We start from the raw sequence: 72,089 nt of genomic DNA, 5'->3' as shown, positions 1-72,089 counted from the left end.
CAGTGTAAATGAATTTCCGTAGTAATAAGTTCAAAGAGGTAGAATGACCCAGTTTGTCCAACGGGTGTTAATTTTATTTATAGTTTACTGCTTGACAATAGTCGTTTACGTATTAATTTTTTTTTCTTTCTTTTATTTAGATGCTGATGATTTGTTTCCTTTCTTCATTTTCTATTGTGATTTAAATATTTTAATACATACAGTTCCTGTTTGTTTCCCTAAATTATTTAAAACGATTAACGGGTTTTCATCATCTATATAAATGGTTGCCTTATCATTATGAGCAAGTGGCAACTGAAAGAAATTAAAAGTCAATATTATAGTTATTTGATTATTATATCAGCTTAATGGTCGAATTGCTACACATAATACGACACAATGTTGAATTGCGTCATTAATAGTTAAAGTTTTGTTGACATCGTTATGTGTTTCGTTATCCAGCATGGTAATACTGCACTTCACTTGGCTGCATTTAACGGGCGAAACGAAATCGCAAGGCTGCTAATTGAAAGTGGTATTAATCTAAACTTAAAAGATGCGGTAAGTGAATTACATATCACATTGATTTTACCAATCATATTTCAATATTTGCTAAAATATCACCAATACTAACTCACATCTTATGTGCATAATGAAAATAAATGTTTCTTTAGTGATGCTAAACGTTACCATTGATAATTACATAATATGTGAATTTTGAATGCCCGGAACAACCGCACACGTTAGAAAAGGGATCAAGGGGAAATACGCATTCTTGCAATACCTCATTGTTTGCATATACAATAGTTATAGAACAAATCAACGTCAGAAATCTATTACAATATATTATCCAACTTCAATGTTTTAATTTGCAGTAAATGTACAATTAATGTCAATGCAGATATACCGTTATATGACCGACAATAACAACAATAGAACTACTAATAGATGTTCACTAAATACATGTAACACGAAAGTAGGATGTCCAACGTTAAAAGAAAAGTTTTGAAAAAATCCAACATACGAATATAAATATATTTGATTGATATATAGAGCAATGAAACGTTTTGCGATATTTTTATTTAATTTACATAATTCCCTTTCTATAGAACATAGTAAAACTTCTATTTTTCAAATATCTACATTGTGCGTTAATTAATCTATCATGTTTGCAGTAGAATGATTGTTTCTGTTTTAAACCTTTTTTTAACAGACAAAAAGAAATGGGAATAAGTTATTGGTAACAAAACGCGATAACTACGAAAGTTCACAATTAATTAGCATGCTAATGTTGGTTACAAGTTGAGATTTTAACAAAAATTTGGAAACTGTAATTTATGAAGATACATAGATTCGTGCTAAGCAAAGTTAGTGAAATCCGACACGTGGTAACTACTTAATAAAAAGGTAAAATTAAAAAAAGAAATCTACCGAAAATTCAAAACGGAAAGACTCATATCAAATGGCAAAATCAAAAGCTCCAACAGAGCGTATCGATTGAAGATGCTTGTTATTCGAAAGAGTTAACATTGGAAAGTTACAAAGCTATGGTTATATATACTTAACTGTGTTAAAGGAAGATGACACTTTTTTTAAATTTATCATACACGATTATTCACATAATAATACCGTTGTTTTTATTTGACCAAGCATGGTTCCACAGCACTGTTCGATGCCGCAAATCATGGGAATGCCGATATTGTCCATTTGCTTATTGAAAATAATGCTGCTGTCAATATACAGAACAATGTAAGTTGAAAATTGTGTATATCATTTAAAGAACCAAATAGAGATTTAAAACTGATATAATAAAAATATTTTAATGTTCAGGACACCAGAAAGCTTACCGACTTTTATTAAAAATTAATCAATTGTGGATACAATTATAAATATGAATTATCCATCATTTGTTATATGTTAAACTCCTTTGCAATTCATGCCATGCATAACTCTAAAACGATTGTATGGCAAAAACTGTTATACAAGTTAACTGCATGTTTCATATAAATGGAGATGCTTAATCCTTCTCCAAACCATCTTATGTCAATACAAAAAGTATTTTTTTGTTTTTTTGTATAAATAAAGGCAACAGTAGTATACCGCTGTTCAAAACTCATAAATCCATGGACAAAAAACAAAATCGGGATAACAAACTAAAACCGATGGAAACGCATTAAATATAAGAGGAGAACAACGACATAACACTAAAATGTAACACACATAGACAAAATCCCAGGAGAATAACAAATATAACATATATATATAACATCAAAACCAAATACATGAATTTGGGATAGACAAGTACCGTGACACGTCTTATCGCAATGTGAATTTACACTAAAAAATAAGAGAAAGCAAACGACACAACGTTATAATGTAATACACACAGAAACGAACTATAATATAACAATGACCATATTCCTGACTTGGTACAGGGCATTTTTAAAGGAAAAAATGGTGGGTTGAACCTGGTTTTGTGGCATGCCAAACCTCGCACTTTTATGGCCATGTGAAATATAACATCAAAATGACAACACAGGACTACAATATAAATAAATTGGAGAACACAATTGACAAAGAATCACACGAACAACAGCCAACAAAAGGCAACAAGTTCAAAATTTTAATACGCCAGAAGTGTATTTTGTCCACACAAGACCTATGTGTGACGCACAGATACAAAAGTTTGAAAGCCGAAACGAGTACAAAGTTGAACAGCATCGAGGACCAAAAGATCAAAAAGGTTGTGCCAAAAACGGCAAGGGTTTTCTGTTAAGTTACCAGAAAATCCCTATAATTTAGAGTAATTTATACTTTTGCAAACAGTAAATTTAATAAAATGAATATTCAAAAAATGTACATGATAAAGCTGAAGTATTAACTAATTACAGGAAACAACTGAAATGTCATACTGAAATGTATGACAGATGACCGATCCTTTTGCTCTCTCCGTCATTGGAAAATATTAATGTTGCACAACAATAATGAAAGTAAACATTCCTCCGTATTTCTTGCATGTTGAATGTTGCAAAATTGACATATTTGTCTCCGATTAAAAATTAGATATACAACAACTTTTAGTAAAAAAGTAAATATGTTTGATTTATAGCTAATAAATGACATGTAATGTCTTCTTTTTAAACGTCAAAGAGGCTCTTGCATTTTAAATTTCGAATTGTTTTTGTTGAACATTTATAATACTGTTTTGAGCTATTAATGTCAAGATACTATTTAGTTTGAGAGGACTTCAACATCAATGAGCTATAACAAAGTAATGTTCCATGTAAATGTCTAAATTTGTAGAAATTGGATTATTGCTTTCTATGTTGATATTTCTCAAATACTTGACCGACTATGAAAAATTGTAATACTTACACAAGGCGAACACAAAATAAATGTAACACTTGATACGAATATTGTTAGGTAGAAATTAAAATAACAAGAATACTGAACTCTGAGGAAAAGTTAAAACGGAAAGTCCCTATTCAAAATGCAAAATCAACAGCTCACATATATCTATTGAATTGGTAACAACTGTCATATTCCTGACTTGGTACAGACATTTCTGTGTTAAGAAAATGGTGGTGAAAATAGAACGATTTAGAATCTATATAATTCTGTACTTTTGTTTAAAAAGGCCTAATCTGCGAATATAATTAGATCTGTTTAATAGATAGTGTTTTGAAAAAAATGACAATCTTGAAGGAATAAATAGTATATTTTCCAATACAAACAAAAAAATCATAATTACCTATCGTAAGTTGATAACAAAGTTCTAATACAGACACACACATTGTCATAATAGATCTTTGACAAATAAATTGTATTTTTGATATAGAAGTATAGCAAGATAACAAAAAATACCTAACTCCGAAGAATGACCAAGATAGCGTTTGGTCCTATATAATAAGGAGCATTTTTATTGATTACATAAAACTAAACCGGCAATTTGTTGAAATATCCTTAGCAAAACATTTTTCATTAATTTTACTCCAAAAAAGACTTGTCTTTACAATGAATGTAACAGAGAAACGAAAGATATTGGAAAATTATCATTACATAGATGTACATTGAAATGGCAAATAATAAAATATGAGAAAAGTACGGACAACAGTAGACAAAACACAGCATGAAAACATGAATACTGTGTATAACGAACCCCATCCAACAAACCTTCCAGAAAAGTTAGCAAATCGTGTTTCTGATGGGATAGCGTATGTGTCTGGCATATACGTACCCAACCTGTTATCAGTTTATTTCAGTAGGTCATATTCATGATATTCGAGAAAAAGAGAACAACATTATTAATGCTGACAGTTCGAACTAATTGTATGCATATGTGACAAATATTATCTACAAAGATCAATTGACTCGTGATAGCTTCAGTTACATTCATGCGATTTACTTTTGCTCTGTATAATTCAACATCCTTGCAATCTTATACTTACAGAAATCGTTACATGACCCCTTACATGACATGTCAACTCATACCCAAATTGATGACATCATATTGTCCAATATCAAACTATACATATTTAGTAGGAAATTTAAAAAAAACAAAACAAAAAACAACCTAAAGTATGTAAGTTTGGTTAAAAACAGTTGTTAGATGTTTTGACTCATTTTATAGGATACACTAATTTGGCGAAATTTTACTCACTATTTTTTCCTTATCAGAACCAAACAGCTCATCTTACCTTCTTAATCTAAATATAAGCAGATTGAGACCCAAAAACTTCCAGTGCTCAATATAAGGTAAAAGTCAGAGTCAGCATAAGAAACAAAATATCTGGAAAAGGATGTCAATACAGTATCACATTTTTCTAAGGTAGATTATTCATTCACGAATGCTCTTCTGATTAATGTATCAATTTTAAATTCCATATTTTTGTTAATATTTCACCCGACAACATCCATAATAGTTAAGTGTACAAAATCCCACGTAACCCTCAAAGCTGCACTGTAAATGAATTTCCGTAGTAATAAGTTCGAGGAGGTGGAATGACCCAGTTTGTCCAACGGGTGTTATTTTAATTTATAGTTTATTGCTGGACAATAGTCGTATATGTTTAAATTCTTTTTTTTTTCTTTTTTTTTCTTTATATGCTTATGATTTGTTTTCTTTCTTATTTTCTATTGGTGATTTAAACCTTGGTTTTAATACATACAGTTCCTGTTTGTTTCCCTAAATTATTTAAAACGATTAACGGGATTTGATCATCTATATAAATGGTTGCCTTATCATTATGAGCAAGTGGCAACTGAAAGAAATTAAAAGTCAATATTATAGTTTTGTTATTATTATATCAGTTTAATGGTCGAATTGCTACACATTATAATGTTATACGACACAATGTTGACTTGCGTCCTTAATAGTTAAAATTTTGTTAAAATCGTTATGTGTTTCGTTATACAGAGTGGTGATACTGCACTTCACCTGGCTGCAATGTATGGGCAAACCGAAATCGCAAGGCTGCTAATTGATGGTGGTATTAATCTAAATTTACAGGATGTGGTAAGTGAATTACATATCACATTGATTTTACCAAAAATGTGTCAATATTTAATAAGATATCACCAAAACTAACTCAAATCTTATGTGCATAATGAAAATAAATGTTTCTTAAGTGATGCTGGACGTTACCATTTATAATTACATGATATGTGAATTTTGAAAACCCTGAACAACCGCACACGTTAGAAAAGGGGTCTAAGGTAAGTACGTGTTCCTACAATGTACCTCAATGTTTGCATATACAATAGTTAAAGAACAAATCAACATCAGAAATATATTACATAATATTATCCAACTGCAATGTTTCAATTTGAAGGATCTGTATAAGTAATGTCATACAGATATACCGTTAAAATATGACCGACAATAAAATTATAGAACTACTACTAGACGTTCACTAAATACATGAAACACGAAATTTAGTCCTTGTATATATGATGAGTTTATTTCAAACATTAAATGAACATTTTTGAAAAAATCCCACATACGAATATAAATATATTTGATTGATATATAGAGTAATGAAACGTTTTGCGATATTTTATTTAATTTACATTATTCCCTTTATATAGAACATAGTCAAAACTTATATTTTTCAAATATCTACATTGTGCGTTAATTGATCTATCATGTTTTCAGTAAAATGATTTTTTTTGCTTTAAACCATTTTTACAAAGACAATTTGAAAGAAATAGGAATAAGTTGTTGGTAACAAAACGCGATAGCTAATAAATTTCACAATTCATTGCATGCTAATGTTAAATACAAGTTGAGATTTAACAAAAAATTGGAAACCGTAATTCATACAAATATATAAATACGTGCTAAGCAAAGTTAGTGAAATCCGACATGTGGTAACTAATTAGATTAAAAAAAAATCTCTAAAGAAAATTTAAAACGGAAAGGCCATATCAAACGGCAAAATCAGAAGCTCCAATAGAGCGTTTCGATTAAAAATGTTTGTTATTCGAAAGTGTAAACATTGGAAAGTAACAAAGCTATGGTTATATATACTTAACCATGTTAACGGAAGATGACACTTTTTAAAATTTATCGCAGACAATTATACACATAATAATACCGTAGTTTTTGTTTTACCAAGCATGGATCGACAGCACTGTTCAATGCCGCAAAACAAGGGATGGCCAATGTCGTCCATTTGCTTATTGAAAATAATGCTGATGTCAATATACAGAACAAGGTAGGTTGGAAATTGTGTATATCATTTATAGAACCAAATAGAGATTTTAAACGGATCAAGACAATATTGTAATGTTCAGGACAAAACAAAGATCACTTCAAATTTAATTAATTGTGGATAAATTATAACTATGAACTATTCATCGTTTGTTATATGTTGACTCCTTTACCATGCAAGCCATGCAAAAATTTAAAACGATTGTAAAAACTGTTATACAAGTTAACTGCATGAGTATGTTTAATTATAAATGGAGATGCCTTACCCTTATTCACACATTATTACGTCAATATAAAAGGTATTTTTTGTATATGTGTATGATCTTTTATGACCGATCAATTTGCTCTCTCTGTCATTGGAAAAATCAATCTTGCATAACAATAATGGAAAAAACATACCAGTTTCTCCTTTTTAATGGCATTATGAACGTTGAAAAAATTATACATATTTGCTTCAGATTACAAATTAGAAATACAACACCTTTTAGCAAAACAAAATGTTTGGATTAGGTTTAAATTATAGCTAATAAATGACATTACATGTCCACTTTTACAACGTCAAAGAGGCTCTTGCATTTAAAATTCCGCAATGGTTTCGCTGTAAATTTATCTGCTAATGTCAAGATACTATTTAGTTTGAGAGGAATTAAACATCAATGAGCTATTAAAAAGTAACGTTTCATGTAAATATCTTAATTTGCAGAAATTTGATTATTGCTTTCTATGTTGATATTTCTCAAATACTTGTCCGACCAAACAAATTATAAAACTAACACGAGGCGAACACAAAATACATGTAATATACGAATATTGTTAGGTAGAAATTTAAATATCAAAAATACCGAGCTCCGAGGAAATTTAAAACGGTAAGTCCCAAATAAAAATGCCCAATCAAAAGCTCATATACATCAATTAAATTGTTATTTCTGTCTTATTTCTGACTTGGTACAGGTACATGTATTTCTATGTGTAGAAAATGATGGTGAATATACGATGATTCAGAATCTATACACTTCTGTACTTTTGTTTAAAAAGACCTTATGTGCGAACATGATTAGATTTGTTCAATAGATAGTGTTTTGAATTTTTTTTCGATATGAAATTTAATTCACATGATTTCCTTTATTCAGAATATTTTCTAAACTCTGTAATTTTCCTGAAATAAATGAGTGCGTTAAATAATCTATCCTTTTTCAGTAAAAATATTTCTTTCTACCTCCATACTATTTATATAATAATGTTGTGTTTAACATTGACTATGCGAAAATAGTAGCCAGGGTGAGAGACAATAGTGCACGACCCGAAGGGGAGTGCACTATTGTCTCAAACCCTGGCTTCTATTTTCCATAGTCAATGTTAAACACAACATTAATATCATTATTATACTGACTGTTTACTATTTGGAATAGTGACAATAGTGTATTTCAGTGTAAAAAAATACGCTTTATGTAACTCTGCATAATAGATATATTTATACTAGATGTGTTTAATAAATATAGAAGCATAGCTATATTTTGTATAATGTCAATTTCATCATGGAACACTTTTTCCACAATCAGAGGTCCATTAAGGGATAAAAAAAGTTTGACCTTTGTGTTACGATTAAAAAAGCTATGATTTGATTAATTTAAGTTGCAGTATAAAAACAATACTCATAAAATTCAATAAATTACAACAACAAAAAAACAATGATAGTGGATCATAACTATTTATCTGTAAACAAATGACTTCTAAAGTATTCAAACAATCTTGGCTTCAACGGCAGTAAACAAAGAACAAAAACCTTCTAACAGAAACTACAGTAATTTAAGGTCTCTTAAAATGTCAGAGAAATTTAAATGAATATATCTTCTATTTATCTTCTATTCCCCCCCCCCCCCCCCCCCCCCCGATTGTTCAATTGTAATAGTTTATTAAATCCAACCCACTTGTCTGTCAAAGCAACTTATATCCGCCTTTGCACTTGAAATTGACAATGATTGACATGAAAATCAAAAGTCTGTTGCAACAGCAAGGCATACTATTTTCGCATACTGCAGTTAACGCTACATATTTCTTTAAAAACTATGCAAAAATAGAGCAATTTTTCTATAGAAGGACATTCTTACAGGAAGTATAATAATTCTACATTACAAAGCGAGACGTAATAATTAATTGGGAATAAAACACGATTTTGTATGAATAAAGTAGCAAAACTATGTATATCTACTGAACAGATGGCGGACATTTGTTTTTATTAATTCAACCTGATTATTTAAGATACTACTGTCCGTTTGCTTATTGAAAATGTTAATGATGTCAATATACAGACCAAGGTAGGTTTATGATTATGTATATCATTTAAACAAACTGAATACAATTTTTAAAAAACCCGATTAAACGTCAATCACCTACTTGACAAACATTGTAATTAACTGGACACCATATCCCTCATTGAATGCGTATATCACAATTGTTTATATATTAGGTTTCCTTCAAAATTGCTGTCGTATCATATAATATTATTCCCACACTTGTTGTGTCGGCAAGGAACGCTTATCTTCTAAGATACTTTACAAACTTCGTTAGATATTTCAATCAATTATTGATGAAATTGTGAATTATTCATTAATCACTAGTCATTTGTTTCACTCCGTCGATATCCATAACATGTATTTCTCGAAAACGACTATTGGCATCTACTGTTCAACAGACGAATTGTAGACCACGTAAAACTGTAGACCATGATGATTAACCTAGATTAAAAAAAATATTAAGTTATTTCTAAAGGTACTTTATATATAAACAAATCTATACAAAAGGGTACAAAATCACAGAATAAGCTTTCTCATGTATTACAAATTTTATTTTTATCACTCCATATGCAACTCAAATGCCTTAACATGCCGGTAGAAAAAATTTCTAAATCAGCTGTGGGGATACGGCTCTCGCTTACAAAGCAGAAATCAATGTAATTAAATGGTTAAAACGGTACGACTCAAGACAAAGGACTGGACATGTATTTCTATTTAATAACTTAACTTAACTTTAATTCAAAAAAGAACCAACAAACAACAATATTGATATCTTTTACATTCATGTAAAGTTGAAATGTTGCATTTAAACCATTTAACTGTTGTACTCATTTCTGTACGCAAAAGATGTAACGATGAAAACGGATAGCTCTTCTTTTTATAGTGTCGTCAATTGGTTCATTTCTGCTCAGTATATTTTTTCCCTGTTATAAACAATTTTGCCTAGTACAAACAACCAAACAATTCTAAGTCCTTTTGTGTCTTAAGTGAGAAATTCAGGACAGATTTACCTTTTGATGAAAGTTTAAATGCATGCGAAATTAAAAGGATAAAATCGTGTTTGAAAAATTATGTTGACAGTTTTGATATCCTGGTGCCAATATACTCATCATATACTATAGGATTGATATAGTGTACGCCAGACGTTCGTTTTCTTTACAATTGACGCTCGATTGAAATATTTTAATAACAAAAAAATATTTGTTTTCTGAATATGGGTGATGTATCTGCTTTAACTTTGAATCTATAAAACCTGTATTTATGCAAACACTTAATTTGTTTTGACGTCATGAACGTTGCACAATTGACATATTTAATTTGAACCAATCTTCAGTATATAGAAATGTGAAATACAATTAAGAATAAAATAAGCTTCTCCCGAACTGGAATTTTATCCAACACTGCTAATGTGATTAAAACATCTATTAAAACATGGAACAGAATTTACAATCACAAGCGAAAAATATGTTGAAATAGTGTAACAACTATTGATGGCCTCTGTTATCGATAACATTGGGGAAATATTCGGCCTTCCTCGTGATTTTGTGGTTTGTTTTAAGGTAATACTTGTTCTCTACTATTTAATAAACATTCACGTTTTCCTCATTTTTATATTAAATTGTTGTGTTGACAGTTCTTTCAATTACACTAAGCACAACTAAAAACCAAAAGGATATCCCCAAAAGCAAAAATATTGAAAAATGATTGTTTGGATAAGGTTTTGACACAATATTGATCCATGTCAATGTACGAAATTCAAGAAGACATAGAAAACACGATGAATTAATACAAACACAATATATGATATGATACTTCGGCATGTTTTGTTAGTTTTAGGATGCTAGTTAAACATTCACTTTTAGTCAAGTAAAGTGAAAAACTATGTATATATACTTCACGATGGCGGTTGTACTCATTACTATCAAACTCTTACACGATTATTTTGTAAATTTCTACCAAGGATGGTTTGACGGCACTGCACGGAGCTGCAAAAAGTGGGAATACAGATATTGTTGATTTTCTAATTGACAACGATATTGATGTCGATAAACAGAACATTGTGAGTTGAACATTAAATATTCGATATACCAATTTAAAACAAATGAATAGGAATTTTATTTAAATAGAAAAATAGTTACTTAACTTGTAGAAAACAAGGCTATTCACAGGGCACCATCAAACTCAGTGGCTGCTTATACAACCAATGTACTGAGAAAGTGGAGTCAAATTAAACTATACTTGTTTCTTCTAGCTTGTTTGTAATAGAAAATTACATTGATAAATCAATTTTGATATTAAAAGGCCTTCGAACACAAAGGGATTTAAAAAGTCCTTTTTGTGAGGAAGTGTTTGAATGTTAATTTAGCGGCAGTTAATAGTAAGATCGCATAAATATCGGCTTGTAGTCAGAAATGATTCCTGAAAGGGTAACTTTTCTTTCTGCGAAGCTGTTCAGTGTGTTGGTCTAGCAAAAGATTTTATACTCATATCATATTTACAGGTTCTCGTCTTGAATATTCATTCAATATGCCACTGGACGTCATCTAAAATCCTCAATTAACTTACCCAAATACTATAAGGTGAAGAGTTTTTCTTCTACTGGTTTATATTACACCTTCTTTTATATCCACCGATCAAACTAAAAAAAAAAGTGTGCCTGCTTGTATATATATTCAATCGTAAAACATATTTAAAAATGTTCCTGTTTGTATATCCTTGACTGTGCCTATCCCAAGACAGGAGCTTGTATTGTTTTACATTTGAAATTTAGGGGTCTATTATATCTAACTATGAAGAATGGGCGTTGTTCATTGCTGAAGGACGTACGGTGGTCTATAGTGCTATATTTTTAGTAAATTGGTCTATTGGAGTTGTCTAATGAGCAATCATAGCATATTTTCTTCTTTATATTTGATGGTGAATATTATAAAATTGACTTTGTATTTTAGTCAGGGAACGGTTTTCAGATTTTTCTGTGAACGCATCTTTCAAAAACAAATCTAAATGTAACAAGGAAGATGTGGTATGATTGTCAATGAGACAACTCTCAACAAGAGACCAAAAGTGACACAGAAATTAACAACCATAGGACCTTCAACAATGAGCAAAGCCCATACCGCATAGTCAGCTATAAAAGGCCCCGAAATGACAATGTAAAACAATTGAATAAGAAAACTAACGGCCTTATCTATATAAAATAATAAACAAAAACAAAAATGTAACACATACACAAACGACAACCACTGAATTACAGGCTCCTGAATTGGGACTGGCACATACATATTCTGATTTTTCTTTGTCCTTTAGTTGCAGCCGCATTAATATTTCTATTTATTAATAAAACAAAGGACTTACTTTGATATATAAATATTGACATTTCTTGATATACCTCGTATACCCGTGATAAATGGGTTGCATCAGTTTGGCACATATTCGATACCTGGCGAAGTTAGAGTTTTGCGCTGTCAATAAGTTAAAGACCCATCCGATTATTTTGTTTACGGGGAGGTAGGCAATACGATGTATCCTTCAATGTTTTAGGCAAGAAGATTTTTTTCTGTTCTACAATCCTCCTCCTAGTTTGGTGAGAAATGTTAAAATGTAACACCTGTTGTCGAAAAACGATTATTTCATGTTAACAAAATATTAAATGCAAAGATAAAAAAGAGGAAAGAAATGCTATAATTTACTTTTGAAAATCAAATATCAATAAACCTCAAATATATATAACAACAAAAATATGTCCCAAGTACACGGATGCCCTACTCGCACTATCCTTTTCTATGTTCGGTAGTCCGTGAAATATGGGTAACAACTCTAATTTGGCATTATAATTAGAAATATCATATAATAGGAAATATGTGTACTACGTTTAAAATTGATAAGACTTCAACTTCGTCAAAAACTACCTTGACCAAAAACATTTACATGAAGAAGGACGAACGGACGGACGGACGGACGAACAGACGAACGAGCGAACGAACGGACCCACAGACCAGAAAACATAATGCCCCTCTACTATCGTAGGTGGGGCATAACATTAGGTAAACTGCCTGAGATACTTATCAAGTGAAGAGTAGTTATAATACATCTTTACATTTTTGTTGATTAATGTATTGCCTGCTTGATGTCCAGTGGCAAATAGTTTATGCATATTCAAGATGAGATCTGAAGTGGAAAAACCTGCAACAAATGATAAACAATTCAAGAGCGACACTACTATAAGATAGAGCGTTAAATAGATGTAAAACGTATGCCTAATAGAATAATTTTGAAACATGATAAAAAAAAATCCACCCCATTACTCTTTTTTTTCCCTTTTTGTATATACGGTAGATGAATGCCGAATTCAAAACAACGTGAATTTACAATTAATAACGGCCACTGTAAGTAAATTCGATATGAACTTTTTGGTAAATGAATTCTGATTGTAGCCATCATTTCCCGGTTTCAGTCTTGTTGTTTTTCCACATAAGTACTGTTTGATATTAATCAGAGATAAAAGTTCAACCAGTACAAATAAGTTCTCTAAAATTTTCAAACTGTGATGTTTCGTTGGATATCTATTCCGGATCCAATTTTGACCCCCGGATTTTATGAAGGCGTGTATAATTAGGCATGCCCGATTAACTTGATAAGTAAATTGAGCCTCAACTTAAAGACCTACACCGGGTTAATAAGTTCTAGGTAAAACAAGTGAACAAAAAAGATCCTTTATGAAATGAGATCGTCCCAAGTATCTTAGGTAACAATTTTACTTTGAATAAAAATTGAAAATGCACGAACAGGTTCGTACGGTGTGTCAATTCACTCTAACATGCGTGTATCAATTTTATTACACGTGTGTTCAGATGTTTTATCGAAACGAGGATGAAATTATGATTATGAATTATCAAACAATTGACAATTGTTTAACTCATTTACTAAACATAAACTAATACTCTTACACGTGGTGAGCATGTTGGATGTAACAACTGTTATAGAAGTTAAATGTGTGGCACTATTTGATTTTAACAGAAATTCGAACTTCTGATAAACACCATTTGAATTTATTACAAAATAGATGTCTTATATATATTTTAATTGCACATGAGCAACCTCTCTGTTCATGCCGTCATTAGAAAACAATGAGGACGTGAATCGTAGAAGTTTTATTTGAGACTGAACAAATCCCAAAATATAAATGGATGATGTATTTGTTGGAATCAGGTTAAAGCACAACTTTTTCATCATCTTAAAATTGAATCTGTTGTTTCTCCCTTTACCCCACAACGGGAACATTTAAATGAAATAAGCAAAGTACATACGTGACCTTAGCAACAATCTCACATTAACCTCATGTTACGTTTACATATAGAAAGGTAAAGTTATTAATATGTGTTCCCAATTAAATGATTCCACCTTAGATGAGGGATATATCTAATTAGGGTTCGCCATGGATATGAAGTTAGGGTTCAGTGTTTGTGATGTTCTGCTATTTTCGTCTTATAGTTGATGTGCTTTGAATTTGTATCACGGATTTGGTTTTTTTTTCTATCGATTTATCGCTTTTGAACTACGGTATACTCATGTTTGCCTTTTTAAAGTGTTCACTCGATCTTAATCTAACCCAAATTCACCAATTCTGGTCAAACTTGGATTTAAAAGGCATAGTAGTAACATCCATTCTCGCAAAACACTTAATATTAAAATTAAAAAAAAACACAACTTTTTTTTCAAATTTAAATATGAACATTCCATTTTTTTAAGTTCAACAAAGGATGAACGTCTTATGACTCGAGTGACTGGTGAAAAATAATGTTTATTCGATTCTTGAACCTATGCATGTATATACCATAAACTCAGTCTTCGGTGCACGATTTTATCATTTGTTCGCAAAAAAAATCGTATCATCGTCATTTTTTTTCAGTGTCTGTTATGAAGTGAAATTATGGCCGATCATTAACTGTCGTGTTTTGAAGACGTTGTTTACCGATTGTAACCTTATAGTAAACAATCAACAAAGAAACATGGATATTGAGCATATTGATAACATGTACAATCAGATAATAGTTTATTTAAATGACAGATCCATGCGTATTGCGATCACCGGATTTTAACGAGGGGGTCACGCTTAGGTCACTATGAATACAGAAAATATGTCGGTGAATTGCTTCCTAGAAGCTAGCAATTTAAAAAAAGTAAATTTCTTCTAAATGTGGACAAATTAAAGAGTTTTCTTCAGAAAAAAGTATATGTACATAAGTTTAATATTGACAACTATCCATAAAAAAAAAAAACCATATGCATATTTCTTTTTAATTTGAGATTTCATATGACTAACATTTTCATATTCTAAATTTATTTTAATCTGATAGTTTAGATATTTAAAGCTTTATTCAAAACATAACGCACAGTTTTAATGATTTCGCTTTTTGAAAGCTTGATTTTTCTTTAAATTTTGATTACGAAATTTGAAATAAAAACACGGGCTAAATGAGAAGATATATTTCTTTTTTGCGTTTAGGGAAGGTGTAAAGAGCGAAGCAGAATAAAGAAAAACAAAAAACCCAAATAAAAACAAAACAAAACAATTTGAAATTTGTCAAAACAAAATATGACAAAACGAGGTGAAATGAATAATATTACCAACATAACTTTTTAAAGAATACGTTCTGTAATATTTTCATGAACTATAGTGTAAATTCCATACGGGATGTGTTTGTAATATTGTGAGTCGTATGAGTGTAAATACCAGATACTTTATTTCAAGGAACTAACGGTATCTTTATAAAATTGCCTGACAATAAGTAAATGAAGATTATTTTACTTTTCTCTTTGACCCCCCCCCCCCTCCTCCCCCCGTTGTTATCCACACCACACTAAATTACTTGCTTACATGCCCATGAACATCTCAATAACTGCATTGTTTTTTCAAATATATGTGACACAGATGTCTCGTCTATTGGTTTACATGTGTGAAATAAAACAAAACTTGTAAGAATATGGCAATTTCGATTACAGAAGAGCAAATTGTCACTTTTCATTTCAAAAATAAAGCAGCGTTTCGTAGAGCAACACAATTCTGTTAAGCATCATGTATCAGTCAAATTCCGGACCCTTCAATTTAGTTCGTAGATTTCATAATTTGTTAATTCTTAAACATCCCAATTGGTGTTAGACAGACATAAAAAATGTGTACATACAGAAGGCAAATTATTTTATTGCAACAATACTATTGAGCATAGATTTTTTTGTTTAAGGATGGAGATACTGCGCTACATATTGCTTCCAGAACAAGTCACCGTCAAGTTGTCGAATGTTTGTTAAACAAATCTTGTGATCCAAATATACTAAACAATAAAGTAAGTACTAGTGAAAATATACATTAGACCGTTGGTTTTCCCGTTTGAATGGTTTTACACAAGTAATTTTTGGACCCTTTATAGCTTGTTGTTCGGTGTGAGCCAAGGCTCCGTGTTGAAGGCCGTACATTGACCTATAATGGTTTACTTTTATAAATTGTTATTTGGATGGAGAGTTGTCTCATTGACACTCACACCACATCTTCCTATATCTATTTGTTACATATACTAGATTGATGTTTTGGTTTAATTTCGATATGAAATAATTCTCTTTGTAATGCAATGTCAAATTACATTCGACTATATCCTTTTCTGATGTAAATGATATGTTACTTTCAACAAAAATAGCATAACAACCATTCTTCTGTGTAGATGAAATTAAAATTCTTATTGTTTGTGCGTCAAATTTACCTGAAAGAGTTGTAAATAAAAGTAACAGTAGTATACCGCTGTTCAACCATATCATTGGATCTTTATCTTCCTAATATCGTAAAGAAGGAAAGTTGGAGGGAGGATCAACATTATTTTTGTTCAACATTGGCATTCAAGCGGGAGATTCGGCTAGCCGAAAAACCAGGTTCAAGCCACCTTTTTTTCATAAAATATCCCGTGCCAAGTCAGGAAAATGGCCATTGTTATATCATAGTTTGTGTCTGTGTGTGTTGCATTTTAGTGTTGAGTATCTGTTGTGTCGTAGTTCTTCTCTAATATTCGATGTGTTTCCCTCAGTTTTAGTTTGTAATCCGGATTTATTTTTGTTTTTTCTCAATCGTTATAATGATTTCTAACAGCAGTATACTACTGTTGCCTTTATTTATCAATTTATTTTTGTTTGATACTGAGGTTTAAATTGTTTAAAAAGTTTCATGTATAATTTGTGTTATTTTTTTCTTCACTGTATTGTATTACAAGCCAGGTAATCAGCATATAGTATTGCCAAATAATGTCATTGATAATTTGATATTATTGATATTGATTAAACTTCTCCCGAACTGATATTTTATCCAACACTGCTAATTTGATTAAAACATCTACCAAAACATGGAACAGAATTTACAATCACAAGCGAGAGATATGTTGAAATAGTGTAACCACTATTGGTGGCCTCTGTTATCGATAACATCGGGGAAATATTCAGCCTTCCTCGTGTTTTTGTGGTTTGTTTTAAGGTAATACTTGGTCTCTACTATTAAATAAACATTCACGTTTTTCTCATTTTTATATAAAATTGTTGTGTTGACAGTTCTTTCAATTACACTAAGAACAACTAAAAATCAAAAGGATATCCCCAAAACGAAAATATTGAAAAATGATTGTTTGGATAAGGGTTTGACACAATATTGATCCATGTCAATGTACGAAATTCAAGAAGACATATAAAACACGATGAATTAATACAGACACAATATATGATATGATACTTCGACATGTTTCAGGATGCTAATTTAACATTCACTTTTAGTCAAGAAAAGTAAACAACTATGTATATTTACTTCGCGTTGGCGGTTGTCTTCATTTCTATCAAACTCTAACACGATTATTTTTGTAAATTTCTACCAAGGATGGTTGGACGGCACTGCACGTAGCTGCAAACGCTGGGAATATAGATATTGTCGATTTGCTAATTGAGCACAATATTGATGTCGATCAACAGAACATTGTGAGTTGAACATTAAATATTCGATATACAAATTTTAAACAAATGAATAGGAATTAAATTACAATCGCAAAATAATCACTTAATTTGTAGAAAACATAGTAATTCACATAACACTATCAAGCTCTGTTAATGCTTATATAACCAATGTACTGAGCAATTGGAGTCGCATTTAACAATAGTTGATTCTTGTCTAGCTTTATTGTAATAGAAAAGCTCACTGTTAAGTCAATATTGATATTAAAATACCTTCAAACATAAAGGGAATTAAAAAGTCCTTTTTGTGAGGACGAGTTTGAATGTCAATTTAGCGGCAATTAATAGTAAGAACACACAATTGTCGGCTTGTATTCAGAAATGATTCATGTCTTAAGTGACAAATTCAGGACAGGATTTTCATTTAGATGAAAGTTTGCATTTATGCGAAATAAAGGGAAAAGATCGTGTTATAAAAATTATGTTGATAGTTTTGATACCCTGGTGCCAACACACTCATCATATACACTAGGATCAATATAGTGTACGCCAGACGTTCGTTTTGTTTACAATTGACGCTCGAATGAAATATTTTAATAAAAAAAAAATATTGTTTTCTGAATATGGCTGAAGTATCTGCTTTAACCTTGAACTATAAAAACTGTAATTAAAGTAAACATTTCATTTGTTTTGACGTCATGAACATTGCACAATTGACATATTTAATCTGAACTAATATTCAGTTTATAGGAATGTGAAATAAATTATAAGCTTCTCCAGAACTGAAATTTTATCCAACACTGCTAATGTGATTAAAACATCTACCAGAACAGACTATAAAATCACAAAGGGGAGATATGTGGAAATAGTGTCACAACTATTTGTGGCCTCTGTTATCGATAACATTGGGGAAATATTCGGCCTTCCTCGTGTTTTTGTGTTTTTTGTTAAGGTATTACTTGTTCTCTACTATTTAATAATCATTCACATTTTCTTATTTTCATTATAAAATTATTGTTTTGGCAGTTCTTTAAATAACACTAAGCAGACCTCAAAACCAAAAGAATATCCCCAAAAACAAAGATATTAAAAAAAATATTGTTTGGATAATGTTTTGAATCAATATTGATCCATGTCAAAATATGTCACTGTAGGATTTTGTGAAAAATGATTCTATTCAATGTACGAAATTCAAGACGACATTCAAAACACAATAACGAATACAAACACAATATGACATGTTATTGTTTGATTCAGGATGCTAATGAAACATTCACTTTTAGTCAAGAAAAGTAAACAACTATGTATATTTACTTCGCGTTGGCGATTGTCTTTATTTATATCAAACTCTAACACGATTATGTTTGTAAATTTCTACCAAGGATGGTTGCACGGCACTGCACGTAGCTGCAAAAAGTGGGAATACAGATATTGTTTATTTGCTAATTGACAACAATATTGATGTCAATAAACAGAACATTGTGAGTTGAACATTAAATATTCGATATACCAATTTAAAACAAATGAATAGGAATTAAATTACAATCGCAAAATAATCACTTAATTTGTAGAAAACATAGCAATTCACATAACACTATCAGGCTCTGTTAATGCTTATATAACCAATGTACTGAACAATTGGAGTCGCATTTAACAATAGTTGATTCTTGTCTAGCTTTATTGTAATAGAAAAGCTCACTGATAAGTCAATATTGATATTAAAAGACCTTCAAACAAAAAGGGAATTAAAAAGTCCTTCCTGCAAAACTGTACAGGGTGTTTGGTCTAGTAAAACAAATTAATACTCATATTGTATTTACAGGTTATCAAATTGAATATTCCTTTAATATCCGCTGGAAATCATCTTTAATCCTTGATTATCTTACCCACATACTATACGGTGAAATGTTTTTCTGTTACTGGTTTATATTACACCGTCTTTAATTTCCACCGATCAAACTAAAAAAAATGTTCCTGTTTGGACATATTTATTCGTAGTTCTGTGCGGTCGAATAAGACATGTCACATATTTGATACCTGGTGTCACCTTATAGTAAACAATTAGCAAACAAGCATGGATATTGAGTACGTGTATAACATGTACAATCAGATAATAGTTTATTTAAATGACAGATCCATGCCTATAACGATCACCGGATGTTTACGAGAGGGTTACACTAAGGTACCTTTGAACACGGAAAATATGTCGGCGAATTGCTTCCTGGAAGCAAGCAATTAAAAGAGTATTTTTTTTCAAATGTAGACAATTTAAAGAATGTTCTTCAGAAAAAAAGTATATACATCAGTTTAATAATGACAACTATCCATTTGTTATAAAAAATATATGTTTTTTTTTTTATTTGAGGTTTCATATGACTGTAACATTTTTATATTCTAAATCTATTTTTTTTAAATCTGATAATTCAGATATCTTAATCTATCTTTTAAACATAACGCTCAATTTTAACAATTTCGCTTTGGAAAGCTTGATTTTTTTAAAATATTGATTACAAAATTAGAAATAAAAACACGAGCTAAATGAGAAGATATGTTTCTTTTTCGCATTTAGGGAAGCTGTAAAGAACAAAGCGCAAAAACCCAAATGAAACAAAACAAAACAATTTGAAATTTGTTAAAACAAAATATGACAAAAGGAAGTAAAATAAATGCTATTACCAACATAACTTTTTAAAGAATACTTTGTAATATTTTCATGAATCATAGTGTAAATTCCATATGGGATGTGTTTGTAATAATGTGAGCCGTATTAGTGTAAATACAAAATACTTAATTTCAAGTAACTAACGGTATCTTAATAAAATTGCCTGACAATAAGTAAATGAAGATTATTTTACTTTTCTCCTTTGACAACGCCCTGTTGTTATTCATACCCAACAAATTACTTTTTTACATGCTCATGAACATCTCAATCACTGCATTTTGTTTTGAAATATATGTGTCTCAAGATGTCTCGTCTTATTTATACTTTATTGTATTACAAGCCAGGTAATCAGCATGTAGTATTGCCAAAAAATGTCATTGATAACTTTATATTATTGATTCGCGGTTTCAGCGATATTGTGAAATACTATTATTCGACACAATAAACAATAACCCACTAATTGTCGAATGTTTGTTAAAAAAACATTGTGATCCTAATATACTAAACAATAAAGTAAGTACTAGTGAAAATTATCATTTATAGAATTCACTTTGTAATGCTACGCCAATTTACATTCGACTATGTCCTTTTTTGATGCTTATAATATATCTTTTCAACAACAATAGCATAACAACAACAATTCTTCTGTGTAGATGAAATAAAAATTCTGATTGTTTGTTTGTGCGTCATCTTTGCCTGAAACAGTTGTAATCATATCATTGAATCTTCATATTCCTAATATAGTAATGATGGAAAGTTGGAGTTGGAGGATCTCCTTGGTTATATTTAACATTGCCATATAAGCAGGAGGTTTGGCTAACCGCAATACCAGGTTCAGCCCATCATTTTTGCTTAAAATGTCCCGTACCAAGTCAAGAAAATGGCCATTGTTATATCATAGTTCGTTTCTGTGTGTGTTGCATTATAGTGTTGTGTCGTAGTTCTTCTCTAATACTTGATGATTTTCCCTCAGTTTTAGTTTGTAAGTATGTATCCTTTTTATTAACTATTTTTTTACTGAACACATATACAACCAAGAGCAGTTACATTACGTCATAAAACAGTTAGGTACATCAGTACAATTCATTGCAGATAGCTATATATATATAGGCGGTTATACAGCAGTGTCTCAATTCTTCTATTCATATTTCAAACTTGATAGTATTTGAAAATGTATAATTGTTTCAGTAATAACGTTTTTTGTGGTGTATATGTTATGTCTTAAATGTGGGTGAATTACGCTAAAGTTCTTGCTTAATAAAACATCTATGACAGCATGACAAATGTACACTGACTCCACCTCTCGCCCACAATCTTGTTTTCCATGTTTTATAATTTTGATAAAGCTATACAATAGTTTTAGATAACTACCTTTTTTTTAAATTTTATCCTTGATAATGATACATGTATGTTATCACTAAGTGGCACTACTTCACAAGTTGGTATTGCAACAATATTATATGGTAAAATTATTTAACATTTTTAGCTTACATCAACAATAAATTAAAATTTGAGATAAGCTTTACACTCTTTCCTGTTATATTTAAAACAATTATGTTTAAGCAATACAAACGCAATTAATTTATTCAAAATATTTAGTTAAAAAATAGACAGTTAACAATGCTATTATATGGGTTACAGACTATAATCATCCCGGGGATACGAAGTGGGACTCATTTTTGTCGAGCCTTCGACTTGAATCGAGAAAGTGAAACATAGCAATCCTACATTCCGTCGTCGTCGTCGGCGGCGGCGATGGCGTCCCCCGATATTCACTCTGTGGTTAAGGTTTTTAAAATTTAATTACTTTCTTAAACTATCCTGTATTGACACCAAACTTGGATAGAAGCTTGTTTATGATCATAAAATAGTATCCAGAAGTAAATTTTGTAAAAATAGAATTCCATTTTTTCCGTAATTTACTTATAAATGGAGTTAGTTTTTCTGTCAGGTAACATAACATTTACTCTGTGGTTTAAATTTTAAAAAAATTTAATAACTTTCTTGAACTTTCCTGGATTTGTACCAAACTTGGACAGAAGTGTTGTTTCTGATCATAAGATAGTATCTAGAATTGTAAAAAAAAAAAACACGTTTTTTTTCGTATTTTACTTATAAATAGACTTATTTTTTCCCCCATTAGCATTGCAAACAGTCTGCAGTTAAATTTTTTTTTAAACATTTATAAGATTCATAATATATACTGGATTTTTTAACAAATTTGGACAGAAGTTTCTTACAATCAAAAGATAGTATCGAGCGGAATATTTTTAATGATTTTTCTCCAAATCAGCACAAATGGATTACTGTTCAGTCGATCATTAAAACAAAATGAAAAAAATGAAATATGGTCAATATCTCTACATATAGTTTATTTGATGACGAACTACTTTTGTGATCCAAAGATTGAGGCGCATTACCAAATTGACCATATTATAATCAATTGTTCTATATTGTTCAACATCTCTTGAGTAATCTTCTCTGGATTTATTTATTTGGTATATATTTATTTATTTGTGATTATATATTGCATGTCTTATGAAAAATAAAGGTGTTTCAGCACAATTAGGCATAAAAGGAGCTTTCATTCGCATTCATACCAACATTTTAATATTTTTATATTGATACTTGTTTTGTTATATATGTATGTACAATAATTGTTTGGATAATGTTTTGACTCAATATTGATCAATGTCAAAATATTTCACTGTAGAAATATGTGAAAAATGATTCTATTCAATGTACGAAATTCAAGAAGACATTCAAAACACGATGAACGAATACAAACACAATATGATATGGTCCTCCGAAATGTTTTTGTTTGATTCAGGATGCTTATGAAGCATTCACGTTTAGTCAAGTAAAGTGAACAACTATGTATATTTACTTCGCGTTGGCGGTTGTCTTCATTTCTATCAAACTTTAATACGATTATTTTTGTACATTTCTACCAAGGATGGTTGCACGGCACTGCACGAAGCTGCAAAAAATTGGTGTACAGATATTGTCGATTTGCTAATTGACAACAATATTGATGTTAATAAACAGAACATTGTGAGTTGAACATTAAATATTCCATATACCAATTTAAACCAAATGAATAGGAATTAAATTTCGATCGCAAAATAATCACTTAATTTGTAGAAAACATAGCAATTCAGATAACTCTATCAAGCTCATTTAATGCTTATACAACCAATGTACTGAACAATTGGAGTCGCATTTAACAATAGTTGATTCTTATCTAGCTTTTTTGTAATAGAAAAGCTCCCTGATAAGTCAATATTGATAATTAAAGACCTTCAAACAAAAAGGGAATTAAAAAGTCCTTTTTGTGAGAACGTGTTTGAATGTCAATTTAGCGGCAATTAATAGTAAGAACACACAATAATCGGCTTGTATTCAGAAATGATTCATGGAAGAGTAATTTTTCTTCCAGCAAAACTGCACAGCGTGTTTGGTCTAGTAAAAACAATTAATACTCATATTGTATTTACAGGTTATCAAATTGAATATTCCTTTAATATCCGCTGGACATCATCTTTAATCCTTAATTATCTTACACACATACTATACGGTGAAATGTTTTTCTTCTACTGGTTTATATTACACCGTCTTTAATTTCCACCGATCAAACTAAAAAAAAATGTTCCTGTTTGGACATATTTAATGATAAAACAAATTTGATCATGTTCCTGTTGGTATATATTTGATTGTGCCTATCACGTAAGTCAGAAGCTTGTAACTTAGTGGTTGTCGTTTGTTGCCGTGGTAACATTTGTTTTTTGTTAATTTTTTTGTTTTCTCGTAAGAATTAATTTACATTTGTAATTTAGGGGTCTATGATATCTAACTATGAAGTATCGACTTTGACTATGTTGAAGGACGTACGGTGGTCTATAGTTGCTACATTTTTTTATAAATTGGTCTATTGGTAAGAGTTGTCTTATGACCAATCATAACACATTCTCTTTTTTTTATACTTGATGGTGAATAGTATTTTTTAGTCATTGAACGGTTTTCAGATTATTTTGTGTACAAGTCTTAATGTTCTGATTTGTCTGTATCGTTGAGTTGCTGTCGCATTATTGTATACCTTCATTTCCATTTATTGAAGGATTGACTTTGACATAAAAATATTGATATTTCTTGATATACCTCATCTGACTGTATACCCGTGATAAAGGGGATGCATTAGTCTGGCTGTTTAGATATATCATGTATACAGATTCGTAGTTTTGTGCGGTCGAATAAGAAATGTCACATATTCGATACCTGGTGTCACCGTATAGTAAACAATTAACAAACAAGCATGGATATTGAGCACTTGTATAACATTTACAATCAGATAATAGTTTATTAAAATGACAGATCCATGCTTATTACGACCACCGGATGTTTACGAGAGGGTCACACTAAGGTACCTTTGAACACGGAAAATATGTCGGCGAATTGCTTCCAGGAAGCAAGCAATTAAAAAAGTAAACTTTTTCAAATGTAGAAAAATTAAAGAATGTTCTTCAGAAAATAAGTATATGTACATAAGTTTAAAAATGACAACTATCCATTTGATATAAAAAATATATGCATTTTTTTTATTTGAGGTTTCATATGACTGTAACATTTTTATATTCTAAATTATTTTTTTTAAATCTGATAATTCAGATATCTTAATCTTTCTTTTAAACATAACGCACAATTTTAATAATTTCGCTTTGGAAAGCTTGATTTTTTTTTATAATATTGATTACAAAATTAGAAATAAAAACACGAGCTAAATGAACAGATATGTTTCTTTTTCGCGTTTAGGGAAGCTATAAAGAGCAAAGCGCAAAAACCCAAATGAAACAAAACAAAACAATTTGAAATTTGTTAAAACAAAATATGACAAAATGAAGTGAAATAAATGCTATTACCAAAATAACTTTTTAAAGAATACTTTTGTAATATTTTCATGAATCATAGTGTAAATTCAATACGGGATGTGTTTGTAATATTGTGAGCCGTATTGGTGTAAATACAAAACACTTAACTTCAAGTAACTAACGGTATCTTAATAAAATTGCCTGACAATAAGTAAATGAAGATTATTTTACTTTTCTCCTTTGACAACGCCCTGTTGTTATCCATACCCAACAAATTACTTTTTTACATGCTCTTGAACATCTCAATCACTGCATTTTGTTTTGAAATATATGTGTCTAAAGATGTCTCGTCTTTTGGTTTACATGTGTGTAATAAAACAAAACTTGAAAGAGAATGCCAATCTTAATTACAGAAAAAAAATTGACACTTTTCATTTCAAAAATAAAGCAGCGTTTCGTAGAGCAACACAAATCTGTTAAGTAGCATGTATCGGTCAAATTCCGGACCCTTTATTTTCTTTCTTAGATTTCATAATTTGTTAATTCTTAAACATCCCAATTTGTGTTAGACAGAGATAAAAGATGTAAATACAAAAGGCAAATAATTTTATTGCAACAATACTATTTAGCATAGATTTTGTTTTTTTAAGGATGGAGATACTGCGCTACATATTGCTTCCAGAGACAATAGCCGTCAAATTGTCGAATGTTTGTTAAAAAAATATTGTGATCCTAATATACTTAACAATAAAGTAAGTACTAGTGAAAATTATCATTTATAGAATTCACTTTGTAATGCTACTCCAATTTACATTCGACTCTGTCTTTTTCTGATGCTCATAATATATCTTTTCAACAACAATAGTATAACAACAACAATCTTTCTGTGTAGATGAAATAAAAATTCTTATTGTTTGTGCGTCATCTTTGCCTGAAACAGTTGTAATCATATCATTGGATCTTCATATTCCTAATATCGTAATGATGGAAAGTTGGAGTTGGAGGATCTCCTTGGTTATATTTAACGTTGCCATATAAGCAGGAGGTTTGGCTAGCCGCAAAGCCAGGTTCAGCCCACCATTTGTGCTTAAAATGTCCCGTACCAAGTCAAGAAAATGGCCATTGTTATAGCATAGTTCGTTTCTGTGTGTGTTGCATTTTAGTGTTGTGTCGTAGTTCTTCTCTAATACTTGATGTTTTCCCTCAGATTTAGTTTGTTACCAAGATTTATTTTTATTTTTTCTCAATCGTTACATGAATTTTGAACAGCAAGTATACTACTGTTGCCTTTATTTATCAGTTTACTTTTCTCTTTGATACTGATGTTTTAATTGTTTCAAAAGTTCCATGTATAATTTGCGGTGTTTTTTCTCTCACTTTATTGTATTACAAGCCAGGTAATCAGCATGTAGTATTGCCAAAAAATGTCATTGATAACTTTATATTATTGATTCGCGGTTTCAGCGATATTGTGAAATACTATTATTCGACACAATAAAGATATTCTATTCCAAGGATTACATGTAATTACTGTAGGTAAACATAGCTCTACATTTTCTGAATATGGTTTGGGTGCATTACGGAATGCAATAATGTATAACTCATTTTCATAGTTCGCTCTTAAAGACACTCTATTTAAACATTACAGAACAAACTATTCCGTAACAGAAAGAAAGTGGTTTAGCTTAAATTGGTAAACTAAAATTTATCTTCACAAACACGTCGACTGATGATTACAAGATTAAAAATGAAGAGATGTATTCCTCGAATGCATACCAGTTCTATCCCCTTATTTTGAAATTAAGATTGACATTTATAAGGCAGCTATCGATTTTCTGTCATATTTTACAAACAAAATATATTATTATGTCAGGGTGAAAAGCCAAAAGACGTGGTCGGAGGACATCCAGACATAATAAAAATACTAAAGGTAAATAATACATGTGTCTTCTTTTTAATAGTTATTTTTTTACTGAACACATATACAACCAATATCAGTTATATTACGTCATAAAACAATTAGGTACATACACGCAATTTATTGCAGATAGGCGGTTATGGCAGTAGTTTTCTCAAATCCGCTATTCATATTTTAAACTTGGATATATATGATTGCTCATTTCAAAGTTGAGACACTTTTACATATTTGGTTTAAAGAGTTTGTTTAATGATTCATAACCTAGGTCCTTAACTTCTAAAATGTTTTATTGCAACAATATTGATAGTATTTGAAATGTATAATTGTTTCAGCTGTAAATATTTCAGTAATTGTGTTTTTCTTTTCGTGGTGTATATGTAATGTCTTAAATGTGGGTGAATAACGTTAAAATTCTTGCCGTTTTGAAAAATCTTAGACAGCCTGACAAATGTACAATGGCGCCACCTCTCGCCCACAATCTTGTTTTCAATGTTTTCCGAATTATTCCTTAATTTCAATACTCTTTGCTTTTCTACGAAACTTTCAAAAAGGGAGTGGTTGAACCATAAACAAAATTTTCTATATCAGTGTATATTATATAACTTTGAGGCAGCTTTACACGTTTTCTTGTTTTAATTCAAAAATTATGTTTAAACAATACAAACCCAATTAATGTATTCAAAATATTTCAGTTTAAAAATACACAGTTAACAGTGCTTTTATATGAGTTACAGACTATACTCATCCTCGGGATACGAAGTGAGACTAATTTTTGTCAAGCCTTCGACTTGAGTCGAAAAAGCGAGACATAGCAATCCTACATTCCGTCGTCGTCACTCTATGATTAAAGTTTTTAAAATTTCAATAACTTTCTTAAACTATCATGGATTTGTAGCAAACTTTGACAGAAGCTTTATAATGATCATAAGATAGTATCCAGGAGTAAATTTTGTAAAAATAAAATTCCATTTTTTCCGTAATTTACTTATAAATGGACTTAGTTTTTTCTGCCTGGAAACATAACATTTTCTCTGTGGTTAAAGTTTTTAAAATGTTAATCACTTTCTTTTTAACTATCCTGGTTTATACCAAACTCGGACAGAAGCCTGGTAATGATCATTAGATAATATCCAGAAGTAAATTTTGTAAAAATAAAATTCCATTTTTTCCGTAATTTACTTATAAATGGACTTAGTTTTTCTGCCAGGAAATATTACATTCACTCTGTGGTAAAAGTTTTTAAAATTTTAATCACTTTCTTTAACTATCATGGATTTGTACCAAACTTAGACAGAAGCGTTGTTTCTGATCATAAGATAGTATCTAGAAGTAAATTATGTTAAAAAAATCCATTTTTCCGTATTTTACTTAAATAGTTATTTTTCTGCATTTCACATTATATACAGTCTGAAGTTAATTTTTTCTAAACATTTATGAGAATCATAAATTATCCTGGATTTTTATAAAACTTGGACAGAAGTTTCTTACAATCAAAAGATAGTATCGAGAGGAATATTTTTAATGATTTTTTCCTCATTTTGTTGAGTGTGTGATCAACAGGAAAAGTAGGCGATACATTGAGTGCCGGAGAACCCTTACGATTTTGTTTCATAATTCAGTACACTCCTGAATGCCTATGGTAATGTGCCTACTTGAAGTAAGGAATCATTTTGTTTGTCATAAAATATAGTTCTTTGCATATATTTAGTTTCTCCAAAGTTGTTACTTTTTTTATCGATGGTCTCCAAATCTGCACAAATGGATTACTGTTCAGTCGATCATTCAGAAAAAAATGAAATATGGCCAATATTCCTACAATCATAAAGTTTCTTTGATGACGAACTACTTTTGTGATCCCAAGTTTGAGGCACATTACCAAATTGACCCATATTGTAATTATTAGTTCTGTATTGTTCAACTTCTCTTGAGTTATCTTCTCTGGATTGATTTATTTTGCATAGATTTATTTATCTGTGATCATATATTACATGCCTTAAGAAAAAAAAGGTGTTTCCGACAATGAGGCATAAAAGGAGCTTTCATTCGCATTCATACCAACATTTTAATATTTTTATATTGATACTTGTTTTGCCATATTTATTTATTCGGATAACAAGGTGGAAGTGTAATTGATTTTTTACCCAGAATACCTCCACAGGTAACATTAGTGATGTAACATATAATGGTAACCTTCAATTACAACAAGTAGACACTCTCAAGTCGGTGAAACGAAAGGAAGGCTAAACAAACGTATGTGCGATCATAGATCAGACATTAACCTCAATGCTAACGACATTCTATACCAGCATTTCAATCAGCCCGATCATTCCATTGTTTCTATTACAGTTCGCATTATTGAAAAGATATACAATTGCTCTAATAATCCTAATCTTTCAACGACTCTCCGTAGACAAACAGAAGACTACTGGATTAGACAATTAGGAACTGCTTCACCGTATGGTTGAAATGACAACATTGATGGTATAGGTATTTTATCTAGTCCTTCGTGTAACTTTGTGAATGTGATGTATATTTTCAAATCGACTCCTCGACGTAGCCGCAGTCATGGTCATCGAAATTATACATCACCTTCGCTGCATGATGTCTCTATTAATGACTTGCTGCCATTTATACAAAAGCCGTTAGGTATTCATCACATTCGCACGAAACTTTGTTCATTACCCCTTTCACAAAACGTCATTCAATTTATGTTTTGAATCCACTGTTACAAACTCTCATTCAAACCAATACAAACTTGAAGCTATAATTTAGGATATTGCAAGTCAGAGACTTTTCAAGCCAGTCCGCATTGGAAAAGATGAACAAGAGAAAAGATCTTTCCAAAAATCTTTCCTTTGCCAACAAAGGTCTCGATGGCGTCTACTTAGGCAGTATCCTTCATCATAAATTAGTTCAATCGAAAATGTTGATGATTTCAAGTCTAAATCTCCTGATTGCACTTTGGTTAGTTCCCAATTCACATATAACCCGGCTTGCCACGTTATTATCAGTGACCTCAACATTGCTAATAACACTTCTCTACGAAATGTGTTATCGAAATGTCAGAAATATCGTGAGCCTAAATCCATCCATTGGAAATACAACTTTAAAATTTTGATGGATTCAGTCGGGGATTATGCCAGGCAATGGGCTAAGTGCGAGAAGGAAGACGTATACACTCTTTCCGAATGGATTAAGGCAGTGAGGTCGTTGATACAAATCAGAATTAAGAAACAGAATGGGTCTATCAATGCCCATGCTACGTCAATCTTTAAAGACCCAGATGTTGCAAAACACTTATCCTATCTCCATGACACATATGTTGTTGTTCCCGCAGATAAAGATCCAAACAGATCGTTTTTGTGTGTAATATTCATTATATTAACTGCTTGATAAACGAATTAGGTATTGACAGTTCACTTGGAAACTCAATATATACCCTCACGACATTTGCCAAAGAGGAAATTCTGGATAATCATAGGTCTGTTCTACTTTCCTTTCGAATTTCAAACAAAGTTGAAGAACTGGATCTTCCATCACTGTATTGGATACATAAACTACATGAGTGAACTTACAAACAACGGTATATTGCTGGGTCTTCCAAGTGCTCCACGAAACTTCTTTCTAAATTATTAACATCTATTTTTATCAGCAATCAAAGACATTGAAAGACGGGTTTCAAAGTTAGTGTGAAACTGCCTATTCTAGAGGTGGCGTGAATCAGATGGGGATACTTAAAAATTCCAAAGACCTTTTAGAGTACATACAATCTAACTCTCTTTCATCTTGTAATAGTATTAAAACATTTGACTTTACTGTTCTTTACACAAGTATTCCACATTCCAAACTAAAAGACAAATTTAAAGAGTTGGTATTGCTTTGCTTCATAAAAAAGAATGGCCAACGTAGATACAAGTATCTTGTCTTATGGAGGAATTAATCCTACTTTGTAAAGGATCACTCTGATTCAAACAAAAAGTTCTATGAATCTGATATTATCAAGATGCTTGATTTCTTGATTGACAACATATTTGCTACGTTCGGAGGACGTGTTTTTCAACAGACTGTCGGCATTCCGATGGGAACAAATTGTGCCCCTCTACTTGCCGACTTGTTTTTTTTTTATTATTATGAGGCTGACTTCATGCAGGAACTTCTCAGGAAGAAAGATAAGAAGTTAGCAATATCCTTTAACTCTACTTACCGCTATATAGATGATGTTCTTTCACTAAATAATTCAAAATTTGGTGACTATGTGGAACGCATCTATCACATCGAACTTGAGATAATGGATACTACAGATACAGTTAAGTCGGCCTAATATCTTGACTTACATCTAGAAATTGACAATGAGGGTCGGTTGAAAACAAAACTTTACGACAAAAGAGATGATTTCAGCTTTCCAATTGTGAACTTTCCATTTCTAAGTAGCAACATTCCAGCAGCATCTGCATACGGGGTATATATCTCCCAATTGATACAATATTCCCGTGATTGCATTTCCTATCATCATGATTTTCTTGTTAGAGGGTTGCTGATCAAAAGGAAGCTATTAAACCAAGAGTTCCAAATGGTGAAGTTGAAATCATCCCTTCGTAAAATTTACGGACGCCATCACGAGTTGGTTGACCGTTATGGAATGACCGTTTCACAAATTATATCTGATATGTTCCTTACGTCTAACTACAATCCCCTTCCCTCTCATGAATGTGACCTACCGAATTAGCATATTTACCGGATTTGTTATCACATAAGCAGCACGACGGGTGCCACATATGGAGCAGGATCTGCTTACCCTTCCGGAGTACCTGAGATCCCCCCTAGTTTTTGGTGGGGTTCGTGTTGTTTATTCTTTAGTTTTCTATGTTGTGTCATGTGTACTATTGTTTGTCTGTTTGTCTTTTTCATTTTTAGTCATGGTGTTGTCAGTTTATTTTCGATTTATGAAGTTTGACTGTCCCTTTGGTATCTTTCGTCCCTCTTTTAAAGCATTCAATAAGGTTGCATCTGCTAATTTATTCCTTTGTTTAGAAATTGTGCAAATATACAGATTCAATGAAAAATATTGCCTCTTACTGATATTTATGTAGAGCTCTCAGTGTTAACTAGGGGTTTGTAAAATTAAGAGATAACTGTATTGTATTTGAAGCTTAAAGTGCGTTCATCGGTAGTTTTACTGTTGCAAATTTAGTCTACCTGGTGACGCGTAGGTGTAAAATCTTCATTAAAGATAATTCCGCGGAAAGATGTTATTCTTTTTGGTCTCTACGCTAGGTGACGTCATAGGTATGCTTCCTGTGTAAAACATAATACCGGGCGTTTGTTTTGGCTTCTGTGCCGCTTCAGAATGTAACAAAATTTAATAAAAAGAAGATTTTTAGGTGCATCATATGAGCTGTTTGGCTTATTGTTGTAGAAATTACATGTCAATACATTCAGTAATTCAAAATGTCGGTTTTCTTAGTTACAGACAAGGAGATAGAGAAATTTACGCTAACTGTCATCCAATCAGAACCATTTATACAAAATAATTGCATGAGAATACAAGTTACCTTCGTTTATATAATCTGCTCTTTTGTACAAGATGCATTCACCCATAAATCAGTGTGTCAATTTCTAAAAAAAGTTAATAAGTTGGGTACATAGCGCAAAATATTTCATGTAGATGTTAATGGTAATATTTCTCTCAACTCTTCTGCTCATATTGAAAACTTGTATATGTATGATCACTCATTTCGAAGCTGAGACATTTTCACAAGTGAGGTTAAATGTTCGGGGTACTGATTGAGATTAGTTTTTTTCCATTATTTAGCAACAAAATCCGAAAAAAATTGTTGTGCGGCTTTTCTAAGTAAATATTCCTCCTTTTCACACAAAACGTGTAATAGCTCACTATTGTGTACACTATGTTATATGGTCCCCTGATCTTTTAATTACCTCCAATCGTGAAGGCGAGTCACGTGTTAAATATTGAAATATGTCTAATATCGCTATACATAGATTATTTATTTACACCCTTCGTTGTGTTTCTTAGTTTAGTTGCATTAGGAATATTGACCATATCTATGTCAAAAGAAGATTTATGTGTCATATACAACAACAAAACAGGAGGTAGTATAATTGAGACCACTATCCTCAAATAGATGTTAGCTATAAGTCACATGCAACTTTTAACTATTGATAATCTAAACTCAAATGCTTATGCCTGAATTTTCTTTTGTAGGAATATGGAAATTCGATTTTACCTGGTGAGTATTATCCATTTGTAACTCCATGAATCGTAAAGGTTGTTAAGTCAAGCTGATTATTCAGGTAAAAGAACATATTGTGATAAAAAAATAATTCAAACTGTTCATTTGAATATAACTTAACTTAACCTTATTAGGCCGTGTTCACATTGAACTAAACTCGGTGTTGTGTTCGTGTAAATCACAAGTAAACTAAACACAATTGCGTTCCCATTGATAAACCTTAATGTTTACGTGTAGTTTAAGTCATGTTTTGTCAACACACAGTCGATAGTCAATGTAGGCCTTGTGTAGGTTAAGTCTGCACAAAACTATGCATTAAGGACATACTTTTTACCGTGTATAGTTAAGGAAGAAACGATCTTTGAATACAATTGATTTTTATAAAAATTATTAATAAAGTTCTTTACAGAAATATTTGTCTAAACTTGATATATTTTTTCGTTTTAAAAAAACTTGACGTGACTTTAATACATAATGTAACCCCTTATCAAGACTCAAAGCAGCATCATTGCCGATTACAAAATTCATTTGAAAAGGTCTTCTCAAATCGACTTGACGTACACAGAAATATTTGCCACTGGTCTTTACTTGAACAACGATTCACTCATAAAGGCATTACATTTTACTAAAAAAAGTGTAAGTTAAATTTATTATTTGTCTATATGAAAAAGAAGATGTGGTATGATTGCCAATGAGACAACTCTCCATAAGAGACCAAAATCACACAGAAATTAACAACTATGGGTCACCGTACGGTATTCAACAATGAGCAAAGCCCATACCGCATAGTCAGCTATAAAAGGCTAACAGTATCTCAGATCCGTTTAATTACACTTAAAAAATACAATAAAAAAACATTACCACCTCCCTTTGCCAAATACTCCTTTGAGAAATACCTTTTGAAAAGATGGAAATGTAGTGATCCCTTATATCTCAATCCCTTTTCTTCGTCTGTAAGCACGCTGTTGCAGCCTACGATTTCTTATGCGTAATCGAGACATCTTTAGTGTCTTTAAACTAATGCAAATCATCAAAATTGCTTTCATAAAGGAGCAACCACTTAACTTACAAAATAAGAGGGGGTGGGGGTGTGGAGGGGGGGTGTTGAACGTTTTATTCCGGGTTTTTGTTTTCGATGCTGGTAATTAATTTTTTTTCCCAATATTTAACACTATGATGTTTGGGGAAACTCTTGATTCTGTATAAAAAAATAATCTACCCCCCCCCTTTTTTTAAAGTCAAATGGTCGTTCCCTTGCTGCTAGAAAATATGTTCGAAAACTTTGAATTCGGTTTTACGTAATAAACCTTTAAATGACATACAGTTTACAAGTGTGAACAAATCAGGAAAATAAAACTGGTTCTTTATACCAAATTTATCAACGGACAAATAAATAAAGGGTAGTTAATATCATATCATACTAAAGTTCTGACCCTAAGCTGATAATTTTATCGTGATACTAGAGTCAACCATAAGGGTATATGAAAAATGTTCATATCCCAACAATAACAATGAAAACCAAGGAGTAAACAAAGAGTTACAAAACCAAAATACATTTACATCAACAGTTATAAATATAAAATAAGAAACAACACGTACTCCACTAAAAACCGGGAGGGAAATCAGGTTCCGAGAAGCGTAAGCATTTTCTGCTATGTATACGGCACCCGTCGTGTTATTTCATTATTCACTTCGGTAACGATGGAAGGTTGTTATGACTGAGGAAGAAAATTGGATATGATTTCTGTCATACTTTTGTCATTATGGCAAATTAGCTCATGATGGCGACCGTAATTTGTTTTGAGTGATGAATTTAATTTGATTGATTCGTAGCCCTGTCTTGGCAACATTTGAGAAAGCAGTATTCCTCGTTCAACAAAAGCAACGTACTTTTAACCAGTTTAGAGTACAGTTTCAATTGAGACACATTAACTCCATATACTGGTTCCGCTGGGATGTTGCAACACAGAAATGGAAAGTTGACTATAGGAAAATTAAAATCATCGCGTTGTCATAAATTTTGGTATTTAACCTACCATCAGTAGTCATTTCAAGAGAAAAGGTCAAATTATGGAGCAGATTTATCTCTTTCAGTAGTATCTTTAATTTCAAGTTCACTTGGATATATTAAATGTAAGTTATCACTGAATCAATTATCATTTAGTACATCATCAATATACCAAAAGGTGAAATTAAAAGACTGGGCTAATTTCTTTTTTTCATTTCTGTACAAGACAAGATGATCGACGTGTTGCAAATTAGAAAAAGCTAGCCCTGTTTGTTTTCCTTAACGAAATATGAAACCGTAATATCGAACGTTGTTACTTATAATAGATGTGTCAAAAAAGCAATACTATGTCCCGCAACTCGTGAAAGCTATTAACATTGACAACAACTGTATAACTATCTGATTTCAGCTTTTATGGCGAATCCAGATAAAAATATTAGAGTAAATAGAATAATCATATAAGCCAAATCTATATTTTGTGACGTGTTAAAAGATCATTTAAAAAAAAGACATAAGCCATGCACGTCGTCACGTTCCTTTCAACGATAACATGCCCACGCTATTTTCCTTTTCAATCTAATGCATTGTTATAAACATCAAAACAAGTATTCATGTAAATATCAGCACAGATCAAAACAGGCGTTCATTTTCAATGAAGCGCTTTCATTAATTCATAAACATGCGATTCTATGATGAAAAGTAAATCTTAACTTATTGAAATTATCATTTTTAAGGCTGGCAAACTAAAGCAAAATGAGGTCAATACTTCATCCTTAATGTAGTGATTTGAAATTATATAGATCATGGCTTTAAAGTTCAGAGCTCACATAATAAAATCATAACAAAAATCATGGATTACTTTGGTAACACACTATGACGAAATGAGAGATTTTTTTTTTTTTTTGTATCAATCATGTCAATGTTTTTGAAATTTTTGCTGCTCTCGTTGACTTTTTGTTAGATATTTTTGGAATTCTATTAATATAATAATATTAATATAGTGTCTAGGAAAATTTTCAACTAATGTTCATTTCATAATCTTATAACATACAGTTAAAAAAGTAATTTTTGTAAATCATATAAAGTCCTTGTTATTTTTTTCACAGTTTTTTTAAACAAAATGTCAAATTAGGAAAAATCTCAACAACAAAAATTTGCCCAATAAATTTTGATTTGATTTCTTACCAACAAAAACCCAACAAGGTCACGGATCATTCATTGTTTTGTCGGCTTTGTTACTGCATTTGTATTCCACAATTCTCTTTCAAAATGCTTATTGTTAATGTTGTTTCGATTAGAGGATCAAACATCCTGAAGCTTATTCCCAAGCTCGGGAGAAAAAACACAAATTTTGAATAGAAAAAAATCATAAACTTTCTTTTGACGATTATTCTTACATGTTTATTATGACGTTCGTATGAATTAAAACTAGTCAGTGATGCTCGAATTTCATTTCTCAAATCTATATTGAAATTGTATAAGTTTATACAATCCACAAATGTGTATCAATGGTCCTTCTCGTCTTCTGAACTCATCGTTCTAAGAAAAAGAACACATGGAGTTCCTGCGATTATCAATGTTGCTATTCTTGCATCTATTAACTGCATGCAAACGGAAGATAAAAATTAAGATTCTATAAATATCACATTGTTTTCTTTTAAATATATCTGTCCAAGTACTAGTATTTTTCTTCGTTTGATTTTAAATTAAAAAGCACTTCCTGTAGTTCTGCATTAAATGTACATTTTAAGGCATGTGTAACACCAATAACTGAACGATAAATAACATAAAGAAAATAAAGCAGAGAAATATCAGACAATTTTTATATAATCTGATAGGTTAATTTAAGATTGCTGATAATGCAATACACAATACGTGCAATTTCGTTAAATGACTTTTAGGTGCAAATAAGGGTACTGTACATTGATACATAAAGATATGAATACATTTGTGTCTATTTTACTTGCTTAACCACACCCAAACAAAACAAGTCTAACTGTCTTGTATGTAAGGATTAATATATGCATATTTTTTAAAACTACCATTTTTATAATGCAATTCAGGTCTTCCTGCTGAAGTTAACAAATTTGATAAGAAATCAGCCCATGTTTTCTCTAGTTTATTGAAAGAAGAAAGCTATTCTCACTATGAGTCAAGACTTATGCTTGCTGGCGAACAGGGCACTGGGAAGACAACTTTAGCCAGATATCTTGTCGGAAAACAGCCTACCAGATTAAGAATTTCAACCGATGGGATAGAATTATACAATGGTCTTTCATTTATGGACCGTGAATCAAAGGAATGGCTTGGTGGACATCAAGGTAAAATTCTAACTTACAATACAAATGCTAGGAAAATAAATATTGAATCTTGTCTGACAATATTGAAGTAACGCATCAGTTAAAGACTATAACTTGAAAAAAACTATATAGTGGGTATTATGCAAGATGGCCGTGATGATACGCAATTAGTCAGTATACTACATTATTCAAAATCTTTCAAGAATGATATATATTCTTTCATTGCTGTCTTTTGCAAAAACATTTTTTTTGTATACTTCTGAATATATGACAAATGACAAGATAATTTTTACGAACATGTAGAAGGAATAACAAGACTTATATATGCATGTTATAATTGTTGGGCTTGTTTTCTTAAATAGCAAATAATTAAAACTTTAGTGTCGAATAACATAAAACAAGGGTACAGATGATTACCGATGTCCAAACACAAAGTAAGCAATACATAATCGTACAAAAAAATACAAAGTGTACCTTCCTTTCTACTGGTGCATCAATGCCCCATCCTCTGCAAATACATATTCCTTTGTTTGATAGAAAATTTTTCTCTAAACTGACTACTTCGCCATAGAACTTGTCTATATAAAAATTGTACACTCTCAAAACATTTGGATATCAATGTACGTTACTAGATTTGGCTCAAAGGCACCAATATCGTTGATGAGTATACTGTTTTATTGTTCAATGTTCCTATACCTTTCAGAATCAAAACAGCTGTAACAGTTTCTGTTTTGTCGAAAAAATTTTGTCTTCAATGTTATTCTATTCTTTTACTTCGATTTTCAACGGTTATGTATCTTTAATATGACAACTTGTTTGACTTGCCCATGTTTGTTGTTAGGTTGTGCATATCAAGGAACGTACTTTATGTGTAGTTGATAAATTACTAATCAGGTATTTTGTTATGGCCAAATGTAACTACATTCTTTCACGTGTTCTCAAGGAAATTTGCTGTGCCTGTAGTATTCTTATTAAAACGGGAAATCCCACCATTTACTAAGATAAGACTATAATATACGATTACTGGTAACTTATTTTAGCTTTGAATAAACTTAATGTTTTTAACGTTTGTCTATTTAACACTGTAACGGTTGGACATCTTTTATATATTGGTTTTGAAAACGTAAGAATAAAATACAGTAACTGGTACACATAATCATACATCTTGATATTCAACATGTTCAAGTAAACGGTAATGACACATCGGTTTATGACGCTTTCATCCAAACTGGTTGTCTGAAAATCAAGAAACGGTCAAAATTCTGTCATCAGTTGAAACACTGATCGCAGGAGTCTATGCATAGAAGCCTGACTAGTTCAACACAAATGCACATGAAATCTATTCACTAAGTTTGATGATAAACTAGAATGATGGAAAACACACACAGTTGGAGTAAATATGTTAGATATTATTTTATAGCTAAACAAAGTAGCAAATGGATATTTAAATATTCATAAATGTAAATCAATTTTCTGCTGCAGTATAAAAACAATATCAAATGTCGCTCTTTTACGTTGAGCCTCATACAGTAAGGTTTATCAATATCTGACATTGTTTGTGTGTATTGTGTATGTGCACACACATATAGTTTATTGACATTAGACATACGAGTTAAGCTTTTATTGACAGTTCTGAATTAACATTAATTTTAAAACATCGAAATAAAATGAAAAGCACGCATTTAACATGACATCATAACTATTTAATATAAGTTGATATAAACAAATATACACCACTTGCTACACTTGTAATCAAATTAATATGCAAATAATATATCATGACTAGAGTTAATGCTGTTATATAACTTTATTGCACATATTAATTTCAGATTTCTCGTTGGAAGAAATAACCGTTAGCAGATCTCTTTTGAAAGAAAACAAACTAAGTATTAAAAATGTTAAATTAGATGATACAACACCATCCAGTCAAGATGTACCAGTCGAGGCACAAACGATATCATTCCCGGGAAGCAAAAGAAACCTACAACATAAACCAAACGACACATTGTCGTCCGATACACCATTTGCATGGCCAGAACATGAAGGTTTGCTATCTAATTAAAGTTTACTACGATACCATGTAATGAACTGTACAAGTAGTTTAGTCATTTGTTTTGTTAAGTTGAGTTTCACTGACGTACAGTCCCTTTATTTATTTTTTAATTCGACGGTTATTCTTCAGGAATTTTGCAAATTGTATTTTTTTCTAATGAGGAACTTTTTTTTTCTATCTGTAAGTTAGTCATTTCTAGTTGTGACATCATGTTACCTTATTAACTTACATTGATCACATGCTACCTGACTATTTTCAAACTGTGAAGGCAACCTACTTTGTGGTAATTAAGAAGCTTGAATGCGTATTGCTACATTATAGTGGTCCTCATTGAAATTAATTTGGTCTGATCAATAACTAAGATTCGTGTCTTTGGATAACAATGATCTCTAAATTACAAACAAAAGAATGAAAGTGATACTGGGAATGCTTCAAGGAGACAAAAACCCGACAAAAAAGCAGAAATTAAACGTCTACAATTAGAAATCTGAACGAAAAGATATTTTAAGTTTTACCTTACTTTAAAATTTGCTGGGTATAAACATCAAAGAAAAGATGAATAAAATGAATATCAAAAATCTTTTCTTCATGAGATTATTTGTATGCAATTACCTGTCTTTTCTTTCCTTTTAAGCATTGTTGTTTAAATTGATATCAGTGGTATGGCATTTGCAATGTGACAGTGGTACACATACGTTCTCTAGAAATAAAAAAGCACTCACTACATGTATTTGTTTTCCATTATACACACTGATCACATAGTTTTATAACCTTTTGCATGATGTCTACTCTACATATTAACATTTACTAAAATATCATTATCTTTATATCTTTATACTAGAATAACTGCTTTTGATATCGAGTTCAGTTATTTACACGCATATATCGGTTTGTAGTTTATTTATTATTGACGGTGAACGTAATATGTAACATAAACATTTGTATACATTTTGTAAGCCCGTTAAGATATTGTGTAGCCAAAGAGAATTTGAAATCCGCTGTACCAAAATTTCATATGATCTGTATAAACACAACTCGCTAATTTTTTCAACCCTATAACCTGAAGTTGTTATTAATAGCTCCTCCCGGAATATTAGATATAAATCAACATTTATCATACATTTGTAACGTTTCGAACTTCGTCATTTAATATTCCTCCAAAATTAGTTAGGCTGTGTCCAAGCCACTTGTAGCTTAAGGTTTTTTGGTCATTTCACCATTGTACCGTCTGAGCAAATAGTTTCATAAGCAGGACTGTAAGTTACGTAATAAAGTTACGAAATCAACTCATCACAGAAAAAAGCTAACAAAAGAATATTTCGAAATCATAACAATATTCGTTGCAGCCTTTAATGCATTATAAAACAATTTCTTTAACAAAACCATGCATAAAAATACAATAACAATTCCATTCCTTATCAAAGTAATGTATTAAATAAAAATTACTTTAGCAATGTAATGCATTGAATTTTACATTACATTTGTGTTTTTTATTATTTTCTATTCACTTATTATAAAGTGAATAGAAACATAAAACATTTTGAAAAACAACATGAAGTCATCAAAGATTCTAGCATATATATGCATGAACTGTTAAAAAACGAATGTATGTAAAAAGTCTATTTGATACGGTTATTACATTTTTAATTATTTCAACTTAATGTTTACTTAACCTTTATAAATATACTTTTTTTTTAATTTCAATCAAAATATTTACTGAAAATTCGATCGTATTATATGATAAACATAGAGCTTAATTAATGACCAATTGTTAAAACAGTGGAAATTATGATTGTAAAACTAATTAGTGTTTTAGAACAATGTTCAATTATCTTTTATTCAATCATTACAAGGTTTTCTTTGACAACCACGGAATACAGTAAATGCTTTTTAAATATTGATCTTTGTATGCAGGAAATTGTATAAGATAAAATGAAATAAGAAAGAAAGAAAGAAAAATCAATATGATATACAGTGGCGTAAAAAGTAAAATCACAAAAATACTGAACTCAGAGAAAAATGCAATCGGAAAGTCCATAATCACACGGCAAAATCAATGACAAAACACATCCAAAACTATAAAACTATATTATTCACTTTTAGAGTTGTGATTTGGTCAATTCAGTAGTGCTTTATGAAAAGGATGAAACATAACAAAAAATAGAAAAATATTCAAATGATTATGGTCTTAGTTAATCATGAAATCTAAAATTCTGCTTTAGTTAAATAGACATCAACATGTAAAAAAATATATAGTATGTGAAAAAAAGTAATGCCATGCAATACATAATTATTATATGTAGTAAATAAGATATTAATCATGGTATACAGTCACTGAGACTATTATCTAGTCTTTGGTTATAATGTTTAGGGCTTTAAGACCATAAGACAACGTCCCGAAATACGTAGCATGGGTACAATTATGGGTATCCATATTGGAATGTTTTCCCAAGGGAGTACTCGAGTATCGCTCGGTAAATCCAACGAGTATTCGATTTGTAAACCATCACCGAGTTGACAATCCTAGTTGTGACACACCATGATACCTTGACATTAAGGATGTTCGCTACTCTGTTTAAAAAAAACAAGCTTTTTAAAAGACTTTAAAAGAATTGATAGTATATAAATAAAGAAACTAAAAAAGCAGAAAAAAATGGATGGTCCGTGTGCTTGTTTTCGAGATATACGCCATTAAAAATTAGGCGGGAAATAATTCTCTTTAGATTTATCTTTCACTTAATATTGGCACCTTCTTTCCTTAAAACACTATGAAAAAATAACAAGGAATTTATAATATTTTGAAATATGTTTTTTTAAACAATATGTAAAAAATATATGGGGTTAGTAGGCAATTTTTTTAATGTTAATGCATGGATAAAACCAGAGGATTCCGAAAATTTGGCAAAAATTAAAAAAATAGAGGAGCAAATATCCTTAACATTTAAACATATGCAATCAAATACATATAATCACCTGCAGAATGAAAAACAGTTTCTTTCATTAAGCATAAAACACACAGTCACTGAAAAGTATAAACATATATTGTATGAAGATATACGGAACTTCTCGTAATGTCTAAATTACAGTATTTTTAAAGAATTCTATATTTGTATTTTAATGATTTCTTTGAAATTGTAGAAGATAATGACATTATGTAATATTTAGAACAGTAAACTATGCTTTACCTTTAGAACGTGGATGTTAATATAATAACAACAGAATATAGTAGTATCTGTATTATGCAAGAAATAGGCGACGCATAGCATTACATTTTGAAATGCCCTGCTATAGAACTCGAAATGATAAAATCTGTTTGCATGATTTTATAACATCAGATCTAATATACTACTAAATGTCCCTTTTTCTTTAGAACAAACAAGTATTTGAATATAATTTGTAAACGTATAAAAGTGATTAATGGGCTTTCTTTATATATATTTATATATTTCTTAGTTTCTTTTCTTTTTGTTTCGTATTTGCTTTTGTGATTTTTCTTCTTCCTATGTTTGTATTACCTTTTATATAAATTTACCCAATGTATCTCCAACATCACTGTATGTAAAATTATTATGTTTCTTTTTCTGTTAATTTGATTTAGCGAATACAGGATATGAAACAGGCATACAAGACAAACTTCCTAGCACAGATATGCAGTTTAGTTCATTGATTACGAACAGAAAAAGTTCATATGGATCTAGAAATAGAAACGAACTACTCCAACCAGAATTTTTATCAGAAAAAGAAAAAACTGATTCGATGAATGACAGAGACCGTAGTGAGGATTTAATCAATAAAGAAAAACCAATTGATAACTCAGGTGGTTGTCTTCCGAAGCCAGGGTTCACTGGTGAGATGCATATAGAAACTGTAACTAAACCTGGAGCCATCAGAAGGCTTAAAAACTTTTTTGGAGTTAACAAAAAAGTAAAAGAAATCAAAGTGTCAATCACAAAAGAAAAATTCTTAGAAAAGTCTTCTAAAGTTGGGAAAAAGCAGTTGCACAACAAAAAAATAGCACCAATAATCATCTGGGATTTTGGAGGACAGGATGTTTTCTATTCAACTCATCAGACATTTTTAACATACAGAGCTATATACATGATTGTATTAGATGGAAGTAGAACACTAGATGATCCCTGTCCGTCTCAACAGTATCTCCCAGGAAAGAGTGAACATAAAACAGCAAGAGGTATTCAATTACATATAGTTCGTTTAAATGAACACCTTTATAATTAAATAACTGTTTATAGATACCAAATTTCATTTAAGTGTTCAAAATATGTTTAAACAAACATTTGAAATTCTAACCATCTTCAGACTTATATTCAGTATTGCAAGGTTTACAAAGCAAGTAGTTTAGATATAAATCATGAAGGGTGTGTTCAAATGTCTTTAGTAACTTTTACACTATCAAGTGTAGTTATTTGTTATATTTATTCGTACAGATTATCTGTTATTTTGGATCAACACCATTGTAACATACTGTAAAGGAAGTAGTCAGGGATTTCCTAAAATTATGGTTGTTTTAACGCACAAAGACCAGGTAAAAGCTGTAAGTATGATAAACTACGTCAGTTGTTTTTCGTCAATTGGAGTGATGGAAGGTTTTGACTGTGATTCATATTGTTGTTACGTATACAAATAAATGATGTTAAAAAGGAGAATGTGTAATTTCTTAATGTTATCATAAGTAAACTGGTTAATATTAGTGCAATAATGTCACGTTAGTGGCTTTACTTTAATCCCATATGTACCAACAAAAAAAAACGGATCTTAAGGTGACTCGGGTGTCTTCCTTCATCTTAAATTTTGATTTAATAATTGAAAAAGCTGATAACAAACAGTCTTGAACTTTAATGACGTGAGTACATTTCGAGAGGTGTATGTAATTCACCAGTAAGATTTGTCTTGTAATACATGTAATAGTATAGAACATTATATCTTTTTTGTTATAAAAAAACTGATTTTTTTTACATTTACTTTTAATTAACCGAGCCACGTAAGGTAAGGTAGCTCATATATAATGGGAGATAACTCACATAAAGTAATTTTGCTATTAGAATGTGTTGTGAATTTACCTATTTCAATTGTACCCAGAAAACAAGTTTGGTCTTATTCGCATTTGAAAGCATATTATCAGAGCTTACTTCTCATATTGTATATTCACTTTCTATAGTGTATTTTTCTTTTTAACACACAAAATTGGGTTTCCCTATACATTCTATACAAAATCGGACAACCCGTACCATTAAATAAAAACTGTCAACCATACTTTTTAAAATATTTTTTAATAAGGCATGATGTAAACTACATTTTAACAAATTATTAAGATATACTAAGAATTTCAATTTAGACCCCCATCTATCTTAAGTCATTTTGTTATACTTATACGTACTTGTTCAGTGTTTGACGAGCAGTATACAATGTATATAATAGAAACGTTTCATTTCATTATTGATTTACTAGTACATACTTAATACCGTGCATTTCATATATGATGAAGAGTATTATATAAAACAGCAAATATGATAACTAGGATAATAACTTGTGTTTTAATTTTAGAATTCTTATACAATATTTTATTTTTTTGTATATGTCATAACTATGTAATGTTGTAAACACACAAGATTCACAAAACCTTAACAAACATGATAAGACTTAAATAAATCTACATGATGCCTTTGTTTGTCGGTCACTAGCATATGAACTTAAAAACATAAACAACACATAAACACTATGAATGTTATTAACGCATCATGATATAGTTTCACTGTTTTAGGCGTTACTCCATAATAATTACTATACTATAATTTTGGTTTGGCAACTACAAGTATGCCTTCATTTCCATAGTACTTTTTTAAGGTATTATGCTTAGAAATATCATTATTTTTTTAATCCGGGTATTCAAAATGAATCTTTCGATTTTGTTTTTATAATATAATGTCATTATTACCATTTTGAAATGTCCCTATGTAATCAATTGTGTGATTGTAACTATGCAATTTCATACAACGTAAAATATTCATCTGATTCATTCTGATCAAATATAAAGTGTTGCATAAAAATCTTTTTTATCTTGGTCTTAAAAATCTTTTTTATCTTGGTCTTGGTCATAAAAATCTTTTTTATCTTGGTCTTGGTCCGGCAGTGTTGCTTAAAAATTTTTTTTCAGCATGATGTTGAAGAAAGACGACAGGAAATATTTGCAGAAATCAACGAGATGTTTCAAAAAACGCCTTTAATGCAACATTTGGTGATTGAGGATAAAATATTTGTCAACGCTAAAGACAAAAATGACACAGAAATGGAGAAGATAAAGGAGGTTATAATCAGCGAATCAGAAAGGCAACCAACATGGGGTGAACTTCTTCCAAAATGTTTTATACCTTTAGAGTTAGAATTTGCATCGCTGACCAGACGCAACATTCCTTTGATCACCTTAGAGCATTTAAAGAAAGTAAACACATTGCAGCCTATAAGACCGTTGTCAGAAGATGAGTTGAAGGTATTTCTGAAATTTCAACATTCCATTGGCAAGTTATTGTACTTTGATGAACTTAAATTGGACGACCGTATTATTTTGTCCCCAACACTTCTCATAGATGCATTTAAATCAATTGTTACAGACAGACGCTTTTGTAAAGGAGACAGAAAAAGAGAAGAAATATGGGATGATATGGGAATGAGAGGAGTTGTATCAAAACAAGCAATACAAGAAGTTTGGAAGAGAAAAAAATATGTGAAATTTTACAAAGACAAAGACTACTTATTAAATGTCATGACCCATCTGGATATATTGGTAGAACCAAAGAGATATGATTCTAACCGAACGCGTAAACCTGCTGACTTCTACTATGTTGCAAGTATGGTACGAGGTAATGATGATTCCGGATACCTTTATTCCACTGGCATCACACAACGAAATATTGCCATTGCCTTTCAATCGACATCTTTGATGATACCACCAGCATTATCTTTCAGATTTATCAGTTACTGCTTATCTGTATGGGCGGTGAAGACATATGGTGAAGCCAATGCGGACATGCTGTTCCACAGGTCAGGAGTGTTCACAATTGATCCTTCCTTGGATATGTATATTCTTTGCGAAGATGACAAGATAACTGTCCGTCTTGTTCATGCCAGAACAAACGCACTCATTATGAGGGATCTTGCTTCCAGCATCAATGAATGTTTAACATCTGCCTTAGAGAAAATAAGTCAGCTGTATATCAGAACAAGTAGCGATCAGAGTCAGACTAATGACGAGTCCTTTGTGACCAGTGTTTGCTGTAGCTCACCAGATAAGCCATGCATCTTACCATTCGAAAATCTTGCACATGTAGGCAAAATTTGGAAATGTTCTACTCATGGTATTGAACACAACATACATATAATCAAATCATGGATATCAGGAAAGGTAAGAACCGTATCAGAAGTATATAAGAGACGGAAAACAAATTAAAATCTGATTACTGATTCGGAAAAATAGTATCTGAAATATACAACTACACATGCATAATGACTCAAGTCCTGAAAGAATCAAAATATAAGAGAAAATTGTGAAAACAAGCCAATATATAATGACAATGAAATTCTTGTATTATTTAAACATATATTGTTATATCTATATTACTTCAGTTATGTTTCTTTTATTTCAATTATGTATATATTCCTGCAGTTAAGTCTATATTCCTGCATTTGAGTCTTTATTCCTGCAGTTAAGTCTATATTCCTGCAGTTAAGTTTATATTCCTGCATTTAAGTATATATTCCGTGAGTTATGTATGTCAATATAACCCTAATATTTAATTGTTTTATTCCAGTATGCGATGCAGAAATACTTATGCTTTTGTTTTTACTTTTAACAGGATGAAGACGTATGTGAACCAGGATGTCCAGGTATTGTATTCTTATTTAGCTATATAACGTTATGTTATTTTTACCTTTCATATAATGCTTCAATTGTGGAATGAGTTTTAAAATGTTCTTACTATTTTTTTAATGTTGATTCATTACTTTTAACGTCTAAAGCACCAAATCCTTATGCATTTAGCCATCTATAATATACAAATGTAATCAATCAACTTGAAGTGGGAATTTGATGGGCATTTGATGTCGTTTAAAAAAAAAACATCAATCCCGCTTGTTTGGAGGTAATGCATTATAATACACTGATATATGTATGTTAGAAAAATATGTCTGACGTTTCCATAGGAGATAGACAATGCATTTTTGAATTCTGTGGTATTCGCCCGTCCTAGAAGTTATGACTTTCTTACAAGTACGATTACATTAAGTTCAAATCATGTAATAAATGTAAGCAATGTATTATTATTATATTTTTAAAAACATTTCTTATGAAACAAATAAAGATCTGAAAAAAAATTAGTAACATCTCTATGGAATTATTGTTCTATTCGCTTTGCCATAAGAACGCAATCGGAAGCCTAACGATAGAACAGTACATACAGTTCGATAAAGAATCATTGAATATCAATCGAATATTAATGTTGAATAGGAAGATATACCATAGCAGATTGATATCAAATAAAGACTGAATTTATGTTTATCAGTAGTTGACATGCAACATTATTATCCTCAACCAACGAATGTCACTTATCAACCATATTGAAAAGTACATAAACAGTTCTAATAAATTTTTTTGTTCAATTTTCATATTTATAATTTCGTAATGCAACGGACTACTTTCATTATAAAAAATACTGCGTTTTAAAAAAAATCAGACGAACTAGTCGCTTGATGTGTATTATGCGTTACTCTTGTATCAAACGAGTATTCGTAATAATATATTATTAGTAATATGAAAATAAGAAGTAGTTGTATGATTGCCAATAAGTCGTATTTCCACATTAACAGCTGTAGGTCATCGGACGGTCATCACCAATGAGCAAAGCATATCCCGCGTAGTCTGCTATAAAATACCCGGAAACGACAAATGTATACAAGTGAAACGAAAAAATAAAGACTTGTTATGAAAAAAATAATGAAAAATAAAAAATGTGATACATGTATAAAGTAACAAACAACAACCACTGAGTTACAGGTTCTTGACTTTGGACAGGCATATACAGCCTTCCCCCAAACATAAGACATTGGCGAAACAGTAAAACACCAAAACATACAATAGAATTGAAAATTTCTTAACTCATCAAATTGATTCAAAGTATGTACATGTAAGGCAAAGAGAGGTATTTTCACAGTGATGAAATCAGAATTTTGATCGTTTGATAAAATGAAACGTATATATATATATTTACATGTAATTATTTCCAATCAGAAAGCACACAATCAATTGTTGCACGAAACCTGGACACACATCAGATGTTTTCTGATATATGAGTTTAATAAAAGGAAGAACAAACCTGGTTTTCTTGCCAGCTAAACCTCTCACATGTTACAACGTTGCATAAAATTTTATTATATTGAAAATGATTTTTGACCGAACATGACGAAGGGTACAGAGAAAAAGTTTTGTTATAATCTTTATCTCTTTAAAATAGTTAAAACGCAATAAATTAGACAAAAAAAAAAAAAAAGAATACAAAAAACTAAAGCACAATAACACAATAACACAATGACAGGACGTATAAGTATAGATCCAAGTCATATGTTTCAAAATAAAACAAAAAGACATATAGACAAAGCACATTAGCAAAAATGAAAGAAAATATAAACATTTTACCATAGAACAATAACACAATAATGGGATGTATATGTACAGAGCCATGTCAAATAGAAATCACCAAAACAAACTAAACAGAAAATGAAAAATATTCGTCCAGACAAATATCAGAAATCAATAACACGTTATAAAGATGATAAACAAAGTCAGTACCAAGAATCTATATTTCAAAACTATCGTGTATTAATTAGGAAGTTGATGCGAAATATATATCTACAAGGTCCTTGCACCTTCCGCTGATCTTATTTTAAAAAAAAAGGACGTGGTCAGACACTTGTAATGGTTTGATTAGTATAAATAGAAGCTCTTGAATAACAAATAAGTTTGAAAACGTATTTCCCAAATGCAGTTTAAGTTGGTATATTGCTTCTTAGGTGGGGAAAACTAATATTTCAAAATTAAAAGCGTCTTCTTGTCATAGATTCTGGTACTAAGATTATCATTTGTGTCAAATTCGAGGTATTAGTCTAATAATAATATAAATAAATTGGTTGAAACCGTGTCTTTTGATTCTTTAATTTCTAGTTTTAAGGGATATATTAATGGAACCAAATCAGAAAAGATTATATTGCTGATCGAATGAAAACATCAATTTATCTGAATATGAAATTCAAAGACCTGGTTTGTTTGATATGCTTGTGTTTTTGACAAGGGTCTGATTGAACTCATATTCGGATGCAAAAAAATACATAGAAATGGAGAGATGCACAGTGCGTTCCCATAGGCATGCCAACAGCTCGTTCAAATAGGACATGGCTGTTGTTTTTACTTAACCCAATTTAAGATGAAAAGTTGAAAAGTAAAAATTCGATTTGCAATAACGATCGATAGTTTCTAATAAATTAAACGTCTAAGTAAACTGTTTGCAGTGAAATCAAGAAAAACACTGACCTAAAACCGGCAATTACTGCATGCTCTTGTTAGACCTTATTCTTGAAGACAATAACAATCAAAACCAAGAAGTAAACAAAGACTCACAAAACCAAAGGACCTTTACATCAACATTTATAAATAATGAATACGAAACAACATGAACTCCACTAAAAACCGGGAGGAAAAATCAGGTGCTCCGGAGGGGTAAGCATTTCCTGCACCGTATACGGCACCCGTCGTGTTATTTCTGTGTTCAATTTGGTAATGATGGAAGGTTATTATGACTGAGGAAGAATATCAGATATGATTTCTGACACACTTTTGTCATAATGGCCAATCATCCCATGATGGCGACCGTAAAATGTCTTGAGTGATGACCTTAATTTGATAATATTGATTTATAGCCCTGTGTTAGCAACTTCTAAGAAAGCAGTATTCCTCGTACAACAAAAATCAATGTACTTCGAGCGCGCTGTTGACACTGTTGATTATTTTATTTTGATGTTTGCATTCAATACGTGTTATCTCTTTATGACAGTGACAAACGAGGAGTTTTTGAGAGAGTTACCGTCAGACCTACATCTACGACGGTTGGCATTAATGTTCAGCTTTAATGAAGTCAGAGAATTGGCAATACATTTAGGATTGTCGGTAACAGACGTAGATAACACATTACACACAAGTGATCCAAAGATATGGAACTTTGAAGTTATTCGACAATGCAGGGATAGCCATGCAGTGACATTTAAAGAAATCAAAGACGCAATAGAAGCAACTGGTAGAGGAAACATTCATAAACTTTGCAAGGTAAGCATTTGTCATGGAACATTAACAGAAACAGGTTCTCTTAATTTAGGTACATCTATAAATTTTGTTTCGGTTATGAAAAAATACAAAAAACTGTGTGCTTTTATTAGGTCAAATATCAAACATTACTATCAACTTCTCATAGTATATCTATTAATCAAATATAAACAAATTGAAGTTCAAAGCTTAACACAACAATAACTAAGCAAACCTTAATGTAAATGGAAAATCATCCATGCGTTGATTTAAAATTATGCTAATAAACACAAATGTCAATGTTTTTTTTAAATAATTCTTTGTTATTTTGTAAATGCAAAAGGCGAGAAGGAGACTTGTATTTATGTCAAAACGAAATAACGGCGCTGTCATATCTGTGATAAAAGTATAACATTACTGAGATTCAGAAGTTAAATTGAACAATTTGAGATTAAGATAAGCATGATATGTTGAAGTCACGGCTGTATCAATCTTGGTTGTTTTCTTATAAATTTGTTGCATATATAAAAATGGTAATTGTGTATGCTTCATAGATGTAGCTTTTTATTTTAATTACCTTTATTTATGTTTTGCAGCTTGTGAAAGGTGATTTTATAGGTTTTGGTAAGTTCTGTGTATCCAAATATTTATACATGGCCAAGAGGGATTTTTTTTCTTTTAATTGTCATGTTTTGTACTTTACACAATCCCGTCACTTTTTTAGCTCACCTGGCCCGAAGGGCCAAGTGAGCTTTTCTCATCACTTTGCGTCCGTCGTCCGTCGTCGTCGTCGTCGTCGTCGTCCGGTGTCGTCTGTTAACTTTTACAAAAATCTTCTACTCTGAAACTACTGGGCCAAATTAAACCAAACTTGGCCATAATCATCATTGGGGTATCTAGTTTAAAAAATGTGCCCGCTATGGCTAAAAATAGAACATAGGGGTAAAATGCAGTTTTTGGCTTATAACTCAAAAACCAAAGCATTTAGAGCAAATCTGACACGCGTGAAATTGTTTGTCAGGTCAAGATCTATCTGCCCTACAATTTTTAGATGAACCGAACAACCGGTTGTTGGGTTGCTGCCCCTGAATTGGTAATTTTAAGGAAATTTTACTGTTTTTGGTTATTATCTTGAATAATAATATAGATAGAGATAAACTGTAAACAGCAATAATGTTCAGCTAAGTAAGATTTACAAATAAGTCAACATGACCGAAATGCTCAGTTGACCCCTTTAGCAGTTATTGCCCTTTATAGTAAATTTTTAACCATTTTTCGTAAATCTTAGTAATCTTTTACAAAAATCTTCTGCTCTGAAACTACTAGGCCAAGTTTATCCAAACTTAGCCTCAATCAACTTTATGGTATCTAGTTTAAAAAATGTGTCCGGTGACCCGGCCATCCAACCAAGATGTGATAGTGATAAACTGTAAACATCAATAATGTTCAGCAAAATAAGATCTACAAATAAATCAACTTGATCAAAATGGTCAGTTGACCCCTTAAGGAGTTATTGCCCTTTATAGTCATTTTTTACCAATTTTTCGTAAATTTTGTAGTCTTTTACACAAATCTTCTCCTCTGAAACTACTAGACCAAATTTTACCAAACTCAGCAACAATTATTATTGGAGTACGTAGTTTAATAAATGTGTCCGGTAACCCGGCCAACCAACCAATATGGCCGTTATGGCTAAAAATAGAACATAGGGGTAAAATGTAGATTTTGGCTTATAACTCTGAAACCAAAGCATTTAGAACAAATCTGAAAAGGGGTTAAATTGTTTATCTAGTCAATATTTATCTGCTCTGAAATTTTCAGAGGAATTGGACAATAAGTTGTTGGGTTGCTGCCCCACAATTGGTAATTTTTAAAGAAATTTTGCTGTTTTTGGTTATTATCTTGAATATTAGTATAGATAGAGATAAACTGTCAAGAGCAATAATGTTCAGCAAAGTAAGATCTACACAAATAAGTCAACATGACCTAAATAGTCAGTTGACCCCTCAAAAAGTTATTGCCCTTTATAGTCAATTTTTAACAATTTTCATTAATTTTATAAATTTTTGTAAATTTTTACAAAATACTTTCCTCTGTGTAACTAAAGGGTCAAGTTTATTATAGATAGAAAAATTGTAATTAGCAAGAATGTTCAGTAAAGTAAAATCTACAAACACATCACCAACATCAAAACACAATGTTGTCATGAATCCATCTGTGTCCTTTGTTTAATACATGTATGCACATAGACCAAGGTGAGCGACACAAGCTCTTAAGAGCCTCTAGTTTCAAGAGTGGTTGTAAATAATGATTTTCTCGAGCTCTGGGCCAAATGTAAATTAATAAACGGTAGAATATTATTGATTGTATGACTTTTTCGTAATAAAAATGCAAAATAAATCATTGTGTGAATATGATATTAAATGAATAAAGGAAAAAAATATAAATAATCCTGCCAATATATGCACAAAACATATAATATCTTGAATGCCTGCTTTTTCTTGTTCTTTTTTTCTTATTAATATTTTTAAAAGACATAATGTAAAATGTCCTACAAACTCAGATCCCCGTGTTATTGCTTTCATATTTTAACAATATTAAAATCTTTAGCCCCTTTCAATGTATGCATAGGGTAAAAACTTTTTGGAATATTGTATGTTGGAAAAATTTGGGAAAATATAGAAAACAATTCCAGAGTAAAATTATTAAAGAGAGTAACATGACATTGCACCGGTATACTACAAGCTACATATCATCAGAAAAAAAATACAAAAAAGTCATAAAGGTAACAGAAACAAACCACTATTCGAAATCTAGTTTTCTTACTCAAACAAATTGACCAGTAACGAGGAAGCCTGGACAAAATCGTTTTGATTTTAAAAATACATACTTTTTTTTTTTTTTATCCAAATTAAATTCCCTAATAGTAAAAGAGTCAGTAATTGTATCACCTTGAGATCATGAAGCATATATTTTAATAGTTCATATAACAGTGAGCAAGCCAATACACATTCATCAATTATTTTGTTGTTCGAGTTGTTTAACATCGACTGAAATTAGTAATTAGTATGATAGCGGTCGTGGCTATACATGTCTTTCCAAATACGAGTTCATACAACGAAATCAACGTGCTCCTCCACATTCACCAAAAGTTTGATCGTCCAAATTGTTAAGCATTAGCAGAAATGACTTGCTTGTTGTGAGAGAACCCGAACCAATACATGTATTTCAAAGTACGAAAAGGCTTTGTTATACATATTTGATGTCTGAAATCAATTTTGTCCAATTGGTAGGGAGCTGACAGATTCGCTATGGATGGCAGAGATGGATTCAGTTTTATTTTATTCGACAATTTAACTTTGTCACATAACACTATCGGCAAAGGTCTAAACGATATCATAAAAAGCCCCAACACCCCTAGAATCAGACGTAAAATTGTTAATGTATTGACCTTAGATATATAACTACATTTTTTTTTACTAAAACAATAGTTTCTCACCCTCATATATTACAGACAAAGAGCCCGAGAAGTGGGATGTAGTACCTACAGAGGAACACATTGACAGATTGGTTCCATTGGTTGGAAATAAATCTCTCCCATTCCTGATCGAACTTGGCATGGATTTCCATACTTGGGAGCGAATAAGTCACAAGCAAAATGAAAGGGATTTGGTTAGACTGAATAAAGATATTCTAGAAGAATGGAGCAGCAAATTTTGTCGGATGCACGATCTAAAACCAACCTTGCGCGAAATTGCTCAGTCATTTAGTAACATAGGCAAAAATGTTAAAATTGTGGAAAATGCGTTACTTGAATTGTTTTAAATCTTTTTTATTCTTACATAAGAAAATGCCTATACTTAGTTAGGCATATGAAAGTTGTTGTCAATTCGTTTGATGTTTGGGTTTTGAATTTGCAATCATGTCAAAAAGGACTTTTCCACATTGTTGATTATTCTTTATACTTATTTCCAATTAGTTTGTAATCAATAGACAAATCTATTCAACAAAATCTAAAGCAGACACATGCCCCTACCTGTGTTTTTAAATATTCAATTTCGTTGTATAATGATTGATACGTACATAATAAATCCTCATGATTTCATATCTATTGTAACTGTCTGAATTTGGGTAATTGTTTGTAAAAAAAAAAACTAGCCTTTAATAACTGTTATTTTGACCTGGTTTAATTCAATATACATGGGTTACTTTAAAGTTAAATGAACTATTGAAATGCTCTAATGTGACATTAAACATCTAATGTGACACTTAACAACTTGTAGTAATCAAGCCCCACGTATTTAACTTCTTTTGAAACTAATCAAATATCTTGTTTTTAATTTATTTAACATAATAAGAAGGATAAGTCAAATTTATTTTTGTCACATTGCTTAGTTATAGTTTTAGTGCTTGCTATTTGTTATCATTATAGTTTGATGCAATATATATAAACATAACATTTTTGATTAGGCGTAAACTCACTATTGAGTGTTGGATGCTAACTGCTTGATTTATAAATATAAGATGCATGTTTTGTTTTGCTGCAACCTACAATGTACCTATCAGTAACTGTGAGTACTCTAAGATATGCACTGTGTGTATTTTGTTTTTATATATAATAGTTCATTATTTGTATAGATAAGCTACCATGTCCAGTTTTTGTTTTTGACTTATGTATTTTTGACTTAGTATAATTCCAACTGATATTTATAGTTTGTTCTTATGTTGTGAATAAAAAAAACGTTCAATCGTCAAAGACGTAAATGTTGGAAAACACGTTTGCGACCTCCATTACAAGTATGTTGTTGTCCCTTCAGATAATTTGAATTTACTTGGAATCTCATCATTTACACTCACGACACTTACCAAAGAGGATATTAAATCTTAGATAATCATAGATCTGTTCTATGTTCCTTTGGGATTTCAACCAAAGATGAAGAACTTGATCTTCCATCACTATATTGATATCTAGTTATGTGTCCTTACAAACAACGGTATATTGATGGGTCTTCCAAGTGCTCCACGAATCCTCTTTGTAAATGATAAACATCTATTTTTTTAGCAATCAAAGCATTGCTCCAAAACTATTCTAGAGGTGTCGTGAATAAGATGTGGATACCAAAACATTCCAAAGATCTTTTAGAGTACATACACTCTAAGTCTCTCCCATCTTGCAATAGTTATGGAATAACCGTTTTACAAATATAACCTACCGTATTAAACTATTTACCAGATTTTTAATAACATAAGCAACACGAGACGGGTGCAACATGTGAAGTAGGATCTGCTAACTCTTCCGGAGCACCTGCGATTTTCCCCCAGATTTGGTGGGGTTCGTGTTGCTTAGTCTTTAGTTTTCTATGTTGTGTCTTCTGTACTATTATTTGTCTGTTTGGCTTACTGTGGATTCATTTATTTTCGTGGGTACCAATTTTCGTGGATTGAGTAAAACTTGCATATTCGTGGATATTTAATTTCGTGGATTTGGCAAAGTCTGCTCACATTCCTTTCGAAAATTGGCAATTCGTTGAATATTTATATTCGTGGTTCCCGTGAACACACGAAATCCACGAAAATTGGTATCCAACGAATATTTATGAATCCACAGTATTTTATTTTTAGTCATTACGTTGTCAGTTGATTTTCAATTTATGAGTTTGAAGGTCTCTCTGGTATCTTGTGGCCCTCTTTTTCAAAGGTGGGTAAATAGCTCACACAAATGTGGAAACCCGCAACATTCTGCAAGTGCCTTTTCACTTTTAGGAGCCTGTAAGACATAGGCAGTCGTTGGTGCATGTCTGTGGTACTTTAATGATTTTTAATTGGTATGTCATCAATAAAGCCGTTATTTTTTTCACAACTGAATTATACTCATCATTGTGAGTGGGCCTTTTAAACACGACTATACGGTATGGGGAAATCTTATTTTGAAATGCAGTTAAATTAAATATACTTGCCTATATCAAATTTGATTTATCTGAAGTAGATACATGTAGTTGTCTTATTTGTTATCAAACCGTACCTCCTTACTTTTATGTCAATGTACTGTTAACCATGTTAACATGACATCGTCTTGTAATTAATTCAATCGTATGTGCTTCAGTGGATCTATGGTTTTGTTTTTTGACACTGATTCCAAACCGCTTTTAAAAATGACTATATAACGTCAATGTGTTTTGTAAATGTAGACGTGTATCACAGGCCATTTAGAGATAATAACGAGATGAATTAGAATAATTTATGATATGTCCTTGATCATGTTGATGTCAAATATTGAAAATGGTATATGTAGTAAGTGTATAATCAATACCTGTATTTTTCGTAATTAAATGTTTTAAAACAACAATGTGTATGTTTACCATGTCAATGTATTTGTGGATTATCGAATTGATGTAATCATTGTTTGAAAGTATGTATCACACATTGTTTTGTTTTTCTTTTACCTTACAAGCTGCGCCATTTGAAGTAGAGGGGCAGTATGTTTTCTGATCTGTGGGTCCATTCGATCGTTCGTCCGTTCGGTCGTCCGTTCGTTCGTCCCGCTTCAGGTTAAAGCTTCTGATCAAGGTAGTTTTTGATGAAGTTGACGTCCAATCAACTGGACACTAAGTACACATGTTCCCCATGATATGATCCTTCTTATTTTTATGCCAAATTAAAGTGTTGACCCCAATTTCACGGTCCACTGAATATATAGAAAATGATAGTGCAAAGTGCAGGTTACAGTTTTGGTTTAAGTTTTTGGTCAAGGTAGTTTTTGATGAAGTTGATGTCACATCAACTTGAAACTTAATACACATGTTCCCTTTGATCAAAATTGATATGATCTTTCTAATTTAATTTCAAATAAAAGTTTTGACCTCAATTTCACGGTCCACTGAACATGGAATATGATAGTGCGATTGGGGCATCCGTGTACTATGGACGTATTCTTGTTTTACAAATATTTTGTCAGTTGTTTTACCAGTATTATACATATAATTAAAATGTATGTACATCAATAATTTACTAACATTCCTTATGTCATTACTCTAGACAAATACGGCTTGTTGTTATTTGCACACTACAATGCATCAATTGGTATATCTTGATTGAATGTTTTATTTTGTTTCGTAAATTTTCTAAAATACCTAAAAACACGTCCATCAAAAATGAAAAAAGTCATTTAATTGGCTTACATTTAAGATAGTTAATATTAACATAACATGACATTTCAGGGATACATTTTATAGACTTAAATAAGACCCCATTTAGGGGATTCCAAGCACGTAGATTTAGCTGGTTTAATCGTTATAAAAAGTTGCGAAAAAATGTTCACTATTGAACCGCGCAATATACAGGAATAATTTTGTTTGATATATAGCAAATACTGTTTTTTATCCTTTAAAAGTTGGATGTTTTATAGAATACGATGTATGATTAACACTTTCAGATGATTTTTTTAAAGAGTTAATTCCCCTAGGTGTGCTGTGGAATCAACAAAAACATAAATTTGAATAAACTTAACATATTAATTCAATAATACATTTTCGGAATGAAATGAGAATAAATTTTACCCAGCAGTCAACAATCCTGTATGCAAATAACAGATACCAGAGTTTTGTTTAATTTTGACTGGTAGACATAGTCTCGTGTCATTCTTCTCCTATCTGAAACCAAACGTTATTTTAAAATCACTTTAAAAGAGGGGCAAAAGATAAAAAAAGGACATTCAAACTCGTCTGGATTTAAGGATGTTTAGCAAGATTTTCAAAGTATTGTTTTAAATTGATGGTATATACAAAGAGGATCTTAAAAAAAAGAAGAAACAACGATAGGTCCGTGTGCTTGTGTTTGAGATATGAGTCATTTTGAATTTACCTTAAAATAATTTTCTCTAGATCTTTCATACAATTAACATTGGCAACTTTTTTCTTTCAAAAACTTTGAACAAAATAACTCTTAAACTATATGTCCCTAAATAATGAAAAGATAAGTAGAGCTTAGTTGGCAAAATTTATAATAAAACTACATAGATAAAACAAAAAGATCCTGAATATCTTACAAAAAAATCAAAAACAAGAGAAGCGAACATTCTTAACGTATATTAAATTTGGGGGTCGTTTACACTGTTCGCGTTGAAGCTTGGTCGATGTTTGTTTATATCATTTTTATCAATTCGAATTGAAAAAAAACTAAGAATTAAAATGCTGATTGTATATTTCAGTATACATCAATACGTATACATTGTTGAATACGATTTGCCCCTGTAAGCCTTGCTTTTCGTCTGTTCCTAACAATTGTTCAAATACGTTATATATTTTTCCCACAATGTAAATATATTGCAAACGTTTGTTTGTTCCTTTTAAATAGTTATTCTCCAATGAATCACATACATTGTAAATCAGACAAGACAAGAACCATAAAACTAATCACAATTATCATAATCTATGATGTGTGTTAATTATCTGTGTATGTTACTAGTTTATGATTATATATTATTATGCTTTAATCCTAGAAATAAAAGGATATTAACTTTCAACTTAATTCAGACTTCGTTTTTGAGAAGGCATAACTTTTTGGAATTTTGTATCCTCAATGCTCTTCAACTTTGTACTTGTTTGGCTTTATCAATATTTTGATATGAGCGTCACTGATGAGTCTTAATATGTAGATGAACCGCGCGTCTGGCGTACTAAATTATAATCCTGGTACCTTTGATAACTATTGAGAAAGCCTTTTCACACTTAAAACATTGTTGAATTGTTCGATTGAGGCTGTTGTTTGTTCATCATTTCCTACTTCAAGTATAAGTTTTCCCTTTATGGTTTATATCGCCGTTAAAATATTATTATATGTGGTTCGTTTTTTTTTATCTCCGCCGGTCCACTTCCCCTTACTGGGTAAAGTCATATATTTTCAAAAGTATCTTAACATGCTTAATGATTCACCTCTAGCTGTAAGCGTAATGATTCAACAGATACTTTTAAGCCTTCCATCGTGCCTTATATCGAAGGAATACCAATAAGTGTTGGTTGAAAACAAAACTGTTAAACAACAGATTTCATCTTCCCAATTAAGAACTTTATATTTATATGTAGCAGCATTTCAGCACCGCATGCATACGCAGTATATTACTCACAGTTGATACGAAATTACAGGGCTTGTATTTCGTATCCTGACTTCTTTGATGACTAGTGTTTGCTCACAAGAAAACTATTAAACCAAGAGTTCAAATGTGGTGGAGTTGAAATCATATCTTTGAACTTTATGCGGAACCATGCACGAGTTGATTGGCCGTTATGGAATATCTGTTTCAAGAAGTTAACGGTTATGTTTCAATCGTCGGAACAATAATTACGTCGCCTTTTTTTCTAGAATTTGATCAATCGACATAGATTTAACACCGGATTTGTACTCACAAGATTAAAGTTGCACAACAGGATGGGGAGCCCTCAGGGCCCAAAAAACACTTTTGTCAATTCTCTTTCAGTCGTTTTGTCTCCCAATTTGTACATGTACATTATTTCCAACTCAAAACACAAAAAGAAAACCCACACTACCACCGAATACTCATGCAAGCGTAAATTAACACGAATATAAAAACTATGATTTCTAGATCTAGCTTTTTTCAGTTTCTTTCTGCCGTTTGAATAATAATTTTTCAGTTGTCTGCCTGTAAAAACAAAATTGTAACCAGTCTAATCAGAACCAACTCCAACTATCAACTTGCAATAGACGCAGGTGAATAGTGGGGGGGGGGGGGGGGCTAGCTCCAATCAGACTGTTACGGGAATTTTTTATGATGCTTTTTGTCCTGCATATATAACACTGGTTTATACGATTACATTTTTAAAGGTTAACAATGAGCAGAATTGTCGAAAACGATAAGGCAATCTATGTCAAATAGTCGTTACGTATTGCATAACAACTATCGGCACTCTGCATCTAGGGACAGTTTCCGTTAAAAAATGTCACATATACAGTTACTAAAAATAAAAGATTTTTTTTTGTGATTGCAAAATCTGCTGCATTGGCTTGTATATTTGGACGCTATTCGATAACATCAGAAACAATAACTCGTGGCGTAACGTCATTTGATATCGTGTTACCTTAAGGAAGTTCGCTGCTCAGTTTCAAAATTCCATTAGTATATATTGATAGGGGTTTAAAAATATTGATATTTTAATTTCAATCATTACTTTAGAAACATAACTTGTCCGAATGCACATGTGGTAACGTTAATGTTATCATGTAGAAAATATACGTGTCTTCTATAATCATCATATGCCTGGCATTTCTGAGAGAGTTGTTTCGATTCAAATAGTAACCAGTTGTCTAGTCTTCTGCTAGGACATGCAATATTTCTCATAAAAAAGGTCATCAAAAATCCCACCAAGCCATAGGTTGACAATGTCAGTATTTAGGACCATACATAGTTACCCCTTGACAACTTTCCTACATAAGTCATGAATATACTGATAACATTAAACCATTCATATAACATGTATAATTTGTGGTTCAAAAGTTAAGCTGTGTTTACTGACCGGTTGAAAAAAAATCAATATAACTGTTATGTATATGTAGTTCACACGAATACATTATTAAAAGTTTTATTACTCAGAATGAGTTAATTCGGAGGAGAAAAAATAATTAATTATATGTCAGTTCTTAACGACCTTTTTTAAAAACAGAATCGCTTATAAAATATGATGTGATATCTCGTATGTGTATATTTTTCCTTATATTTTCGGGAAACGCCAAACTTCAGAGCATAACAAAAGTGTCTATGACATCAACTTGTAGTGACTGAATCCCTGTATGTCATATTTGTTTTACTCTCTTCTGTTTTCTTTATTTTGCAATATTGAGTTCTATCTTAACCTCTTGTTTGCTGGAACCACTGTTTTGATTTGATTGCATTATGCAGTATGTCATACAAGTTTTTTTGTTTTGAACTTTTGTCAATCGAAACTCACTGTAGTTTACTTTTTTAGCATTGATAGCATGTTCCCTCGTAAAAACTAAAGGATATTGGTGTAATGTATTCAACTTTAGACAATGAGTGACTATGACTTTTAAATTAATCATGTTTTTTTATATCAAGACGACTGATCTTGCATCCGAACTCCGTTAAAGATATCTACAACATTGTATAACTTGATTGATTCTCATATTTGTCGTATATTGTTGCGGTTTGATGCCCAAGACATTTTTGATATATGTATATAGAGAGCCTTATGCATAAATGTAAATTCAAACTATACTTTATCAAAGTAGTATGTTTGGGGAAACGCCTAACAGTGTTTAGGTCGACATGTCTGACACTGACTTGTGATTATATCCTCTACCGAGGATAAGTAAACTATCCAAAACACAAATGGATATTTGACTTTCATAACAGTTTCACAATTTTCGTGTATCATGTTATGTTTCTGTTGCGTCGTTGTTCCCGTCTTATATTTGATGCATTTCCCTCAGTTTTAGTTTGTAACCCGGATTTGTTTTTTTCTCAATCGATTTATGAATTTCGAACAGCGGTATACTACTGTTGCCTTGATGTATTTAACTGATCAATGACATGTACATTTACAATTTTTACATTTTGACTTTTACAAATGGAAGTTTTTAACGACCTTGACTGGCTATACAGCCCTTGAACGGTTGGACTTTGCTCTCCATTCATTCCTTTTTATTCATATCATGGACAGGACCGGATACTCGAGAATATTAGCCAATGCCGTCACATAGTATGATAGCAGCAACACCATGCGTTCGTGATAATTATTATAAATTAGCCAGTGGTTGGTGCATCGGACTAATAACACACAGGTTCATGGTTGGATCCCCGTTAGGGTGAGATAATTACAGAGACTGATTTTTCAGCTCTTCCTCGACACCATTTTTGAGTATTGTATTGAGAAACGATGCAAGTCCTTCAGATGGAACGATGCATGACTGTCCTATGTTAAGAGAGAGACATATCTCTTGCACGTAACAGAAAACCATGCACATTTCGAAAAAAGAACAGGCCAATGCCGTTACAAGGTAGCACCTGCAAAGTGAAAGGGATTAATTAATATAAGTTGCAATAACTTGTTTCCAGTCCACTATAAATAAATAGGTTTAAACTAATCAATCGAAAACATTCGCGTATTCATACAACAGAACCAGGTGCAGAATATTTTCGCCGTGTTGAAGGCCCACTGGTAGCCTTTGATTGTTTTCTGCACTTTGGTTTGTTTGTTGTCTTTTTGACAAATTCGCCTTTTTATCCTCAATTTTATACATGTTCAGTCCATGAGTAATTTGTTAAAACAATTTCCAAATAAATACTCAATAATCCTTGATTGTGCTGTTTACTATTTTGTCGTAGATACTTTTATTTTCGATTCCGAACAAAACAATATTAAGGAAGTAAATAAAATAACATTAAATAGTTCATTAATTTGACGTTATTAGCATTTGTCATATGTGATTAAGCATTTAAGGAAGATCATACGTATAAGTTTCCCGAGATAGAATTTTCTTATGCTTCGCCATAATGAAGACTTTACTATGCTCTTTTCGAAAATATGATAAAAAGGATAGGTCATCGTGGTTTTTTTTCCCAAGTTGTGAGTTGTTTACAATTGCCTAAATTTGCTTTTTATATTTATCCTTAAAGGTGAGAGAGAGCCAAATCACCTAATTAGTGAAGACTATTTTTGACCTTAATAATGTCTTAAGTTTCGAAAACAAAACTATCTCACTGATGTATAAGTATAGCAATAAGTTACCAAGTATCTATGTGTTGTTTTTTCAAAATGGAATAATGTATCATCAGACTAAATAAATATCCAGTGCTAATGAACTATTTATTAAATAGAGAATAATACATGGCAAAATCCGTATCATATGCCGTATCATCCCGAGATACCAATATCAGCCGGAGGGCCTTTAGGCTCGAAGGATGATATTGGTCGAGGGTGATACGGCATCTGAGCCAAAAAAAGCGAGACATAGCGATCCTATATTCCGTCGGCGTCGGCGGCGTCCACAAATATTCAAAGTAAGAATTTTAAGTTTTTAAATTTTAATAACTTTCTTAAACTATTCTTGATTTCTACCAAACTTGGACAGAAGCTTGTTTATGATAATAAGATAGTATTCAAAAGTAAATTTTGTAAAAATAAAATTGCATTTTTCGTATTTTACTTTTAAATGGACTTAGTTTTTTTGCCAGGAAATATTACATTCACTCTGTGGTTAAAGTTTTTCAAATTCTAATAGCTTTCCTATACTTTCTTAAACTATCCTTGGTTTGTACTAAACTTAGACAGAAGCTTGTTTATGATCATATTATAGTATCCAATAGTAAATTTTGTAAAAAAATAAATCCGTTTTTTTCGTATTTTACTTTTAAATGGACTTAGATTTTCTGCCAGGAAACAACACATTCACTCTGTGGTTAAAGTTTTTAAAATTCTAATAACTTTCCTATACTATTTTGGATTTGTACCAAACTTAAACAGAAACTTGTTCATGATTAATAGCTAGTATCTAGAAGGAAATTTTGTTAAAATCTTTCACTTGTGTAACTGTATTTTACTTATAAATGGACTTAGTTTTTCTTCCAATTAACATTACATACAGTCTGCAGTTAAAGTTTTTAAAACATTTATTAGAATCATAAACTATCCTGGATTTTTACCAATCTTGGACAGAAGCTTCTTACAGTCAAAAGATAGTATCTAGAAGAATATTTTTATATAATTTTCCTCACTTTTGTTGAGCCTGTGATTAACAGCAAAAGTAGGCGAGACACTGGGTTCCGCGGAACCCTTACAAATGTTCATATATTTAAACAGTAGAATATATATGAACTCCTTTCTGATCCAAAGCACCTGGGTTACCTTCAGTTCTACTTTTGTCTTGTTTTAAAAGCTTTAAAAGAACTGCACAATTACTCATCCGAAGCACCTGGGTGTAACAATTTTGCGTGCTGTTGTACTAAAAATATTTTGTTTATTGTATTTTTTGTGTGTGTTGTGTATGGTATTTCATTGAATTCTTTTTTATAGTTTCATTTCGTGTGTCAGAAATAGTAGGTGTTCGATAAAGGGTCGGGGTGGGATAAAGAGAGTGATAAAGGGTGCGCATCAAAGTTGTGCGATATGGATTTAACAGCAGGTTATTTATGAAATATTCAGAACTACCATATTTACTGAATTTACTACTTAATGTATGATAGAACCAATATACAAATAAAGGCAACAGATACATTATAACACACGTATGACAATAGAAATATTACATTAGAAAAACTGTGGACTTTTATTATTTACTATTGGATACTATAATGAATGTATGATAGAACTAATATATAAATAAAGGCAACAGATACATTATAATACATGTATGACAATAGAAATATTACATTAGAAAAACTGTGGACTAACAGCTGTATACACATAATAAACATTAAGAGTTATCCCCCTTTTAACGTATAAATGAAAATTAATATACAGAAAACTTGGGGAATAAGATAAAATTTGGTGATAAAAGTATCCATTTTTGTCGAAAAGTTCAAATACAGATGCAAACCGACTGTAGTCCCAAGTTAGTTTCTCTTTTTATTGTCAGTACAACAAAAAATGATCATAAAAAATCGTTCAAATTATAATGGCATATTGTTGTTCTAAACTGTTTTCCAAAATTGATCGCTCTGAAGATCACAAAAAACATTTTATTAAGATAAAGTATGTCAATAAAGGTTTTGATTTTTTAAATATTGCCGGTATTTTTAACGACCAGTCTGTTGAAGAACAAATTCCTGAATATTTTGATAATACTGAGCTCCCTCTTATTTGTTATATTTACAAGAAATCCACCCGGAAATTTGTGTTTAATAATGGCCAATTGTGTAAAGATGTTAATATCAGTGAAAATACACATACTTCATGTAATTGCAGTAATTCCGCATACATTTATAGACCCATTTCCCATGTTATAACAGTAGATCTTAACATATTAACATCGTTCAAGACCGAGAGTTAAACTCATTCCTCAGTAAAGGACCTAAATATCGTCCTCCGTCAATTATTTATTGGAATAAGTGTCATAATATTATCCACAACTCACTCCGTACTTACTGTTTGAAAAGGATAAAACGGGAAAAAGCTGGCAAAAAATCTTGGAACTCTTTTTTTAATTCAGTAATGAACGTAGTTGATATACGTATTCATCTCTTTCTCGTATCAAACATAAACTAAAAGAACTAGCCAAAGAATTTGTTTTCGTCCCTGCCAATAAAGCTGCTTATAATTATATTATTGTTTGACGTAAATTTTACATTGAGGTTCTACAAAAAGAAATCACAAATTCACCAACATTCCATTTTCAGAAAACGACATCTGCATCAAACATAAACTTTTAACTACCGCTTTACAAGCAGAACCAAAAACAATGAAAGTCCCAACTATGTATTGGCTACCGAAGATACACAAAACACCTTACAATTATAGATTTATTTCGTCTCCAAGCCATTGTTCCACTACTAAATTATCTATTTTACTTACCAGTACAATTGGTACAATCAAAAACCTGATAATATTTTTTTCAAATAAGGCCTTCGAAAATAGTGGAATTAATTACTTTTAGAGTGTCAAAAACTCGTTGGAAGTACTTGATAAATTACATGCTTATATTGGTGTTTATGAATCGGTTCAAAGTTTAGATTTTTCTACCCTATATACCACATTGCCTCACATTCTCATTTAGAAACAATTCACACACCTAATTAAATGGGCATTTAAAAAGTTAGAATGTGAATATATGTGTTTTAACTCTTTTAGGTCATTTTTAGTAGCAATAAGCCAACAAACTATGTCAATTGGACATGCTTTGATACTATATCTGCCCTTGAATTTTTACTAGATAACATATTCGTCAGGTTATCAGAATTCCCATGGGAACTAACTGTGCAACAGTCCAAAAAAATGAAAATGAGGTCAAGGTCAAAGGTCAAGGTCATATTCTAAATTTTGATTTTGACTTATTTACACTTCATTTTTTTGGACATGGGAATTCTGATAACCTGACGATATACGGAATCTCCAAAGCGAACAAATATGTTATCTAGTAAAAATTCAAGGGCAGATATAGTATCAAAGCATGTCCAATTGACATAGTTTGTTGGCTTATTGCTACTAAAAATGACCTAAAAGAGTTAACACACATATATTCACATTCTAACTTTTTAAATGCCCATTTAATTAGGTGTGTGAATTGTTTCTTAATGAGAATGTGAGGCAATGTGGTATATAGGGTAGAAAAATCTAAACTTTGAACCGATTCAAAATCACCAATATAAGCATGTAATTTATCAAGTACTTCCAACGAGTTTTTGACACTCTAAAAGTAATTAATTCCACTATTTTCGAAGGCCTTATTTGAAAAAAATATTATCAGGTTTTTGATTGTACCAATTGTACTGGTAAGTAATATAGATAATTTAGTAGTGGAACAATGGCTTGGAGACGAAATAAATCTATAATTGTAAGGTGTTTTGTGTATCTTCGGAAGCCAATACATAGTTGGGACTTTCATTGTTTTTGGTTCTGCTTGTAAAGCGGTAGTTAAAAGTTTATGTTTGATGCAGATGTCGTTTTCTAAAAATGGAATGTTGGTGAATTTGTGATTTCTTTTTGTAGAACCTCAATGTAAAATTTACGTCAAACAATAATATAATTATTAGCAGCTTTATTGGCCGGGACGAAAACAAATTCTTTGGCTAGTTCTTTTAGTTTATGTTTGATACGAGAAAGAGATGAATACGTATATCAACTACGTTCATTACTGAATTAAAAAAAGAGTTCCAAGATTTTTTGCCAGCTTTTTCCCGTTTTATCCTTTTCAAACAGTAAGTACGGAGTGAGTTGTGGATAATATTATGACACTTATTCCAATTAATAATTGACGGAGGACGATATTTAGGTCCTTTACTGAGGAATGAGTTTAACTCTCGATCTTGAACTATGTTAAGATGTTAAGATCTACTGTTATAACATGGGAAATGGGTCTATAAATGTATGCGGAATTACTGCAATTACATGAAGTATGTGTATTTTCACTGATATTAACATCTTTACACAATTGGCCATTATTAAACACAAATTTCCGGGTGGATTTCTTGTAAATATAACAAATAAGAGGGAGCTCAGTATTATCAAAATATTCAGGAATTTGTTCTTTAACAGACTGGTCGTTAAAAATACCGGCAATATTTAAAAAATCAAAACCTTTATTGACATACTTTATCTTAATAAAATGTTTTTTGTGATCTTCAGAGCGATCAATTTTGGAAAACAGTTTAAAACAACAATATGCCATTATAATTTGAACGATTTTTTATGATCATTTTTTGTTGTACTGACAATAAAAAGAGAAACTAACTTGGGACTACAGTCGGTTTGCATCTGTATTTGAACTTTTCGACAAAAATGGATACTTTTATCACCAAATTTTATCTTATTCCCCAAGTTTTCTGTATATTAATTTTCATTTATACGTTAAACGGGGGATAACTCTTAATGTTTATTATGTGTATACAGCTGTTAGTCCACAGTTTTTCTAATGTAATATTTCTATTGTCATACATGTATTATAATGTATCTGTTGCCTTTATTTATATATTAGTTTTATCATACTTTTATTATAGTATTCAATAGTAAATAATAAAAGTCCACAGTTTTTCTAATGTAATATTTCTATTGTCATACGTGTGTTATAATGTATCTGTTGCCTTTATTTGTATATTGGTTCTATCATACATTAAGTAGTAAATTCAGTAAATATGGTAGTTCTGAATATTTCATAAATAACCTGCTGTTAAATCCATATCGCACAACTTTGATGCGCACCCTTTATCACTCTCTTTATCACACCCCGACCCTTTATCGAACCCCTACTATTTCTGACACACGAAATGAAACTATAAAAAAGAATTCAATGAAATACCATACACAACACACACTAAAATACAATAAACAAAATATTTTTAGTACAACAGCACGCAAAATTGTTACACCCAGGTGCTTCGGATGAGTAATTGTGCAGTTCTTTTAAAGCTTTTAAAACAAGACAAAAGTAGAACTGAAGGTAACCCAGGTGCTTTGGATCAGAAAGGAGTTCATATATATTCTACTGTTTAAATATATGAACATTTGTAAGGGTTCCGCGGAACCCAGTGTCTCGCCTACTTTTGCTGTTAATCACAGGCTCAACAAAAGTGAGGAAAATTATATAAAAATATTCTTCTAGATACTATCTTTTGACTGTAAGAAGCTTCTGTCCAAGATTGGTAAAAATCCAGGATAGTTATGATTCTAATAAATGTTTTAAAAACTTTAACTGCAGACTGTATGTAATGTTAATTGGAAGAAAAACTAAGTCCATTTATAAGTAAAATACAGTTACACAAGTGAAAGATTTTAACAAAATTTCCTTCTAGATACTAGCTATTAATCATGAACAAGTTTCTGTTTAAGTTTGGTAAAAATCCAAAATAGTATAGGAAAGTTATTAGAATTTTAAAAACTTTAACCACAGAGTGAATGTGTTGTTTCCTGGCAGAAAATCTAAGTCCATTTAAAAGTAAAATACGAAAAAAACGGATTTATTTTTTTACAAAATTTACTATTGGATACTATAATATGATCATAAACAAGCTTCTGTCTAAGTTTAGTACAAACCAAGGATAGTTTAAGAAAGTATAGGAAAGCTATTAGAATTTGAAAAACTTTAACCACAGAGTGAATGTAATATTTCCTGGCAAAAAAACTAAGTCCATTTAAAAGTAAAATACGAAAAATGCAATTTTATTTTTACAAAATTTACTTTTGAATACTATCTTATTATCATAAACAAGCTTCTGCCCAAGTTTGGTAGAAATCAAAAATAGTTTAAGAAAGTTATTAAAATTTAAAAACTTTAAATTCTTACTTTGAATATTTGTGGACGCCGCCGACGCCGACTGAATATAGGATCGCTATGTCTCGCTTTTTTTGGCTCAGATGCCGTATCACCCTCGACCAATATCATCCCTCGGGCCTAAAGGCCCTCCGGCTGATATTGGTATCTCGGGATGATACGGCATATGATACGGATATTGCCATGCGTTATTCTCTATTTAATGAATAGTTTTATTACCACTGGATATTTATTTAGTCTGATGATACATTATTCCACATTGGCAAAAACAACACATAGATACTTGGTAACTTATTGCTATACTTATACATCAGTGAGATAGTTTTGTCTTCGAAACTTAAGACATTATACATTTCTCAAGAAATCATCCAATAATTCGCCCGGGGAACTAGTAAGATCAGCAGAGAGTTTAACAGAAACAGTAGTAGTAATAAATGTGATGTTATTGTTAAAACTCTGGTCAAACTCACCTTATCATTTGCAACAACACTTGACATCCTAGTTACGAATCACAATGAAACTCAATAGCATCCGACACATCCCAACCATTACCCGGAAAAAACATTAAAAATCTAAATTAAAAAAAAAGACTTTATAAAATCTTTCAAAAGGAAATCCAACAACTTCATGAATTGAAATTAAGATATCAGATAACACGTGATAATGGACATACAAGAGCTAGAAAGCATAAAACCAAGACTGCAAAGACAAATAAATGTCACTAGAGACATTTATTTGTTTATTAAAATTGATAACCAATCACTAAATGATGAACACATGAATACATAAAAAGAGACTGGAAAATTCAAATTCAAGGAGAAATAAAAAAAACAGTGAAGGAGAGCCATGTAAAAAATAATTAGGTCTACCACAGCAACAAATTTACCAAAAACAATTATATTCGTCACAAATCTGAATCCACATCTGAAATTTTGTTTTAATAAGTAAAATCACTAAAATACTGAACTCCGAGGAAAATTTAAAACGGAAGGCCCGAATCAAATGGCAAAATCTAACAATAAAACTCATCAAACGAATGGAAAACACCTGTCATATTCCTGACTTGGTACATGCATTTTCAAATGTAAAATATGGTGTATTAAACCTGCTTTTAAAGCTCTAAAAACATCACTTGTACACCAGTCGAATCAAATTCCACCATATCTACAACGTTGCTCAACACCCAACACCCGTCGCATTGGTCATGTTATTAAACAGCCGGTAAATAGTCTTAATCGGTAGGTCACAGGTCAAGAAAAAGGAACGGGATTGTATTCAAAGAACCACACATGACTGCCTACGTGACATATCACTTACATAAACAGTTAATATGAGCAAATTCCCACTATTTTTGACACGATTCAATTGGTAAACTTTAAGATATTTCAAGATTGCTGGAAGGTTCAGTAAGAACATGTACCAAACACATAACTTATAAAATACAGAATGTTTAAGACACATTAAACAAGTCTGTCTCTGATGCAAGACAAATTATTATAATGATTTTTTGTTTCAAATTTACCATGCTGTAAATTTTGTAAACTTTTGATTTTTCTCGGTTTCAAGAACAAAATGAATACTTTTTCAACTTCTTTGTTATAAATGATGGTAAAATTACACCTCTCAGAAATTGTGAAGAACAAAGTCATATGGGATGTACATGTTTCTTGAAAAATCATTTATTGTACCCCTCATCCATTTTCTCAAAATTAGGGCTAAAAAGGCTGAATTGATTGGTAATAAAATTGAAAAATGTATGAC

At 31.2% G+C, this 72,089-nt stretch overlaps 1 protein-coding gene across 1 annotated transcript; it reads left to right on the top strand.

The window, feature by feature from the left end:
- Nucleotides 1-19,344: 19,344 nt before the first annotated feature.
- LOC143042396 (uncharacterized) lies at nt 19,345-59,903 on the top strand. Its single transcript, XM_076214678.1, has 14 exons — nt 19,345-19,442; nt 23,579-23,677; nt 26,139-26,240; nt 27,362-27,418; nt 33,630-33,654; nt 37,729-37,986; nt 39,795-40,010; nt 43,617-44,207; nt 44,464-44,570; nt 46,191-47,435; nt 47,887-47,917; nt 51,133-51,401; nt 51,974-52,001; nt 54,892-59,903. Exons 6-14 carry the CDS (start codon nt 37,827-37,829, stop codon nt 55,200-55,202), a joined length of 2,958 nt encoding a protein of 985 aa, XP_076070793.1. The 5' UTR covers nt 19,345-19,442; nt 23,579-23,677; nt 26,139-26,240; nt 27,362-27,418; nt 33,630-33,654; nt 37,729-37,826; the 3' UTR covers nt 55,203-59,903.
- Nucleotides 59,904-72,089: the final 12,186 nt, after the last annotated feature.

This window comes from Mytilus galloprovincialis, chromosome 8 (genome assembly GCF_965363235.1).
Source record: "Mytilus galloprovincialis chromosome 8, xbMytGall1.hap1.1, whole genome shotgun sequence".
Classification (NCBI taxonomy): Eukaryota; Metazoa; Mollusca; class Bivalvia; order Mytilida; family Mytilidae; genus Mytilus; species Mytilus galloprovincialis.
The sequence above is the reverse complement of the archived record's forward strand: the minus strand, read 5'-3'. Positions and strand labels throughout refer to the sequence as shown.

Bases quoted from the DNA above. Each gene is read 5' to 3' on its own strand.
- LOC143042396 (XM_076214678.1), top strand. From the start codon at position 37,827: ATGCTTGCTGGCGAACAGGGCACTGGGAAGACAACTTTAGCCAGATAT. The intron at 44,571-46,190 runs GTAAGTATGATA...ATTTTTTTTCAG, and splicing joins ACAAAGACCAGGTAAAAGCT to CATGATGTTGAAGAAAGACG. The intron at 47,436-47,886 runs GTAAGAACCGTA...TACTTTTAACAG, and splicing joins AATCATGGATATCAGGAAAG to GATGAAGACGTATGTGAACC.